The sequence below is a fragment of the Egretta garzetta genome, unplaced genomic scaffold (assembly GCF_000687185.1).
Source record: "Egretta garzetta isolate BGI_Z169 unplaced genomic scaffold, ASM68718v1 scaffold46, whole genome shotgun sequence".
NCBI lineage: Eukaryota > Metazoa > Chordata > Aves > Pelecaniformes > Ardeidae > Egretta > Egretta garzetta.
Genome location: NW_009260268.1, coordinates 621,045 through 681,971, shown reverse-complemented (window position 1 = coordinate 681,971; position 60,927 = coordinate 621,045). Strand labels below are relative to the sequence as shown.

Genomic DNA, 60,927 nt, shown 5'->3' with positions numbered 1-60,927 from the left:
AGCAGGACCTCAGCAGGCTGGAGAAGTGAAGTTTCAGCTCCTTGGTATCGGTGGTAGTTGCAGGAGTAAATGAAGGATATGCAAACAGAATTTAGACATTAAACTTCAGGTCAGTCGGTCTTTCAGCTGCATCTTTAAAACTTCTGAAGAGAAAAAAATATACTGATTGACAGGCATCAAATGAAAAATGTGTTCTAGAGCACATGGAAGATGTATATAATCACAGTTTGTCAGGGCTTAGGTTGGGTTTTTTTCTTTTCTTCAATATTAGACTTACTCTGCCAAGTAAAATGTTTAACTAGAATGACTTAACAATTTTACTCTTCAAATAGTTGAAGTTGTCCAAATTCAGCATGTGAGGTTTCAAAACATCCGATTTAAAAAGATGATACAGGGCACTTTCACCATACAATCTGTCTAATGGTTGCCCTTCCCTTTAGAGGGTTTGCTCCATCTTTTTTTTTTTTTTTTGATGTAGTATTCATTTTATACAGCTGCCAAGATCATTTGGGTGTCTCAGTCTAGTGGGGAGGACGGGTGATAACTGAAAAAAACCAGAAAGCTGCTTAACACTCTGCCAAAATGGACAACTTGTGATTTTTTGCTTTAAAGGGTGGTTTAACATTAAACCAAGTTTGGGACAATGTGCAGTTCGCCATCTGTGTTGCTCCACATCCTCTGAGAACATAGCTCATACCCCAAAGGAAAAACCACTTGCCGCATCACACAGGTTTGTTTCTCGCATCACCTATGTCTTCACTTTAATCTCTTCAGAGTGTAAGGGTAGGTGGTTTTGGTTTACTTTTGCTATAAAGGCAACAAAGAAATTTTGTGTTTAAAATTCAAAGACTTCAGTTACAATTTCTTAGAACATAGGAAGTTTGGAGGGGGTTGCCAGGTGGGTTTTTTTGTTGTTGTTTTAACATAAAATTGCTTTGAGCTTTTCCCTGGCATGGCAGCTGTAGAAATTATTCTAATATTCAGAAGCACTTCTGCTACCTTCCTCAGAGCTTCAATTTGCTCTGGATACTTTTACCATACCAAAATCACTTTTCCTCCCTCCAGTTATGTAACGGAGATCTTCACTTTGTTGATGGACGTGCGCTGGGGCTGGTGCTCCAGCCCTTGCCTAAGCAATCATGCCTGCAGTGCTGACCGACATCGCGGCTGCGTAGGGAGCTGGAGGGTATGGTGCAGGAAAAGTGGGACATGGGCAGTCAGCTCTGCCCCAGGTCAGAGCCCTGTTCGCAGCCACATTGAGCCCCAGCAGGGGCCCTACCTGCCCGGATGCCAACGTGCAGCAATAGTCCCAAACTGATCAGTCAGGTCACGTTTCAGGATCTTTGTATTTCGCCCCCCTCCTTTTCCCACCACCAGCAGTCTGCATTGGTTCAAATCATCACCCTCTCCAAAGATGGTAGCGCTTCAGCTTTATGTACACACAGGGCTGAAATGCTGCTTTCGTAAGGAAAGACGAGGCCTTCTTTCACAGTTTAACTGTAAACCTGTACACTAAATTTAAATTAAAAGGACATTAAAACAGCACTGTCACATTTAAGTTCTGGAGTTTTAATACTTTGAATGCTCAAAGCCACCGTTTCTTTTAATATAGTTTTTCAATTCCCCCCTCCCCCCGCCCTGTATCTAAGTTCCTCAGAAAAGAGGGAAAATGGGTGTTCTTTTTAAAGAAAATGAGGTGAAACAAAAACAAGCTGACAGGTCCTGTTGCCATGGATGCTTGGTACCTCCCAGGAGACCACCGAAAGGATTACCCAGAGAGCGAACTTTGAAACACAAACCCCATTCTGGTGACAGTGGTGTTGGCTGCATAAACAATAAAAAGAAATTTAAGTTTACTGTCTGTTAGCAAACAACTCTTTTGACCATTTTAAAGATGTTTTCAATTTATTTGCTTATGTTCTAAAATACAGTTTTTGTTAGTATTTCTTAATTTCTGCAATACTGTAATTTACTTGGTTTTATAACATCGCCCTGCTTCCTTTTCAGTCGCATTTTTTCCTAGAGCTGGTTTACTATTTTATCAGTGAATTTTCCTGACACAGATGTTACTGATACAACATCTACAGCCACACAGTATAATTGTGGCATGTGAAATTTTCACTAAATCTGAAAGCGTACTTCATGTTTTCCTACCTTGACCTATTGTGCAAATGCATACTGGTCTTCACAACTGCTTTTCTAAATCTGTTCCCTGCCCCGTGTTTTTAGTAATTTTTTTATCTAGAGCAAAGATGATCCAGGATTTCATTTCCTTCCCCCATAAATGTGTAAGCTTCAAGTTAGAAAAAACCAAACCAGAACACTCATGCCTATTCTGAAAAAAAAAATCTAGGCTCCGTAGTTTAGTTCTGTTTTCTGTCTAAAGAATGGAGTTTCTTGCATTAGTGTCATCTTAAATTGTTGTAATTCTGGATTTAAATGATTTTACCCAATGAAGAAATTCAACAACATGGATTTAAAGTGCCATATCTCATTTTAAAGGCAATCTTTGGGATGGGAAGAGTTTATAGCACGATAGGGGTTTTTTTGTATTGTTTTGGAACCCACCTAGGAAAGTCTCACATGCGACTGCAGCCCATGAAGCTTATAAATGTGTCAGTACTGTTAGTCAGTCTTTCAACAGAACTATGAATCTGGTTTTGTAGGGACACGGTGATGTTAAACTTCATGGAGATTTAATAGTAATTGGAAAGCACTAGCTGTATAGCTCAGTAAATTTCTTCATTGAAATAGAAATGGGACTTTCACAGAAGAGTCAAACAATCATTTGAAGAGAAAGGATTCTTTAATATTAAGTGGAAATATCTGTATTTGACTAGCTGTGCCAGACAATGAAGTCACACATTAGCAAACAATCTGAAATTATTTTTGAAAATTATGAATTTATAGTTTGACAGTTGCAACCACAGTTGTAGCAGTAGACACAATTACAACCTCTTCTGCATGTTCCCCTTGCTCACCACATGGGGTACAGCCACCTTAAAGAAAATGCAACCTTGTTTTATTCACAATGACTGTTACCTGATTGATTCCTGGTATAAAAAGTGCCCTTTGACTTAATTTTTGTATTTCAGCCAATGGAAGAGTTCTTAACCCTCACTCTCTAATTTAAAGCGAGAGTAGATTTGTCCAAGATTCCATGTTAAGGCACAATTTATGTGCAACAAATTTACACAGTTAAACAACATATTGTAAGATATTTTAAACTGTGAAATATTGGTAAAAATCCTTAGGTCATACCGAAAGATTTTACATATAGCAGAGTGGCAGTTGAGTCAGTCCTGCAGATCCCAATCATCAGCCATGGGGCTGCATGTTCAGTTCTTACCTTTTCTCTCCAACTCTCTATTAACAATTTTTACATACAAGGTTGTACAATTTATGTGCTAAAAGACTGCTAGTCTTTCATTTGACAGAAGCAACACATCACATACTGACTGCTGGAAAATTCTTTCAAAAACTATGAATTTTTATTTCTGAAATACAGCTCTCTTTCCCCAAGCTCCATGGGGTTCAACAAAGGAAAACATTTTCCAAACAATACCTGCAAAAAGTAAAACATTCTGTTCCAGCATCCAAGTATGTACAAAAATGTTTTTTGTATAGGTTACAAAACATCTAAGCTCCCCCCACTCCCAAATATATTCTTAGATCAGAAACCCTGTAATAAAATTTCATTCTGTCACGGTTCTAGAGTATTAACTTTTTAAATGGAGGAGGACCCTGGATTTTTTTTATTTCTATAATCTCTATCCCACCACTCTAGCATTGTGGCATTGTTATTTCCAGTTAAATGAGGGCATTGCTTACCTATATATTGAGGATTTTGTTTGATAGGGTCTGCTAGAAGCAACCTTGTGTTATTTCTAAAGAAAATGTTGTAAAACTGGAAATAGTTCTGCCAATTTTTAATTGCAACTTCTTTACATTTTATGTAACTATCAGGATTTTAAGTTATTTTAAAGCAGCAGCAAAAAAAGTAACAACAGATAAAGTAGATTTCTGCTTGTGTGCCACCAGTTAAGCTACTAAAGACTATTATAACCAAGGCATCTTTTCTAAAGGTGAGTAATTCTGATTATAAGAATTATTAATAGGAATAATAATTAAGTATAAGATTTGCATTAAATTTAAATTCCATACTATACACAGCTTTAAAATTTAAATATTCTTAGTATTCTATTGCCATAATTTTATTTCCATTTGAGCACAGCTTCAGTAAATAAATATATATGCACAAGTATTTACTTCTGGTCTGTCATACTATATGTATAACTAATACAAAATGTAAAAAGAAAGCAAGTATTTTAAATGTACATAACATATTTAAATAATTTCAATATATTTGCTCTTTATTCTTTAGAAACCCTTTGTTTTTTTTAAAAAAAAGTTTTATAAATACATTTTAGCTTCCAGTGAACATATAAGGGGACAGTTGCCAAAGATTAACTTATTAGAAAATAGAATTTTGTAATCTAGATATTCAAACCTATTTAAACAAAACATCAGTAAACATCTTTGTACTGCTGTTAAAGCACAACAACTAATGGATGAAAAAAATCATCTAAGCACTTTTAAAATTTTACTTTTGCTATATAATCCTGTGTGTAAAAATTAGTTAAAATTAAAAGGGGGGACACAATGTGTGAAACAGCCTCAGGATTCCAGTCATTCTAAAAACAGGTTGCAGTGGCTATCAATAAAGTCATTCTATTACTGTGTATTTCAAAGTGTTTATGGATTTCACAGTTTGTTATCAATATTTTGATAATGTGCAGATAGTTGCTTACTTCCTTTACACGGCATCTGTTTACACAGAGTTGACTGACGTATGCCTGTATTGTCTGACAACACTATTCTTATTTAAAAAGACGTGGCTGTCTATGAAGTTAGGACTTTTTTTTTTCTTTGGATTCTCAGATAACTTTTTCTTTGGGTTATCAACAAACATTTGTATAGAAATCTGTCTCTTTTTCTCATTTTATAATTTTCAAAGTCCAAGTAATTGCCCTTCAGAAGGAGCCAACTGCCATCTTTCTGTCCTTTGACAATCAAGGTTAACCTCCTAGAGTGTTATTTTAAAGCACTACAAAGTACAGAGGAAAACACCTCATCAAAACGGGTTAAGTCGTATTCCTGTTCCTAGTGGTGAAAAAGGATTCACTTTGGCCCACATCAAAGCATCATTGAGTGAAACAGCAGATTTTCCATCTTCAAGGAAGAACACTGGACCCTGTGCAGCAAAAATATTTGGGGAAAGAAAGAAAAAGAAAGTACACATGTACTTATTGCGTAAACTTACCACAACAGAAAACACAATTTGTTTTATCTGAGAAGAACATGAACACCTGATTTACAGCTATCATCTATGTTCACCAACTTAAAGCTTTGATAATAGTTACACGTTATAAATTGAGCAAACTTGCTAATTCCAAAATCTGAAGACCCAACATTTCATAATCCTTAAATTTTCTGTTTGATTTTTAATAATTGTGGTATTTTATATATGTTTCTCAGTGATTTCAGAGTTAAATTTAGCCTGAATTAGAAACTGAGGTAACAAAGTCTCTTGCCTTCAGAATACCATACGTATTTCATTGTGCCTGTCATTATCTGTGCTGATCTGTGCATTTCCCAATCTACAAAAAAACCCAATATAATGGCTCCATGAGTGGTTTGAAAACATGGACTCTACATGCAGTCTACATAATAATTTCAAGTGTTTCCCATGAAAAGGACAAAATATTAATTCATCTGATGGAAGAAAAGCTATTTACTCATTTATTCATATGGCAAAATATGGTCTCAAAGCTGCAATTAAGTTTAAGTGACTTCTTAAAGAGTCACGACCTCCAAACTTGCTACTTAAAACTTGTTAACCCTTGCAATTAGGCTATTACACCTTAGTATTAACTAAGTGATTTGTGAGATGATCTGCATCCCTAAAGCAATGACTCCTGATGTTCACTCATCCAGGAATAAGGAACCTGTAGACGACAAGCTGGTGACACCGTATTCTCTATTCCTGTTGGATGGATTATAACAATGGCAGCTTTACGTGGCTGTTAGCAAATGTCGAGAGTACAGCCATAGCCAGTGACCATGGTCTCATGTGGAAGTGTTGGCAGCAAGTTTTTTTAGACTTGATGGTGTGCGACTGTGAATTTTGTTTACCTCAAAAATCCAACTAGCATTTTGCAATCTCCAATTTCTGAGGCAAAACTATCCCTCTCAAGCCCCAGACAGCCCTATTGCTCTTTGGTCTGGCATCCCACACCGGACAGAGGAAACAGGCTCCGCCTGAAATACGGGTAAATTCGCACTGAGGCACCACCCGGAGACAGGAGCCTGGGAGCGGCGTTTTCAGGCTCTGTCAATTTTCCCTTTATGGAAATAAAAACATATACCAAAGAGGCATTGTAAGGACTAGTATGTTTTGATGATAAAGCTCTATGTGAGTGATGAATAAATATATTTGGATATTTAGTCTTCTAATATCTGGCTTTAATTAATCATGAATTACATAGTACGTATTTCCATAATGATAAATACTAACAACAAAATAATGTTAGTATGTGGTCGAAGATAAATATTTTCCTGTTTCTTATGCAAGCTGTGGCAAGGCAGCAGGCAGTAAGTTACACGCACTTTACACAGAACATCTGGCAAAGGAAATCTGTCTTTCCCATGGAAATTAAAGTTCTGGATTGGGAAACTGGGCAGTTATTTGATTGGACAATTCTTCTTTATATAGGCTTCCTCATATAGCAGATGTCAGCACTTGTCCTCTTTAACTTCTGCTACTGTGACAAAAGGGAAGACATTTTTCCTCCCAAATGATGGGAGCAACTTTAGATTTATGGCAAACTCACAGCCAGTCAATGCTGCCACTGAGAAAGAACACCTCGGCACTCTGAAACTGTACCTGTATCCTTAGTCCTGTCAAACAAGAGATGTGAACGTCGGAATGACTAGGAAGATTTGATCCAGTGACGTAGTCGGGCCCAACCATTCCTTTCAGAGGCTCCTCCTGTATTCGCGATACGAGTACCGAATACACCCTTCTCTGCGATTCGGACGGCGGGGTGCATGGCGATTCATCAGTAGGCCTATGAACAAAAAGACACTTGTTTTCCAACTATACATCTTAACTGTGTCTGAAATTAAGAGCCACAGAGTACTCGTTTTTTACATTCCTATACAGATTTTACAAAGGAAATAAATACTGTCTTTACAACCAAACACTGAAATGCTAGTAGTCTCATTCACAGTAATTTTATATTTTTCCACCTACTTGTTTAACTGAGTACAAGCTCTCCATGCATCCAGTTCCTCAGAAAGCTGTTCTATTTTCAAAGGCACAGATACTTCCCGTCTTTTTAAAAGCTGACTGAAAAGGAATGCAAATAATTATAGTCCAAATTAATCCTAAAATGAATGTTTTCTTAAAGGAAAACAAAGACAGGCAGTAGTAATATAAAAATGTTTTTGACTGAATATGGAAATAACTTTATGGAAATAAATTGATCCTTCATGATAATCACTATATTAAACCTTAGAAATAGTAAATTACTAGATATAAAAGTATAGCTTTTCATTTAAGTTTGGTTTTAATTATCCCTATTTACACCTTCTTATTTAATCTTTCTTGCCTTTAATAAGCTCTATTTTTTTTTTCTTTGAAGCCGTTCCATATTTTAAGGCTATATGCATTCTTATTTCTTAATAACGACAACTTTACTAAAATTAAGAGCCCATTTTGCCTATATGTAGGAGATATGATAAAAATACAGTTACAGTAACATGGTTCAATACCTGCTCTGGGACAGCCTTGTTTCACCTGACTACTCGTGGAACATGCTTTCAAAACCCTTGCAGTGGATACGTTTTTTATTTATCAAAATACAACACAAGGGACAGTTATTACCTGACCTAATCCAGCAAACTTCCATTTGCATTGGGATGCCTTAAAAATGTCCAGCTTAAGCATTTAAGTGTTCAGTTTAAGGTGGGCTGGAATCTAAAAATCTATGAGGCCTGAAAATATTGGGCAATCTGAGAAAAAAAAATTGAACAGTATTGTTCTGCGGTTCTTTTAATCCCAGGAAAACTTAAAGCTTGACAGATGAAGCTTCACAAACTGAGTGGGCTTGTCGCTCGTCTATTAATTTCTGTATTAGAATAGCCCTTCTGTAAAAAGCTTATATTTCACCTTGCTGATTTCCATACATAAGTCTGGTGGCTCAGAAAAGAAAAAAAAAAAAATTCAAAATCAAAACCCAAAACCCCAAACAAACAAAAAACCAAAAAAACCCCAAACCCACCAGTCCTTTTCCCTTTTCCTTATCCTCTCACCCAGTTTCAGAAATGAGGATGGCCAAGAGAAAAGGAGTGCTGTCGAGACTTCTAATGGAGAGGAGCTGAAGAAAAGGGGCAAACACACAGATCTAAGACATGTTAAATTCGTGTTGCCTGATTATCCTTGGTATGCAATTCTGATAAATATCAGGTGGTGTAGGAAAGCTCACAATTCTAGCAAGGTGTGAAAGGAGCAGATAACATAAAAAGCAACATTCATAAAGAGATAAATGAGCTGAACTAGCAAAGCTACAGTGGTCAGTTGGAGCAGCTAGTGGAGCAATAACAGCGGTAACAACATCAACCATCTTGCACTATGAAATCAGTGATGTCTTGGAGCTGGCCTTGCCACCCAGCAAGTCAGGTAGCAAACCCAAAAGGTTCTATTGGCATACATCATAATAGGGAATGAGAATTCTCAGTGTGACTGAAAACAGTATTACCTTGTATACTCATAAAGCGCAGGTACAATGCTATTGTACTGTCTTCTGATAGCAAGTAAAGCACCAATGTAACCACACAAAATCAGCAACTCGTTCCGAAATCTAGAAATGGACAGGTATTAATCATTAACAATAACAAGCACTTGCAAGAACATTAAACTCATATTCAAATTACAATTTAAAACCCAATTTATCCATCCATCTTTTGTGGAGAATATATGTTTGATGATTACGCTTACTTTCTGTGTGATGTAATTGTTGAAACAGACTCCATCTGCTTTATATTGATCTCAATTATTAAATTTTAAATAGCATGAACAGCACATAGTTATTACCCACAATCATGTAAAGTTACAAAACCGATTTCACTCAGACCTTTTAATGTGATAAAACTCTAAATAAAATTTGCCCCACATATTAGTGTGGACTTGAGTTTCACCAAGTTCTCCCACAGGCCACAGATAAGAGTTAAGCTTTTTGCTCCTGTTCTGCACACATACATCTGTGCAGGTGCTCAGGCCTAGCTTCAACCACCTGTCATGAGGGTGAACCACAGCTATCCAACTATTTTAGAGTTAATTCTGAGAGCGACAGCTCAAATTCCCTAACGCTTTGACATAAACCCCCATATTATGTGTGGCACTACTGCTCTTTTTCCTCAGGGAACTGAAATCAGAGCTGATTAAAATGAGGTTCTTCAAATATGACCAACACTGATTCACCCACTGTAAATGCCCCACAGAGAAAGGAGCAATAGAATATCTTTTTTTCTTCTTGCTAAACCTTGAAAATTTAGGCAAATTCCATATTTTGTTCTCCAGATTGGGAACCCCTCTTCTGGCAAACATAAAATGATACTAACAGTGTACAACTGTATTTTTTAATTCCAAAAGTTTCCTTTAATGAAGCTTCCACTTTTGTAAGTAAGGAAAATATACTCACTCACTACATTTATGCAACACCAATCGTTCAGTGCGTATGTAACTTAGAAGATCAAGATACGGACAGACCGAGTCTAAAGTCCAATCTGAGCCACAAAGCTGTTCTGTTGAAAAATAGAAACAAAAACATCTCAAGAGGCAAGCTGTACAAATGACTTGCTCTTTAAAAGGTTTCTTCACCCAAGTACCTACCTTTCACATACTGAATGCCAATGGGGAGAGCCTTCTCAGGTTCTGTGCTTAGCAGGTAGTACTTTATAGTTTCGAATATATCCCCATCTGCCTGAATTGTCTCTGCCAATCGCATACATTCTTCTACATCAGGAAGATTGCACTGGAAAACAAAGATTTTGCCTAAGAATTCTTGTCATGTTCAAACAGTTCTCTCAGATGCAGAGAAATACTGAAGTCTGCACATAAGAAGATCAAACTCTCTTCTGAAAGAAGAGTCATTGTCTGAAGGACACACCTGCATACAATGCACATTAAGAAAGCCACCTAGACCAGAGAACACCACAGGAGGAGAATGTTCTGTAACTTGAATTTAAGCAGTATTAGTTTCCTTTGCTAATGTTTTTGTGTACTTTTTACTACTGATTAATAGATGTGCAGTCTGAGTTGAACGTTAAGGGAGTTAGCGGAACAGACCCTTCTGCTGCCAAAGAGGAAATGGGGGATTTCACGAGATTACAGATGCGATATGCAGACCAGCTCAGGATAGTACGGAAAGCTGATCTACCACGACATGATTAGGCTGCACTTCAGCTATAAGGAGGTTATAAATCATACTGACAGGTAATCATGAAGATCATAAGCTACTTCAGGGAATAACCCTTGTCATGGGAAGACTACGCACAGAGTAGAGCTAAAGTTCTTGTGCAATACTGAAAATAAAGTCAAATGAAGACTAAAAGAGCAAAAAACAATATGTAACATACAAGACTGTTGGTGACAAATTCATCCCACAGATTTATTTGCCTTAAATTTTCTTAAATTAGTAAACAAGTCAATATATAACCTTCTTGTTAGCATTGTCTTTCATTGTACCTTTTCATGCAGGTCATTTATTTCTGCTACACATCCAGGATAAAAAGCACATAGTTTTACTAACTGTAGTTGATTATCAGGAATCATCATAAGAAGATCAGCCGCTAAATCCCTGCACAAACAAAAGATGACACATAGTTACTCTTGATGGTCTGTAATAGGAGGAAACGGTTTTATCTTTTACGTTCCTTTCATAAAGGATAGTTTACTGAAAAAAAAAAAAAAAAAACCAACTCCAAACTATTTCCAGAGAAGAGCAGGAGCAACCTCAGTCTCTAAGACTATTTTGGTGCAATAAATGAGGCTTAATTTATTCATATTTTTGGGGAAGTCGTTGTTAATTTTCTGTTGCTTTAATTGGTTGAATTAAACATCTGTGCAACCCTCAAGCATCAGAACCACCTCAAAGTGAGATGGAAGAATACGTGAGCAGGGACAGGAAGGGAGAGTAGGACCTATCCAGTTTGAAAGAATGAAATATGTTAATGCAGCTCTGTGTCATGAAACCATCCTCAAATTTCCAGGCTTCTAGAGCTCCATGACACCCCCATAAAGCATCTCTCAGTCATCCAGAATGGCTAGTGCTTCTGTGACATTATGAAAGAGAGATTATACAAGGAAAGAACATGATACTCGTTTTCATCCTTCTGAAAGGAAAACTGTTTCAGCAAACTGACATTTCTGAAATATTCCTAACTTCTTACCCTTTGTTACCCCCTCATTAACACAACAAGCAGCTGGAGGCAACACATGTAAATACTAACAAATTATTTTGAAACAATTATTCTATTGAGCTTTTAATAACTGATTATTCTGGTCATTCTGTGACTATTCATGCAGACAACATTTCTCCTGTGACCCACAAAACTGACTTGCCCTGGTGTGAGGCAAAAACTCCTACTGAGTTCTCCTGGATTTTCAGAAGGCAGTCCTTAGCTTAAAAATGCTTGAGTAAGCTACTGTCTGGTATTTGCAACTGCTTTCTATCCCACTTCCAAGTACTGAGCACAATTTAAGAATTAGAACACTTAGTTTAAGCTTGTTTTTAGCATTAGTAAAGGCACACGGTTTTCAAATTTCTCTATAAACAAGCAAAATACCTGTATCCAAGTGATGGAAAGCTAAAAGGAAGACATTGAAACAGTAATGAACAAAACTTTGGTTTGTTTTCTTATTTTACAGAGGAAAAAACTAAGAGAAAAGAATTAAACTACAATAGCAAATCTAAGGGTCAGGTTAACCTACTTTGTTTAACAACAACAACAAAAAAGTCTTTTCTATGCCTTTTGACAACCTAAAGCAGCTGATCCCAAAATGTCTTTGGAAAAATCCGCATACTATTACCATGCAATAGCCACTTTTCCAAGACACAGAAAGGCTCTTTCAGAATATAGTATATTAATATTAAACTATTTTCAAGGTCAGCTACTCTCACATACTCATCTTCATAGGCAATTTAAAAATTTCTTTTAAAACTGACTAGAAATTGCTCAGCCAAAAAACTGAAACCAGCTGTTTGTTTAAAAAGATCCAAAGAAATTCTCACGTAATGGCCTACAAATCATGTTACCTGGAATGTTTTTTTAAGAATCAAGCTGAAAACACTGCCAGTATAAAGAACAAAATCAGGTGGCTGAGTCTGCACATACAGAATTCAGTATCTTAAGTAAAATACCACTATAGCCTTCTGAATAGCAGAAGGTTGCTTTTAACAGTATTTAGGTGCTAAACACAAATAAAATGGAAGAGGTGTTCATGCATTTTCCCAAGGCTGTAGATTTGGAAGGATGGGGAAGGACATGAATGTTTAGTCTTGACTTTTTTGTTTGGATTTTATATTTCAGAGCACTTCTAAAAAAACCAACCCAAACAAAACCCAAAACCCATTCCACCAATAACTGATTTAATTACTATCCCATCAAGGTCCTTTTGGTATTCCTTGAGGTATCTACAATTAAGTGTCTCTACAATGAAACGCTTCCAATTGATGGATATCCCTAAGCATAGTAATGAGTAAAAAGAAGGCGGCAGCCTTTCATATATCATAGGCCCTTGAACTCCAGCTTCCCCATAAATTATCTTATATACACAGTGGCCCAAGGGGTGATATACTGTGCCAGTATCTCTATTACAAAATATGAAGAGATTCAGGAATCTCTGGTCTTTTCCTACAGAATAAAAAAATATGCTGTAATGGCTGCAAATCAGAATCCAGGATTGCAGGGTGTAGCTGTAATAGGTGTTCAGTGTAGCCTATGAAACCCACTGATGAGTCCAGATGTATACTTGGGCAATATGCAGTACAACAATTTTAAATTTTATCACATTCACCCACGTAGACTTCAGTGTATACATGCCATAAGTTTGAAGAAGTTTTAGGTACGTACATGTAAATGCCATATTATTGTAAATGCTTGTTACGGCACTGAGATCAGAACAAGCTTTTGTTATGGGACTGAAAAATATACACTGTTTTTCTTAACTCCACATCCAGTGCTTTCTATCAGAGGCTACATAAAATTGACTCTTCACAGTGAAGGCAGGCAGATCAGAGAAAGGGCTTCAGAGACTTTAAAAGTTGCAGATGGAGTTTCCAAAACAACCCTGTTAGAACTGGTGCAAAGCAGACATGCCTAAATCTCTGCACAACCAAACCAGCAAGTAATCCATTTCTTATTTTATCTTTTTCTATGATGCTTTGTTGTCTAAGGCACGCTAAATGCTCTGTAGAGAGGAGTTCCATTATGTTTCTCTCAGGCTACCTCTAGATGCTTAAGCAAATACCAACTGTAGCAGAAAAACTGATGCTTAATTGCGATATCTGTTTAAGCACACATTTTCTATGAAATGTTAATTCCAAAACACCTGTACAGTGCCAAATATACCTTAGGAAGATTTTCTGCTTTTCATTGTAGGCAAAAATCAAGACCAAAACTGTATCCTTCAAAGTAAAACCACTACAGGGAGGAAAAGTAAATGTAGCAGAGATAGTTTCCCCTACATGCAACAGAGAAATGACCTACTCCTGCAGAATTAAATAGTAATCCTGTTTCATCTTTAAATCTTGTCAGCTGTCATGTATTCCCAATACCAATATAAAATAATTCCTCAGCCTCTTAGGTTTTTATATTTTTCAAGACAGTACTTAAAAAAATCATTTCACAGATCCTACTTAAGCTTCTGTTCCTTTTGACTTTGTAGTTCAAATCTAGCCTTACTTTGTCTGAAGCAGTCATTTTTCCTCAGTACAGCCTAGAACTTAACTATGCTACCTATTGCCCAAGTATCTAGGGTTTTTTCAGCGGGTTTCATATTCCATTTGACAATGACTCTTCTCCCAATTACAATGCATACATAATGTATTTTGAGATTAAAGCAGAACATTTGCATGCCCTGTGCTTCAAAGGTCTAATACAGCAATTCTTATTCAAGCAGCAATTCTTATTCTACCTACCCTGATTCAGTGTCTATAAAAGTTTCAAAATGAAACACTTATATCATTTTGTCAGGGGGAAAAAAAAATAAAAATCTTCTGTGGATTATGAAATTCTTACCATGTTGTTACTGTCATACATTTTCTTGCTAGTAATTCTAGGGCATAATGTGTTGCTTGTGCTGCACTTTCTCCTAAGACAGTACCCACACTGATTGCCAACTCCAGTTCATTTCCACGAATCAGGTTTGCCATCGCAAGCTTGCTCAATGAAAAAATTATATCATTAAGGGACACAAGCATTTTTGGGGATCCACCATGTTGAGCATATGACATTCATTTATGAGACTGCTTTTTACAGAAGGACAAAATACACATTAATTAAAACGACTTTATATATAATTTGGGACTCTCGAATGAGTAAACTGTGCACCATGTGTTCATCAGTTTCAAAATAAGCAAATAGATTTCCTTTAGCATAATCTTCCTTTATTCAACCAAAGAGATTACACATCATACATAAAAAGCATGATAGCAATTCCTTCAGTCTTAAGTAAGGACACTAGCTTTAAGAATACATACTTCCCCCTCTTTTGATAAAAGGAGACTCAAAAAAAAAAAAAAAGGCGCCAAACCAGGAAGGACTCTCCTGTTCTTACCCTCCCTGGGCAACTGGAGATGCTGATAGGCATACCAGAATGTTAAAGAGTAAGGGACTACACAACAACTTGTGACATCTCTATTTTGAAATATAGGCATTAAGTGATTATTGCTTTCTCTCTGAACAGCTCATTAAGATCAACTTTTACTCATTTTGGGGGTGAGAGGAGGAACAACATGTTTGGTCAACAGCAACAAAATCCAGAGAGAACGAGGAAAAGAAACAAAATTTTGTTTGTAAAACTACAAATAAAATGAAAATTTAATAAAGTGTATCCTATGTGTAAGCCCTATTTTTGTACTGAGGGGTAGAGGTTTTTTTCCTATTTGCTTTACCATTTAGACTGCAAATTATTCAAGGCAGAGATCACATCTTTTGTAGCACAAAGAACTTCCCATTCTAAACAGGTCTTTTGAGTTACCATAAACAGTAAAGAGTAATACTTATGCATGTGTATATATATGTAAGGTACTTAGGTACCCTATATTTTCTAATATAACAAGACACTGTATATATGGAAATACAATTAAGTAATAACATACTACTTTCTGTGCACAAGAGAAATCTTGAATTTAATAGAATCAAGGGAGTTTTGCTACTAAGTTCAATATTGTAAGGATGAGACTCTATAAATATATAAAAAGCAAATACCAAGTGTAAGTAATACGTTTTAGACTGTGGTACATACATTTTAAAAAACAGTTAACATGTGGATATGTAGAAAGGCAGTCAATGTTGGCCTTTCTGGGGGGCAGGGGTGCGGAAGTTACCTCTATATTTTCAACAGCCAAATGGCAACATGCTGCAAGCACTGCGTGGCCATCCTGGAAATACCATTCTGCCAGTTCTTTACTGACCTGGTGCAGGAGCCTGCAAGAATAAAACATGAATTCTGCAAGGTCACTTAAAGGCTGGAGTTCTTTGGCTCTTAATTTAGGTACAACTCACTACACTTGCTTCCGTACCCTAAAATTTCTCTATTTCACTTGCAGATAATGACACCACTAGCTTTCAAAATGCAATCAGTTTGAGCTTCACCCACTGCTTATGTTGGTGCATATTCAGTTTCCCAAAATCCACATCAGCATGGAAATGTCTCTTCAGATTGGCATAAGAAAAATCAAATATTTCAATATTCGTCCTGTACCTGTGAACTCTGCATAAATCTCTCTCAATTGCTCAAAACCTGCACATGTAAACGAAGTAACTACACAGCCTCCAAGCTGTGTTTGTTACTACACGTGTAACTTGATAATGTAATTTAGGTTTTTGAGCACTGTTCTACACAAAGAGAGATGCATGGTTTCTTTAACGGGCACACACAGTGAAAATATGGCCGTTAGTGTACATTGTCAGAAACTTCACTGATGATAAACAGCGAAGCTTCAGGAGAGGATGCATAAAACATAGGGTCTCACAGATAATCATTAATGCTAAATCTTACTCTACCAAAAGTTCTAAGTTAACATGTTACATATTTAAACATATGTAAGCACATAGGAATGTGCCTTAAGTTTCAAACAAATGAAAAGCATATTTCCAATACATACATGTGAAAAATCCATTTTGTTCCAGAAGGCATAATGGGGGAATTATTCAGTGTAGCATCAGTTAGTTGGTAACTCTGTCAGCTAAGTACTAGAAGATTTAATGTTCTGTTGGTGAATTCTGCATTGCTGATGCCAAATTAAATCACTATGGCCTTGATGACTTTCCATTCTGCACTAAAATGAGGCTTTAGATATATACAACAACAACTTACTCATTATAATCATCTGTATTGTTTCCACCAGAATTTGAAGATCCACTTGTGAAGAGTGGTGACATCTGTATATTTCCCTCACAAGCTGCCTAGAAGTGAATAAAAAAAATGGATTAATTAATGCACCAATCAAACTGAAATGGGATTTTTCAACAACAACAAAATAATCTAAGATCTATAAAAATCCTTCTAAAGCCCAGTTATAACAAAGGAAAAGTTTAAACAAATTAACTTATTCATAGCTAAATCTTGTAAAGGATTTTTCCAGCATTTGAATATGCTTAAAATGGACAGTGAAGGCTACAACCTTGATTTTTACACCCCAAGGAGCAAGTGGCTATGTGTGAAGGATCCTTCTCAGTAGGCATACCAGCAAATCTGGAAAGGTTTAAATAGTGGCATAAGCTGAAACTTTTTTGTGTTTGGCAAGAAATTATTTCTAACATTAAATGAGAACAGTGTGGGTTAAAAGGAAATTCTTTCATGTGCTTTAAGGTGTAGCTGGGATAACAGCATTAATACTCAGAGCTCAGTTAAAAGGGGAAGAAAGTCCTGGTATTTTATTGCTTAATATTATCTGATTAACTGTTGAGGTAAAGACTATTCTATGAATTGTAATAAAAGCAACCCTGCAACGTGTCTCTTACAATAAAAATGAAGATATTTCTAAAGCTTTAAGGTGCTTTAAGGTTCAAACATTATAACTTGTTAAATTTAAGCATACCTCAAAGTTCCCTTCCATGCACTATTCAACTACTATGAGAACAATAACATACAGATAGACAATTTTTACAGGACAAATTCACATGCATTATTAAAATTCTTCTCTCTGTGGCAACTGAACGTTCAAGGACAGGTAGGCATGAGAGAATATAACAGAGATAAATCATGACCGTTTATTTAACAAACCATATTAAGTAAATAGGAATTACTGAAAAAGAATAAAGGAATGGTGAGGAAGAGTGAAACAAAGTATCAGTCTCACATGTTGTGTGTGCCCTTTAACTTGTGTTTACATTAGGAAGCAGAACGGACACATGTACTTTTGGTAATCTCTTGTACTGTTTTTTGCATTAATATAAAAGTTTGATTTCTTATTTGATTACTACTGCAACTGAGCAGTTTCACTCGAAGATTCTATAGGAAGTAGTATAACCAAGACCTCAGTAGAAATGCAAGAGAAATCCTACAAGTCTTAGATGTTAAGGGCAATACTGACCGCTAAAGATCAAGTTAATTTCCTACTTCAACCAAAAATGAACACGTCAGTTTTCATTATGGGCATTTGATTGCAAATTCAGAAGAATCGGGCTTAAAATCTGTAAGCATGAGAGATCTTTTTATGATTTCTGCATAAGGGCTGGTCAATACAATACAAAAGTAAAGGGGTGTCAATATTTAGACATTTTGCAAAACTGAACAGAGCAAGCCTTTTAAAATATGCTTGTCATCTTTGGAGTTAGAAACAAATGGCTAAATGCATCTCCCACACTGTTGTGGATAACATAAATAATACACAAAACACATAATAATACCTGTGCAACAAGCAGAGCCTCTTTAAGCTGGCCTCTTGAAGTAAAGAAAGAAACAAGTTTCTTCACATCTCCAACAGCTATACAGTATGGGATGACATCATCATTTTCTTCCTGAATTAACTGATCAGCTCTCCTAATTAAACAAATGAATAAACAAACAAGAAAGATCTCCATATATAATTGATAACTAAACTTATCTCTATGGTACAGGTGTTAGATGAAGCCATATAAAGTTCACTGAAACCCATCTGCCTTTGCAGACCTCAGAAGATTTGCAAACTGTGAATAGTTAAACTTGCAATTCATGCTCAACCCTTTACCTTGATTCCTGCACACAAAATCATTATTGAAATCCTCCACAGTTCCATCCCAAAGCTTACAGAACAAAAAGTAACATCACTAGAATGCTGTATCAAAAGCCAAGTACAACTGATATTGGTATCCACCTTTTCTACTTGTCTGTGTCCTTTTTTGGACAGAAGCTACAATTCAGCATCATATTTTTACTACCTTACCTTTGCATTAACTTCCTCCAATATTTCATCGATACACCAGGTGCAACTGAGAGAGCTTTGTCCCACTAGAAGAAAGCAGCAATACATTTAACCTGATCATTTTATTTTGAGAAACAGCTGTATTTAACTATGTTTTCTTCCTTTAAAAATCTGTCAAGAGGTTAAATAAGGGATGGGCTATGCATTAGGCTATGTATGCGAAAAATAATATAATTGGAGCAAGATTACTCTTTACTGGACTTGTGACCCATTTTGTTGCTACCCCATCTTTTCTGGGTAGCTGGTTTTCAGAACCTATTTTATTGTTTTTCAATAATGTTTTGATACTTTACCTCTCCAAGTTCTACCATTAGTTCACAGTATCGTTGAATTTGTCCTAATCTTAAATGTATTTCTGCAGCTTCTTTAAGCCTCTCCTCTTTGCTTGGTGCACCAATACCACCTCCAAACTTGGACATTTTTACCGTTGTCAGTTCTTGTGCCTTGGACTGAGGGGGAAAAAGAAGGTTTAAAAAGGTTAGAAAAAAACCCCAGTCTTCTGTGATGAAAACAAGCTTTCTTAAGAATGAACCAATGTCAAACATTACAATGGAATATAAAGCCTATCATTTAGTAACAATATCCTTTTGAGAAAAGGCTAATTGGAAGAGATTATAATGAGATTACAGTGAACTAATTAGAAGAGCTTGCAGTGAACTATTTATATTGTTAAAGTAACTGTGTTAGTGTTTTGTTGCACACATACATTTTCCTTGATTAACTTCCTTTAATATTTTATATTTTTTTATTCTCAACCATTTTCTCATATGTAATATTAATTCAACCCAGCTGTCCATCATAAAAATCTTGATTTTTTTTTAAATTTCAAAAAATACTTGTGAACACAAACCATATAGAGCCAGAAATTGTATTTATTACCATTATAATGATGTCCAAAGACAGAACAAAGACAGAAGGCTCAACCTGTGTCCTTATTTGTCATACCCCTTTAACCTTATGGCCAATATATGATTTATATTCCCAACCACTGCAATTTTTATATTAGTTGAAGAGATAGGACTATATTTCTTCATCTGGCAGAGTTTGAGGAAACAAGCTGCAACAGGATCATATCAATGCATGTGAGATGGTGTCCTGCTATTCATGGATTTACAATACCATATATGGAGGATGAAGAACGAACTTCGAACATTCTTTACCATAGTAAACTGCAATGTAGACCAACAGCAGCAGCTGAGTCAAAAACTGATTTATTCTTCTCAGGCTAACTGGCTGAGAAAACTGTGTTTTGGACACACATCAGAGACATCCCCCCGGCCAGCTTCGTAGTATTAGTTGCTATTATTACAGTTAACACCAATAAAAAACTTCCATCGCTTAAGAGTCATAAGGTATATAGGACCCTCTTTAAAGAGACTGTGATTTTGAGGGGGGGGAAAAAAAAAAAAAAAAAAAAAAAGAGAGCGCCTGCAACAGCAAAACAGCAGGTGATACCTGGCAGGTATTTAGCCCTGGGGGTGGCAAGTGGGGAGTTATGCATTTCCTGACCCATACCAGTAGATCTCTTTCCTCTATTTCCAATCCAGTCATTAAAGTATGGGATTCTTTAGCATCCCTAAGAAGTCCCTGACAGAACCACGTATCCCCATATTCTTCACAAATTGTGTAACTGGTTGCATATTCATATATGCAGATACTAATAAATTTGTGGCCCAGTACTTTTCACATTCACATCTGAGTCACTTGTCAGCTGCATAGCTGTATTAATGACAGGTTCTTGTTTTTCCACTCCTCCTTCCAAAGAGCTACAGAGTATGTTTCTGCTGACTCTCCCCCATTTTCAGACATTACTTCCCCTGTCCCTGCATCTGAACCTAACTACAAACTTCACGTTTATACAACCAAATAATTTGACTTTATTCAATATTGAAGCACAGTATATGTAATAGGGAAGACAAACTCGCTTCATAGCTCAAGCTGCAGTGACACTTGCTTTGCAATTTCTTTTCATTATTCTCAGAACTGCTTTTCTAGTTGATAACTGTAACCTAGCATTTTAACACTGAGTATGCATGAAGTCACACAGGCTTAGCTAGACGCTGTTGTTCTAACAGACTAGTATTGTACAGAGGACTGAAACTGCACAAATATCTTTGGGCATTAAATAAATTGTGACCCTTTTGTAAAGCACTAAATGTAACTTTTAAAGAGCGAAATACTATAATAGTTTAACAACCATTTTCACATAGCATTTATGCTTCACTTACCATTCTAAATCTAGTGAGATGTTTCATATGCATAATTCCTTTGCAGTAGTTCTGTGGAAGCAAACTGTCATCCTGTCCTTTTATAACAGCAACTAAATCCCATAAATTTTTGCTGCCTCCTGGAGGCTAAAATTGTTATGGAAGAGAACAGTTGTATTACAGTAATGCTTAAGACAGAAGTTAAACTTACAAAGACATTGTTTTCTGACAAATGTTTTCCAATTTCAGACCATTTCAAGATTAGAAGCTTTACTATGAAGAAACGACTTAGTTCAAGATACTACAACTCCTTCCGTCTTCTTGAAGGCTGTGAAGATACAGCAAGATCCATGAACATAAGTATTTGGTTATGTGTGAGCACAGCTGAGGGCTCGCCATTAGTCTTCCCTTTTGCTCCCATAGCCACCAGATAGCTTGTGTTCCTACTACTAGCATAAAACAGTGTTCAGCTGCTGGGATGCAGGAGCTGCCCCAGTACTTGTTTACTGTTTTCTGTAAAGCAAAAGCATGGGCCAGGTGAAAAACAACTTCAAGGCTCGACTGCCACAATGCAGTTTACTACATTAATATTAAATCTTAAAATAGACACATATGGTATAACTGTATATGTCCAAAATCTTGCAGGCCATCAAGGCAACTGTTTTTTTAAAAAAATAAATTTTAAGCATTTTTACTGGTCTAACGTTTGAATCAATCCTTCTGTAGAACTAAGACAATGTTGTGACAGTCAATGAGGCCTAAAAGAAAGTGAGTAATTAAAAGCTTAAAAAAAAATAAAAATCATTAAACCTTTGAACTGAAGGAGCTTTTCTAAGAAAGACAAGATTACAAGTTTAGAAGTCCAATTATTTCTGAGCTGGTAAAAACCAGAAGATCCTACTAGAAAAAAAAAAAAAAAAAAAAAAAAAAAAAAAAAAAAAGAGAGAGAGACTTTTTTCAGTCCCTTAAAGCTCTTACTTGACTCCTCATAGTTTAAGCACACCACTTTTTGTTCTGGACTCAAAAAGCACTGAACACAGCTGATAAAAGAAGTTTTTGTCTTTGGAAAATTCTAATGTTCTTATAACAGTTTTACTCTCAAAGCAACACAGACAGAACAGCAACATGTGTAACCTCCGTAGAACAAGGAATTCCATACAAATTTTTTTTAATAAACCAGGAAATTTCAATATTTGTAATTGAGGAAGATTGTTGTAGGATTTCTAAATCATACACTTCAATTTAGCTAGAAATCAAAACAAATATTTTGGATAAACTAGGTCTTTGTAGATCCGTGTATTGACTTAAATTACAACAGTACTTGACACAAGCTGTAGTTCCAGGCCATTTTTGTCCTGGTTCTACCCCAAGTTCAGCTCCTATGCAGGTAAGCACTCAACTGGCACAGAGAGGCTGCAGTGATTTATAGGAAATATTACTGTGCAATGGAGCAAAGGTAAGAGATGGACACTGGTGCATGAGTCATCTAGATCTACAGCTCCTAGAAGGTAATACAGCAGTTTTCGCACAGACAGTTGGGCAGTTCAAACCTCATCTGTAATGAGGATGTCCCTTTGATGGACTAAAATTAAAAACTCCAACGTAGTTTGATAAAACACATCTTTTTATTTTCTTCAGCAGAAAATTCTTGTCAAATCAAACTTTTCCTACAGAAAATTAAATTACCCCACCTATTTCACTTTGTGAAAAATTGGCGCTCAAAACTGATGAGCAATTCGGTCATGGACATTTTTACATGCAGAACCTATTAAGAGACAGAACTGATTTATGTGTATTTTCTGAGCTCCCTTTAAGAAAGAGAGAGAAAAAAAAGCGTAGAAGAAAAAAGACATTTCAGTTTTGGAGACTGGCTTCAGAAGAGAAAGTCATGCACACTGACAACATCCTTAAGTTTGCAGAATACTTACTGAAAAACATTCTGAAAACCACCTTAGTTTTTTCCCTCGAAGATTTCCTGTCAGTTTTTCCACTTCTTGTTTAATATCCTTGGAAACTTTACCACACAGCAAAGGAGGAGCACCAGATTCCACAGCACGATCTAACACACACATAAAGATTTATACATGAAAATTAAAAAAAACAGGAGAAAAGAAAAAAAAAGAAATATAGTAACATAAAGAAAATTCAAACAACAATATATACACAGTTTACTTACCTGTATTACCAATAATCTCATCCCAACATCTATCTACTAAGATACTTATTTGTAGAGGATTTGTAAGAGGCGTCAGTGACCAGAGTCTCACAGTGGAGTCACGAGAGCAAGATGCCATAGTAAATGGACGACTAGGATGACATGTTAATCCTAGAAGAGAGGACATTTAAAAATGTAGTCAAATAATTAAGTTTATCTAATACCCAGTTTGATTAATCTATTTCATAATTTTTAAAATATTTAAAAATGCATTTCAATACAGAAATAAAAAAAAACATTTAAAATATTACCATATACATCTGCACCATGATCATAAACTGTATCCAAACATGTTCCATCTCTTGTGTCCCAGACTCGAATTGTATAGTCCCAACTGCCAGATATTAGAAGGTAAGGAATTTCAGGATTCCACATCAGTCCTCGTACTGGAGCTGTATGTCCACTAAGAACATTTATACAAGCATCCTGTGTATAATCCCATATTCGAACAGTACTGAAACAGGATAAAAGATACCTATGTCCATCAAGTCACCTACTGAAATATGATTATCTCTCTACTTCAACATTCTAAGCTTCAAATTTATCAGAATATTTATTAGCAATATGTTTACAAATGTAATAGCAGAGGTTGGAGCCAATATCCTTCATGTTTAAGATGGGGTACAAAACACAAAGACACCAGAGTAAGAAACTATTCCATCCACCGCATAGTCTTTCAAAATCTCACATGCACCATTATCTTACATTTCAATGACAGGAAAGAAGTTTGCCCATATTCCTGAACGGGTAATAAATTTGTGTATTAGGACTCTCAAGGGGAAAAAAAGAAAGAAAAACAAAGCAAAACTGTAAGATCTCTCCTTCCTATGGCTTTAACAGGCCTCTAACCCAGGAGACTACAGAGGTGTTAGTCTGACCTCAGTTCCTGGAAAAATTACGGGGGTGCTGGTTGGCAGCAGGCTCAATATTAGCCAGCAGTGAGCCCTGGCAGCAGAGCGAGCAAACCCCATCCTGGGGTGTATCAAACACAGCACAGCCAGCCGGTCACCAGATCATCCTACTGTAGTCAGCGTTGGTGTGGCCTCACCTCGAGTACTGTGTACAGTTCTGGGCCCCACAATTTAAGAAGGATGTGAAGGTCCTTGAATGTGTCCAGAGGAGGACAACAAAGCTGGTGAAAAGGCTGGAAGGCATGTCCTATGAGGAGAGGCTAAGGACTTTGGACTTAGCTAGTTTGGAGAAAAAGAGACCGAGGAGCAACCTCATTGCTTCCCGAGGAGGGGAAGCGGAAAGGGAGGCGCTGAGCTCTTTTCCCTGCTATCCAGCAACAGGATGTGTGGGAATGGTTCAGAGCTGCCCCAGGGGAGGTTTAGACTGGACACTGGGCAGCATTTCTTTACTAAGAGGGTGGTTAAACACTGGAACAGGCTTCCTAGAGAGGTGGTTGATGCCCCAGGCCTGTCAGTGTTTAAGAGGCATTTGGACAATGCCCTTAATAATTTACTTTAACTTTTGGTCAGCCCTGAAGCGGTCAGGCAGTTGGACTAGATGATCGCTGTAGGTCCCTTCCAGGTGAAATACTCTATTCTATTACCTTCTCTCCCTTGAACACGGCATTTGTCATATGGCAAAAGTGGACACCACACTATCTTAAATTGTGAAACTCCCACCATAATTAACACCAAGTAATGAGGAAGAATTCACAAGTTAGAAGGCCATTTTATATATTTACATATATATTGTCATACAGCAATATGGGCTCATGTGTGACCCTTGCATACTGTTCCTACATACCATATAAATCTAGGTGCTTAACAGGTCATCTGAAATTGCTGAGTTTGACTACGAACAGGAGAGTCACCACTTATAATAAACTCAAAAGACTGCTTATTTTCTGTGCTACCTGGGACTAAGTTATTCAACAATCCCCTTCCCTCAAAGTGAAAGTGAGACTGTATTCTGGAAATCCCTCTGTAATCAAGACTGATTACATAGCCATGATTGATAATAAAATCAGAATATTTCATAATAACACTATGACAGAATTTTGGACTCACTACTTCTTGCTCACATGAAATAGAGAGGATTTACATGTAAAAAGTTTCTTGTCAAGTTGGTTTCTTTCATGAATCATTACACTATGAACTAACAGATTTTGCTGCATGCATAGACATCTAACGAATGATACTGGGGAAAGCAATAGAAGCCAATACTTCAAACCTGTGATCCTTAACCAAAGTGTTTTGTGTACTCTGCAGGGAAGTGGCTTAGAATCATAGAAAAATCCTTCTTCCTGCTTACCATAGACTGATGCACTCTCCCTCAAAAAACGTCAGCAAAATTAACAAACCAGAAGTACCTAGTACCCATTAAAAATCTCCAGAGATTCTACTTAATTATACTTTTGAAAGACACCAAATAAGAGCAGGTCTTGCACCCAGATCTTTAGATGGTTGCAAGCATGTGGTATCCTCCTTGTATCATTCCTGGGAGTAACAGGTATCAGTCACTGACTCTACTCTTGGGAAAACATTTGGAAAGTTGCATTGGTACAGCAGTTAAGACAATTTTAGATAATTACCCTGCTGTCAAAATACTATATTAAGCTAACAGCAAAGCTACAGCCTGAATCTGAACAAGCCAGAGATTTAGATTATTATATTATTCACAGAGTTTTGAATGTTGCCAGCACCAGTACAACTAAAAGATCATAAGTTTTTCTGATAGTCCTGCTTAAGGTTTTAAGTTTTCTAATAGTTCAAAAATACACACCCATCATCAGAGCCACTGCAGAGGATTCCTTCTCTCAGAGGAGACCACCGTACATGAAACACCTTTGCAGTGTGTCCTGTAAAAACTTTCAGTGGCTGATCAGAGCTGGTTGCCAAGTAGTAAACACGAACATTTTTATCCTCACAACCAGTAGCTATCATATCTCTGCAAAATAAAAATAGTAAAATCCTCAGTCACTGGGATCATAAAAAGTACTTTTTCGCTTAAAAATAAATATTATTCTTATTTTGCAATGTACTTTTAGCTTTGTCTCTATATGATGTAATTATTGATAACCCAATTAAATATACCAAATCAGAAAAAATTGATAAAAGATCCATTAGTTGCAACACAGAATAGTATTAGCAGTACAGTCTGACCAAGCACCCAACACAACTATTAATAGATTGAATTACTGTATAAATGTTTTTTGACAAAAATTTTTCATGTTGTTATTAGTAATTATCCACAAAACTAACATATGTCACGGTGTATTTAGTTGCCTGCTAGATCTTCAGATTGGCAGTCATTAAAAGGAAGCCAATCTAAATGCCCTTCTCCTGGTATTGCGTGTCTGATTTTTTTTTTTCTTCACTATATATTCAGCCAGAGAATTTTTTTTTCTCCCATGAATATGAGAAGATCCTCTTTTGAAAGTTAAACAGTCCTTGTCCTACTCAACACATTAACATGCCGGGCAGTGAAATACACTACTGGGAATATAAAGCTGCTACAGACATATCCCACTGTGGAAGAGAAACAATTTCAGTGCTCTAATATCACAGTAAATATCACATTCTAAATAACTTTTTGTTACTTTATTGGCAATCAATTTAAATAGTAAATATTATCAATTCTTCAGGATAATTTTCACTTACTTGTTGTTTTGACTCCAATCACAGCCAAACACTGCAGCTGGATGTTTGTACTTGTGAAGAACCTTGCCATCAATGGTTCGAATAATACTGAAACCAATTACAGTGTAATATGAGGAAAAAAGCATTCTGAATAGGCTAAGAGTCAAGTTTGATTCTGTGCAAATAAGACAGATAGCAAAAAAGTATACAGAAAGAATATGAGAAATCTTTATTTTTACAGCCCCTCAATTTCAAGGCTAACTATATTTCCCAACAAAACATCAGAGTCCATGTTCCTTCAGAGGGGCTGTAAAGATGTCCACTGTAGTGCCCTCCCTGAAAGGATCCTCACTGCCCAAAATCTAAGTTGTAGCTATGGCTTTAAGGTACAAATAGATATCCAGGGATTAAAAAAAAAAAAAAAAAAAAAAAAGAAAAAGTTGATTGTTTTCTGAAATTCATGTTCTTATGTTTGAGCTGAAATAACATGGGTGGCAAAGGAAAGAATGAACAAGGATTTTAAAATGTACTGAAATACAATACATGCAAAATTGTTTTCAGTAGGCATTTGCAAGTTTTTACAAATAAACTATTATACTCTTGTAATAGTATAACTGCAATTACTTTGTTCTAAAACAGTGATTCCTAGTCCTTGAAATAAAAAACTTAAAAAAAAAATTAGAAATGAAGACAAGAAAGGTGGGATAGCTTTTGAAAAGTGTCCTCCATATCTACAGATAAGAAGCCTAGAAGAATATTCTTGGCTAAATAAAAATCAATATTCAGTTTCACTATCAGAGTGTCTTAGACACTACTCCTTTTGCAAAATTGCCTTTATTTTTTTTCTTAAAGTCATGAAAAATATATCCTAACAAGTACAGGAGATTATATTAATCTGTATAAGAATAGTTTTAAAATTAGTCACTGATAGTACTGTCAAAGTTTACTGACTTGAGAAGTGCATTTAGCAATTTTTTTTTTTTTCTTCCAATAACACTCACCAAAATCCATCACCGCTGCAGGTTGCTATTCTTTTGGAATCTTTATGACTCCAGGCAATGCAGAAGATTCCATTCTTTCCATGCTTCAAAAAATGCAAAATACCTATCAATAAGAAATAATTCACCCCTTTTTCTCTCATCTATTGACTCATCTTTTTATTTTATTCTCCTATGGGCTTCAGCCCTTTTCTCCCAGTAAAGTATACTGTACAAAAACACATTGTAATGAGTCCCCAGTATAGCTGGAACATTTGAGAATCCAAGTCCAAAAAATTGGGACTGAAGAGAGAGACAGCAAAACTGCCATACTCTCGGAGATAAACTGGCACATACATAATTCTTTCTAAAGATTTTTATATTATAGCACCTTTTAAAAAAATATGAATTTTGACCCATCTTAATGTATTGACACAAGAGGGAATGACTAACTTAAATTTCATGTAGACAAAAAAAAGATGTAATCTCATCTTACCTCACTGAATCTGGTTATCATTTTGCCTTTTGGGACATCCCAGATGAAGCCACCGTTTCTGGATGTTGCACCTGCTATGCAGTTCAGATCTCCTTCGGAGAAAGATATTTGTAAGATCTCACAATAAAAAAGATTGCAATCATGTTTGACTAATGTTTCTACTTTAAATTCAAGAAATGTAATAAATAGAAGATATCAATGGCACATAAACAAGAGTTTTTCATAGTTTAAGGCCAGCATTTGATACCAAGTTACAAATATCAATTTCAACAAAAACTTGACCTGCTTTTCTACATTCCTATTTTGAGGAAAGGGCAAAATAAAAGTTGTATTGTTGCAAAAAGTATTCTAAGTGCCTGCTGAAAGTCTTGCAGTTAAGGTGACAAGAAAATAATGTTTGTGATGCATGACTCAAACTGAGAGAGAGATACAATCCCAACATTTCAAGCTTAAAGTTGCAGCAACTGGAGCATTTTCTTTTAAAGTTCCCTAAGTACTAAGACAAATCAGAAAGAATGAGACCGAACATATACCAGTACTTTGGTTTTTTAATCTTGTGCCACTGCAGCACCTAAGACAATCAAGAATGTACTTGAATCTGTAACCACACTCTACAGGGTGGAAAATCTGAATATATGACTCCATTATGAGAACCTGAAAACTGAATTCAGGCCTAATCCAAAAGTTGCCAAATTCTCCTCAACATAGTGACTCTCTATCCTGATATAGTCATATTTTTCCTAAATAGCTATACGGCACATTTATGTATAAGTTTTGCTTGTTATTTTATACCACGCTTCAGAGGTGGAAAAGGCAATCAATGTAGGAGGAGTCTAGAAAGGTACATAAAGAAGATGGAAAGAGATTCAGGTAGGAGAATGATGGTGGGGGGAAGAGTAATCAACTATGTTCAAAGGTCTTTTGACACCAAATAAAAATAGTGGCATGCATTGGATTGTGTATTAGAAATGAAGATAAATGATAGCACAAGGTGGAGATGAACTCTCTAGGAGTAAGGGATGTGAAAGAAGGAGAAAAAGTTCTGTCTGGGTTGGACAAGAAATTTTGGAAAGGATGGTGAGGAATTGCAGTTGAAGTACATGCTTCCAATTGGCTTATATTTACTGTTTTAAAAAAAGAAAAATGAGAATACAAGACTTGAAAAGCACCACCCCCAGTGAACAAACTATTCTCTCAAGGTGAGATACTACTACAAACTGAATTTAAATTTCAAAATAAAACACCACAGATGAAAACACCGTATTTCATTGCCACAATTTCAATATAGCAAGACAAATTATCTGTGAGGAGCAACAAGGTGCAAGAGACTCTCTGAAATGAAAAAAGTGCAAATTCATTTCACATATGCAAACTACATTAAGCCTCCCATCACAATATCTTTTTCCTGTCAGTTATTATTTCTTAGAGGTTAAAAGCCTAGAAGAAAAAGGCAGTGAGCTGAGTTTTTTTAAAAATGCATCTGCTCTCCAAAGACTTAAACGCAACAAGAAAGCCCACCAATCATCTGTTGACATTAGTAACAGAAATGTACTCCCAGCTTCACCTAAATGGGCTGCAGAACAGTTTTGAGAAGAAAATTACCCACTGACTTCAGTGAATTCTCTAAGAAAAAGCAGTTGCTTTGCAGAAAAGGTACTCCCTATTCTAATAAAGTAAAAGCAGCGATTAGAATCCTAGACAAAGCAGGAAGAGAAAGAACTAAAACACATATGTTCCACTCTTTCAGCACAAAAAGAATCTGAATTCCTTTAATCAGCTGCTTCCCATGCAAAGAAAGCCTTTTCATCCTCCGTATAACATAATACTAGAAAGGCTCTGGAGATTTTACCCCCTCCATTCTGATTCAGTATGAAATACTGAGATTATTCCTCATAAGGGTAAGCCTCAACAAGGTCTGAAGCATTGAATTCTACAGGTTTCACAGATAATAGTTGTTATGTTTAAACCTTTTAAGATAACCTTCTATCTAAAACTAATACTTTTAAAATACAACTTGCTACTAGTCAATGCTAATTCAAAGAACGTTTAGACCTAAAGCAACATATTCTTACCTGGAGCCCAAGAAAGGGAATAAATAACCCCCTCATTACCAGGAGATGTGTAAACTGCTGTTAAAGTATTTATGTCCCAAACTTTTATTGTGCCATCAAATGAAGCTGTAGCAAGAAGATCAGGGTTATCAGGTTTGAATTTGCAATCAAAGATGGTCTCAACATGTCCCTTAAATGAAACAAATATTTAATCCATTTTTATTAATTTGATTTTTTTCAGAAATCCAACTCTAGATCAAATTCTAAAATACACTGTATTATAACCTGGCAGCTCAATTATGAGTTCCAAAAAAACTGGTTCATCAATCAAAAGGTGTAAAATAGCTTGGACTGTAACACTCCTCCCCTTCATAGATCATTATTAAAGACAGAAAAATTCTGCCCTGAAACAACAGGGTGATGCAATGCCAGGGACTTGTTAGCATTTGCCATTGGAACCAAGTTGCTAAAAAACAGAATTTTAAAAAGTTAAGCTAAAAAAAACCCAAGAAAAAAAAAATTATTTAGAACAGAAATAATTTTGCTCTTTAGGTAAAAAGTATCTGACTGAAAAACTGAAGCTTTATATGTTGATCGTGTTCTACAAGTTTTCTAGTATTCCACTGAGTTTTCTATATTCTAAATACAGTCTATGCTCTATTGCAGCTTAAACATCAAACCATTAGAATTTCGTTTCATTCAATTGCTTTTTTCCAAGACATGCATTTATAGAATTCAACTTGACACATACATGAAACAGATTATATGTAAGAATTTTTTTAAGCCTCAGTTCCTTCACAGGACCCAACCCATTAAAAATGGACAGAGAACAGCAACCAGCAGACTCTATTCAAACACGTGTGGGAGTAGAGCTGAAAATTATTCAAGTTTTTCCAATTAAAAGGGAACAGGGAAAGTGGAAAAGAGAAAATCCTCAAGAATAACCAAAGGCTGAGTGAAGAACAGGCTCACCTAATATGTGATAAACCCAGTTCTGAATTTCTGCTTCAAAAAAGATTTAATAGTTCAGTCTTTGTCATTTTAAACTGAAGGACCTCACTATCTGAGTTGCACAAGTTTTTCTCTCTGATTTGACTAGAACTTTTATTCTCGATTATAGAAAACCCTCCAGATAATATTTCTGAGAAGGCCATCAAATTAAAATTTCAGTTAAAAAAAAAAACCCTCAAGCCCTTAAATCTTTATTTCTGGATGAAAACTGCCAGAATACTTCCAACAGGATTCAGCCTTTTGCAATAAAAAATTACTTTCAACTTCAGAATTGTAATTTTGTTTCTTAGAAATTTAGACTTTTTCAAATGATGGAATCTGTTTTACATTGCTGTGAAGACTTCATTCTCAGTTTTTTGCTGTTAGAAGAAAGTGTATAAGCCAAGTAAACTCGCATTCCAAAGACAGAAATGAAACATACCAAATCTCTAAGGAAATCCCACTTTTTGGCTCCCATGTCATAAAGTCCCACTCCACCATCCATAAAGCAACAGACAGCATGACCAGGAGGAAGAGAAAATGCTTGGTTTTGGCTTAAAGTTGGAGGAGGAACAGCCTCACTTGTTGAGGATGTATGGTGATTTTTAGTAGGATACTGTGATGAACATGCTTAATAAAATAAAGCAAAAGATATAAACAGGTAAGATTATTTTTTATTTTTTCATTTAATAATTAGCAATTATAAAGAGTAAAATTCTTTGTATTCCAATGAGATTAAAAACAAAAGAAATGAAGAATTCCTGCATGAAGCCTGGTGTACTAAAGGACTTTATAAAGTGCTTGATCCTTCACACATTTGTCTGGTTCCTTGGCACCAGAGGGTACTTTGCTTAATTAAAAATTACAGAGTTCTGACATAGTACTCTTGATATAGCAAGATTCACAAATAAGATTTTCCTAACTTGCAGACATTTCAATGCACAGCAATAAAATTTACACTTACACTTTTTCTTTGGAGGAGAACTTAGCACATGCAAACCATGGAAACCAGTTTTCTTCAACTTAAAATTATCTATAGGTGTTGTACGTGAAACATTCCAAATACGTAACACGCCAACCTGAGAATCTGAGGTTAAAAAAAAAACAAAAAACCATACAAAACCATTTTTTTTAATTTATTATCCTCTTTTTTGCTGTACACAGAGGTATGCAGTGTAAGGACTGATTTAAGCAAAAATACAACACTGAATTAAACTTAGAATCCTAAGAAAAATTTTATGAGCAGGCACTGTCATCTTCATAGTAATATCACTGTTAACAATAATAATTAGCATTAGTTATTTAAAATTCAGTAAATAAACTCTATGGAATCTCTCTCATCATAAAATATTCTCACAGTCTCACTTCCCTTATTCCTTAGGACATCACCATAAGCACTAACATCTATGGTGTAGAAAAGAAGAAAGAAGTGGATTCTTTTTTTTTTTAAATCCTTCTAAAAATAAAGAAAAGCAGGGGAGCAAGAAGTGACATCCACCAGTACACAGCATTTTTATTCCTATTTCCAAATTAACTCTCATATTTGTCGCTCAAGTGTGAGGAAAATACTATTTAGTCTAAAAAACAGTTTAAAGTCAATTGTTTACGTACCCAACAAACACAAAGGAAAAACTGCTCAGTGTAGTTTTCTGTTCTTTTCCACAGTTTTATGGGTTGTTCTTTTTTTTTTTACAATGCATATATGCTTTTATTTGTAGAAGTGTTAAACAGAAAGATCAGACTTGAAGTATCAGTTTTGAAGACTCAGTCCTATGTTTATTACCTTTGTATAAATCAGAAAATAAAAGGCTTACCTCCAGTTATAAACATTCCAGGTGCACTAGAAACCCAGGCTAAACACTGAACAGATGCCGCCGCACTGGGAAAATTAAAAGTTGTGATGCAGGACAGAGATTCAGAATCAACTAGTCGAATACCATTATGTAAATTAGCAACAAGAAGGTAGTCTGTTGATAAAGGGTCCCACTCCAGTGCTGTGATTGGATCCTCTTCATCTGTTCCTTCAAGAGACTCTGGTCTTAAGACATGTTTCTGATTTTTAGAACCTTTTAGAGCACAAGAAAGCAGTTTATTTAAAAATGAAATCAAGTATATCCCTTCACTAGTTACAAGGTTTTCAAACCTAATTTTTGTCTCTCCCTGAAATTTTTAGTAGCCTGCTCTACTGTCTGCACCAGTGAAATCAATGAAGCTGTTTTTGCAGTATTTGACTTAAAAATCTAAATTTCTTTTTAATACAGCAGAAAATAGAAACAGCTGTCAGGTTTACTAACATAATTTTATACTAAAGAAAGTATATTAAATCATATACACCGTCCTAACAATTTCCATGAGTAAAGGCCTGCAGCACAGGCTAAAGTACAAGTTACTTAAGTAAATCTGCATACCACAGGAAATGCAAGCAAAATAAAAGCAGTATGAACTAGAAAAAAAATTGTAGCAATCAAAAAAGTGTTCATGCACAACAGCAGACATGTTTCACTTGATAATCCATACTATGGAGAACCACAATTTTTAACATCATGTTCATTTCCCACTTTTTGTTTTTATGGAGAACTGATTCTTAGTTTTATAAGGTATGAATAATAATAATAAATGAATAATTAACAACATAGATCTGTATTTTTTAAGTTGTGATCTTGTATGAAAAAAAAATATTAATTTTGCACCTCTTTTCTAGAAATAATGAATTGACAGCTTCCATTACTCCGTTTTTAATCTAATTTTCAATTTTGATAATGAAGAATGCAATTAATTTGTCATATTATGATAAAAGCCAAGATCTACCTATATTCCTTAATGAACAATGTAGAACAAAGCTCATTCTGATACTTAAGAAGAAAAATGCTGAAAAGTTTTTGTTCCCTGGGGAACATTCTGAATATTAAAATAACTCTCATTATGATTTTTAGGGAAAATGCTGTTAGTGCACATTTTGTCTCAGGTAACTTTATAAATCAATTACCAGAAATAGGGGAAATAATTTAAGACTACACAACAATTAATAGCATAAGCTGATTTGTCCATTCCATTTATGTTTGTATACAAGACAACTGGAAAGGTACAGTTGTCTCTTTTGAAGCACCAGAAATAACATCAGAAATATCATCAGATAACTGTTTTAAATTTGCCAAAAAGTTTGGGATTCCTGCCTTCTTTAACAATGTCCCCTGGTTACACTGCAGTTCAGATTTTTTGTTGAATGAAAATCAACATTCAAATGAAACCCAAGAACTGACAACAAAGCAGAATTGTCATTTTTCAGCTAGCTTTAAAAGAACTAAAGGCAAAAAGTCCTCGAGTGAACAAAGCCAGCCATATTCAAACACTTCAGTCCCAAGAAAGCCCAATCAGCTGGTGGGGGAGTACGGATGTCTAGGAGCTATTTAGTTTTACCTGTGGTTCACAAAAGAATCCCGAAGCAAAGCTTATGGAAACCCTAACTGTTAAATTTTATTCTGTTAAAAGACTACATCAGCACTGTGAATCATGCAACTGAGTCACAGGTTATTTAAGTAAGCTGTGCTTATTTTGAGAACAAATGAAAGGTAAACTAGTACAGAATGTTTGGCTCTACATGACTGCACTGTATTTCTTTAAAGAGAGGGTACTAATCTTAAATCCTTGCATATTTTTTCTTCACACTAATTACTCTGCTATATTAATGGATAGTCTGGAGTTAATTAAAAGAACATACAGCCAGGACAGAAAAACCTAAGTAGATAACAATAATGGAAAAAAAAAAAAAAAAAAAGCTGTGTAGTCTGCTAATTATGTGGCAGTGACTCACACTTAAACAGAAAGGCTAGAGCCTTCAACCAGTCAATCACACTGAACTTTCAAGCAATTAACAGGAACTTGTGGATGTTCAGGTTCTCTCAAGGAAGTGTTTTGTCGGATATCCTACAAAAGGACTGAAACCTTTCAAAGTAAGGAACAGGATTTTTTTTTTTTTTTTTTTTATTGATTTCACTTGGTGATAAACTAAGTTCTGGTTCAATAACAAGTAATTCTACACATTCTGGCACGAGGTAGGTGAGGGCTGAAATTCAATCTCAAGGCAAAAAATTTTGAAAGTAAATTTTGCATGGCTTTTGGAACACAATACTATCTAAAATTAACACAGTATTTAAAGAACAATTTTTCTCAAAAAGTTGAAAAATCAGTTTTTACTGGAGGAAAAAGAAGTAGCCAGAAAAAAAAAAGAAATTGAAATGGTCCACCTAATACAGATATCTGGTTTTGTAGAAAACTATTTATGGAAGAGAGCTAAATTTTAGCTTCAAATGAGCTTATCAACAAGACACTTTCATTAGCAGAGTACTGGACTATTTATAAAGTATGCACAAATGCGCTTGCTGGTTTTCAGACATAAAGAGATAAATATTTTCCCATATACTCTTTCCTATAACAGAATCACAAAGATAATATGAAGTGTGACATGAGTTTCTACCTATAAAAAATGTAGGAGACTCTAGAATATGAAACAGAGACTCTAGAACAAATGACAAGCAAAGTAAGGGAGTCAGTGAAAGATTCAAGTCAGTCCATTCAGAAGAACAAACTTGCTGGAAAGATCAGTAGAAGATCATGGCTGTTCTCATTCTCTAAAAACAAGAAGTTTACTGTAAGTTGAAAATTGCAATATTATCTTGGTCACAAAAGGGAGAAGACACAAAGAAAATCCTCTGTGCTCTTTACCTAAGAAAACATATTTTTGTGATATGAAAGGAGTAGAAATACTATGAAGTAAGAACAAGTTTTATATATGTACATACATTATAAAACCTAAATGAAAATATTACAATTGCACACATATACAGAAGAAAAATAAGGGATACATTATATATAAATATTTTACCATATCAGTTTTTACCTGGTTGAAAAATAGACAGGCTTCCATCAGTATGTCCAAAGACTACTTTTCCTTTTTTCTTTGGATGCCATCTGAACAGACTGATATCGGATAAGAAACTATGTGCTTCTCTATGTGCAGTTACCCCGCTGTCAGGTCCTGAGATAGTCCAAATGTACAATGGACCTCTGTGGGACACAAATGCAACTGCATCACCTGCATTCCAGCACCAGCCAAGTGACGCAGGAATTCCTGAAACATACAGGGAAACCTTATAAGAACCAGGATATGAAACTCAGTGTATTACTGCTTTACTGCTTGACCCAGTATCAGCAATTGTCCTGAAAAGCTGTAGAAATAATTCTACATAAAAATTATTAGACTGAAATTTAGGCAACTGTGTGAACATCTTATGATGTAAAAGTAAACTATACATATCCATAGGCAGGAAGTAGAATTATTCCCCAAATTATTTTAATACTACTTCGATGGGCTGTATTTTATGATACCTGTGCTTCATTAGTACCAAAGAAAATCACACATATAAAAGAGGATAACCCTGATCCTCTCAACAATACTTTCATTCATTCACAATTCCATTCACCATTATGTTTTACTGTAAACTATTTGCTACTAAGGTGGTAAAATACTGAAAAATTTAAAATGTCTATTTTTGCAAAACACAATGAAATTTAAAGACAAATTTAACAGAGGCAGATATTTGTGAAAAACTTGGAAAGCTAGCTCTGTAATCAAAGGGAACGCTTGGTAACTTCCTTCTGGTTATATGACAGTTTTAATTCAGTTGCCCAACACCTGACTGTAGACATTCCAATTTAAGGATTTTCATAGAATCAGAGTGTCGTTTAGGTTGGAAGAGACCTTTAAGATCATCAAGTCAAATTGTTTTGAGGTTAACATCGCCAACCCTCATTATCCTCATAATTTAATAATGTTTATCTGAAGGAATAAATGTCAGTAAGACAAACTCCTCAAGCTGAAAATTAAAAACTGTATTTAGACACTTTAACATGGTAGCGTCAGAGAGAGTAAAAGCAGCATTAATAGGAGGTTTAAACATATTATCCTAAAAGTAAATTAGTTTTTAAAAAGTTTAAAATAACAACACTTCTTTCACATGTAGTCATTGGCTGAAGTAGATTTTTAAACAAACAATGTATTGAAAAACAAGTATCAGTTTTTATATTAATGCATAATCTGATACAATATTCCTTTCAGAATAGATCAAATCAGTTTTTTCCTACTTATTCCTTTTGCAGGAAATGCAAGATGTTCAAGACTTTCAGAGGTATCCTAAGTGCTCTGGAAAGAACAGAGTAGGGGGTCCCGAAATGTCTTAGAAGATCTCAAGATGCTGACTATTCTTGGATTGCACTTATTTTCTAAGAATGCAAACGTAGGAGTCAAGGACACCTGATAGAGATTGACTGTAAGAACAGAAATATAGGTACTGGTTTTGACTGAAGGGAATCAGAACTGGTGAGGGAAAGGCGATAGACACAGATTTTTAGCCCCGTAGATTTCTATTACAATCTCCAAATTAGCAATTTCAAGTCCTGAGAGAAGATGCAGGTAGACAAGTGTTAGGGTAATTAAACAAAAACTGGTTTTCAAATTCACTGACAAAGTAAACTCCTGAACTGGTCAAGTACTTTAGAAAAAGAATAACCTCTTTGTTTAGCAATTAATAGATGGTTCAGAGCAATTTACTCGAACACACTATAATTATTTTCTAAAATGAACTACAACAAATCTGACAAGAATATTGCATTATGCTATCATTAAACCTCTGGCCTACCAACTGCTTCGAATTTACTCTATATCAAGTATTTCTGATATCTGCAGATGAGAAAGCTATATGGATCAAATAGATCTCCATGTCTGAAATACCTTTTGTATTGTCCAGCTTGGCCACCACTTTCTGTTCAGTCACATTCCAAATGATCACTAAGCTATCTGCACTGGCACTTGCAAACATGTCAGGATTGTGGGGACACCAAGATATGGCTGTGATTGTCTTCTTATGCTCAGACATAATTGCCCGGAGCTTGAATTCATTGTATCGGTGATCCAGCTAAATAAAAAGTAAAATTCATTTTAGAAATATGTATTTTGCAAACTCACTTTAAGTACTGTTGGGTTGGAGAACAGTTCATATAACAGTATTAGACTATACAGATTAATTTATAGTGGATTTAACAACTGTCAGTACCTGACATCTCAATAAATTAAATTCTCATACATTTGACTTGGACAGAAAAGTTGCCAAATATTCAATTAGCCCAACCACTATTAACATAGTTTATCCTCTTTTCACTTATAAACTATCATACAATTCCAAAATGCTTTATTTACAGGCATGGTAACAATAATTTAGTAATCTGCAAGGGGTTACACAGGACAGAATATGAAAATGAGTTTGAAATCGTTCTCATTTCTTACACTTAGGACAACTAAAAAAAAAAAAAAAAAAAAAAAAAAAATCAAATGCCCAAACCTGACACAGTACATTTTATTTTAATCCTACTAGCGGTATAACTCATCAAGTTAAAATAAGCATATCCTTTATTTCCTGACCTATTTCTCAGTCTGAAAATTCCACATCACAGCATTTCTACTTTTTTGTTACATGTTGATGTATGTTAACTGTGAACTTCAGAAGACCACGGTGCTGAGCAGTTCAGAAATGAAGAAAGTAATAACTTGTTCCAAACCAAAGAAAAGTGGACCACTGAATCCACAACTTTGCAGAGTGGATTAAACTACTTCAAAAGACTACTATTACACTACAGCTTCAAATGAAAACATGGAATTGCTTCATTTCTCTCTCAGAATCCACTCTTTTATCATTGCACTTCATTCATCTCAAGTGTTTGCTGGATTGAGAGCCTGTCTTTTAAGAATAATTCTTTACACATACAACTTCAAATAGAAAGTTTATATCAGTCTTCCGCATTAGCTGTAACAAGGAGAAAAAAAACAATTTGGAAGGGGTATCTGGAATGGAACAATGAGCTTTACACAGACATCTCACAATCATACTTCCAAAAGCATTGTAGAAACATTTATTGAAAGGATTCAAAGCGAGATAGACAACAATGCAAAAATGTATATAGTCTGTTAAATAAAAATAATCTTACCTGATAGATATAAATAGCAAGGGTAGCACAGTAGGCAAATCTGTCCCCGCTAGCAGCACATACATCCTTGTTCCATGGCTGACATCCAGCAGCCAAAAGTCCCACTTGTTTAACCTGTGACATTTTTGCCTTTAAAACAGGAATTCATTAGACTACAACAAGATGACAGAATAATACATTTTTGTTCCCATAAATAACATATACATATATACCTTAAAAATATAGCTAGCTTTTATGTTTTAAGAGCAACATCTTGTGTTTATGAGGTACAAATGAATGTATCTGAAATAAAGCTAAGCAGATGTTCATATGCATCAGTGCTACACAAGAAAGGGATTTTAATACCATTCACAGGAATCCATTTGGGAGAAAAAAAAAAGGAGGGGGACAGCACATGAAAACTTGAATAGTTCTTGATTTGTACTAGCTGAAGCTGTTCTTCATGACTTTCATTTTCTTCTGCAGTCTGGTTCAACACTTTATTACAGTGTAATGCCCTCCTTCCCTTCATCCTCCACAAAGACAGATGGACAAAATAAACCATATGCTAATATTTTTGTTTTAAGTAAGTTAAGCAACATGTCTAAAAAGGACTTCAAACCACTTGCATAGAACAACTATGCATTACTTATTACCATAATGCTTTTTGGAGAAACTTTCTAAATTTTCTTAATAATTACTGGTTAAAGAAAAAAGTTGAAGTAAACTGTGGAAAATAAAAAGCAAAGCTTAGTGTAATATTACTGCATTAGTGTATAGCAAACTATGCCTTCACTGTCCAAAGTAAGCCTCAGACTACTAACTCTGCTCAGAAAGAAGCAACTGACTTCAACATAAAAACACAAGAAATGCTTTGCTGCACCAGACCAATTATCCACCTAACCCATATCTGATTCATGATAATGTCACAATGTTACTCAGAGCACGAGCCTGGCGATTTTTCTATGATCCATTTACATACTCTGCTACAACCAAGAATGCACACATTTGCAAAAGTACTGTTAAAACTTAATTTCTGGGCGGGTTGTACAAGATGACCTCCAGAGATCCCTTCCAATCTCAACCATTCTGCAATTCTACGATTTAAGAAAACATTCAAAAGGAGCCTTGTTTCATTTAATTACAGCAGACAAGTAGGAAACACCATCAGTTTTTACAGAATCTCTGAATTCACTTATATACCAGTCTTCATGTGATACAAATCTCCCAGGTTCAAGCCAATTGTTAACTATTGAAATGCCTGCTCCATGAACCTGCAGAAATAACTGTGGCTTTACCACCACTATAGAAGGCTCCAGCAGCCAAATATCTGCAACTGAGGTTGACAAGGATGACTAGGTGAATCACAGCCTGCAACAGTGTGGTGATGCAAATGGCAGAACATGGTCCAAACAGTTGTAAAAAGGATTCGCGACTTCTGCACCGAAGTTAAATTAACCCAAGGGAGGCTCCATCAGCACAACTGAAAGTACTACCCACACACAGGATATTTAGATAACCCACAGCTGAAACTTCTTCATACATATGACTTCAGCCAGGCTAGCAGCAGAATCCTAATACAGGAAACAGTACTTGAGTCAGTGAGAGCTCCTGCAGAAAAGAATCTTGTGCAGATTGGTGAAGGACAATTCTGCCGAGTTTCACCACACCAGAGTGCTTCAGCATGGGCTAAGGTAAGGTCCAGATGTAAAGATTTACTCCTCCAACTACATTATAGAATGTCTCATTTAAAGACACGTTTATACTGTGGCTAGATTAATGGACTGAGGGGCATTATGTGGAAAAACATTACATGGGAGCACGGAGGGCTGTATCTTTAGGTCAAAGAGCTAAGACTAATGTTAAAGACACAGAGACTTATGTTCAATTTACTAAGTGCCAGGTACATTTGCAATCCCCACAAAAGAAAGGGAATTAAAAAGAAAAAAAGGAGACTTCAAACGTGATTAAGTATTTTGAGGGAACAACTGTTGATTAAGTGCAAGGGTTGTTATGCAATGCATTGCTGTGCAACAGCTGTAGGGGAGATACATTGTCTGCAGATCACTTCCCACCTACTTCATGTCAACTGTATGGAGGGGGAAATGTTTTTCTGAATGACATTGGTATTAAGGCACATTTAGAAAAAACTTTGCACAAGTATGGTAATAGCAACCTATAGTACTCAAGGGAACCTATCCGTCAATATCGACAAAAAGCTTATTATATAAATATTAACAAAATTTCATTTTACTGAATATATACAAGGGATGAAAATGAAGCTAAATGATCAACTTTATCTTTTATTTTTCTTATGTGCTTGGGGTATCTACTTGGCAGATAAATATTAATGAATAAATATAAGAAGCAACCTCCATGAGATTATAAGTCTCCTTCACTTTGGAAAGTGTGAAAGAAAAAAAAAAATATGAAAGACTTATTTTGGGTGCTTCTTTAGCAGAGAATCAGGAACAGACTGAACATTTGGCACTAACCATCTCAAAGATATCACTGACAGTAGTTATAGCGATTAAAGGTTCTGACTGAGTTCCCAATGCCCAAAGAAAATGAGACAGCCACATTTAACCTTTGAAAATTTTGGTGAAGGAGACTGTACAGCAACAGAAGAGAAATATACAGAAAAATGTTACATGCTACACCCCTGCTGCAGACTAGTGCTTTGGCTATTGAATTTCCTTTCTATCTCTGCCAACAATTCTTCTGACTTCTGCAGTAAATAAATTATAGATTCTAGAGAGAACAGTTCTGTAAACTCCGTCACCTTGCAGTTCATTTGCAATCCACCTCATGATACAAGTGACACGAGTCCCACAGAAAGAACTTCATCTTACTGTCTAAAGAATCATCACCACCACCACCACAAAGTGATAAAAAATAGCTGCAAATTTCTGATCTTGCCATTTAGTGTTCTTTTACTGCTTAGTGAAATTACAAATTCCAGATCCCTTCTGTGCAATTAAAGTATCAATCACATATATTCAGAAATACTGGTATTGGGGGCATTCAGAACTGCAATACACACTTTTTCAAGTCACAATTTAAAAATAACTGGCACCATTAACAACCACTTTTTCTGAAATTAAAGTAATCCAGTCAATTACATAACAAGTTACTAAAATGCAGAATAATACCTGGAAACAGAACTCTTGGTTTCTACTCTTGATTCCAGGGAAAATGATGGTTAAAACACTAGGTGTGTCAGGAAACAAATAAAGAACATTAAAAAAAGGCATGGTGAAGTAGAAGAGAATTAGATGTACAATATTGGATTATTGTAGGTTTAGTTTGTAGGTTTAACGCACGTAAGATTGATTAAAAGTTAACAACTCTTTAGGCATTAAGAGGGCACAAATATTTATTTCATAGTAATAACAGATTTGTCACATTTTGTACAGATCCTCTTTTTTTACCTCCTCATATGGGAACTAAGAGGTTCCTGATTTGATGAAATTTAATCTGTAAGAAAAGACTATTTTCAATGTTGTTTAATTTGCAGTTTGATTACAGTTAAAATTGAATGTAAAGTTAAGATCTCTTGCAGATGGTTAAGCGGAATTCCACAAATGTGTCTTTCAGAGTAACAACAGATTTGTCTTGTAGGATTCTGCAGTGAATTGTTTAAAAAAATTCCGGTTAATTTATACAGCAGATCTTCCTTTTTGCCTTGATATGAGAGAGGAAAGTTATTCCTCACTACATGAAATCTAGTCTGTAGGAAAATACTACTCTAAGTGGCTGAGAATAAGGAGGATTCCAAGCCTATGTGCTGATATCTAGAACAAAAAGGAAAAGGTCCTCTACATTGGATTTACAATTACCATGATCAGAGTAGTACTTCCGGTTTGGAGATAGTTCCACTACTAGTGCCACTATTTCCATGTTGTCCATGCAGCTGATTAACAATGAAGAGCCTTTCATGTATTTTTTTCATGTCATCAGGACACCTGCATAGTTTAGGGTATTTTAATGGTTTCCAAATGCATATATCACTTGATTAGAATTCATGAGTAATCATGAACAAAAACTGTTGTCATCAAATGGTTAGAAAATTATTTCAACCTAATTCTAAATGTATGTCTGTAAGCATTACTGGATTTGTCATATTAAGTGCTGTATTTGAAATAGAACACATTTGTCTTCTCTTTGTTCTACATTTACATTAAAGACAAAAGGTAACTTTAATATGGGGTTGGTTTTTTGGTTGGTTTTTCTTTTGGTTTTTTTTTTTTTTTTAAGCAATTCACCAATAGAAGCCTCATTCACAAGTTTATTTAAAACAACCATTTTTTGATAATGTACTATTTTTCTTAAAGTCTGATATTCAAATGAAAATGTCTCCTAAATAAGATCACTTAGATGAAAAATGCTGCTTTGTGACGTATCGTTGTTTCACTGAGTTAATAATTCATGCTTAAGAAGCATTATTGCACTTTGATTCTTCATATAGATTTTTCCTATTTAACTATATGTAAAAAAATTACATATGTAAAATATTCCGAGGTGTATTATAGAAAGATGTTTGCACTGTGTTTACTAATATTTTTGCTGTTTTAAACTTGTTAACACTTCCTGCTCCTTGTAATGAGTTATATAATGTTTTACAAAAAATACGGTAATTAAGAAGCATTTGCTTTGAAATGGAGTACAATGGTATCTAGAAGAAGAAATCACAATTGTGTGCCATACTGACTGTTATTCTCTTGTAAGTATCATGCATCAAAGGAGTTCCCTGCTGATCTTTTCAAACATTATATATTACTGTTGAACATATTCAGAGTACAAGGGAGAAAGCAGCATTCATCAGAACAGCCTGAGTAAAATGACAGAAAACTGGAAAAGCAGTATAACCGAATAAAGATATATGTATGATTTCACACATGTTGCATTTTTATACAATGGAGATTTTTCATACTCTGTTAAAAAAGAGTTTTATTTCAAAATAATGGACGTACAAGTAATTATTTTGGACACTGAAAAAAACTGTGTATGTAAAAAACTTATACCACACTGGGAAAGCTATCAAAGGATACCCACAGTTTCCAAGGAGATGAAGGGAAGAGGGAGGACAGCAAAAACCTTTCTTTTCAATTGGAATGAACAGCAACATTCTAAGTCATTCCTTGTTACTAAATATAGGGAAAAAAACATTAAGCTGAAATTCTGTACACCATAGAGTTAATATTATTTAAAAATAGCAACTGAATGGACCAGATACATAGACATGGCTATATATCAATAACAAAGATAAATGCCTAATAATCCCTACCTTAAAGGTATTATTTTTTGTAAACCACTTAAGAATTTCCATGTTCATTCCAATACCTTGCTGCTCCCAAAAATGCAAAATCTTGCTCTAGTTGTAGAATGAAATCACTCTACTTGACAGATGAAGGAACTAAACCTTGATGTTCACAAAATAATGCAGTTACCAATGCAGGAGAAAAGACTGAGCATTGTGTCACACCACACACACAAAACGGCAGTGTCAGTAGCCTGGCAACTGCAGCTTTTTAACAGGCACCATTTTAATTTTAACCTAACTCCTTTTTCTCTGCTTCAGCTACTCAGTGTATTTCATTGCTCGTTGTATTTCCTGACTGTACTACAATGATATTTACAGAATAATAGCAGCTCTTAAAATCCATCATTTAGCACCCTTTAATTATCAAGAGATGTGCTTGCATGTTGTAAGTGTCCATAAATTGATAACCAATAACATATGCTTATACCGTTAGCAATTGTGGTCCTTACGGTGTATGAGCTGTCCAAATGAGTATATATGCAATATAGCATACACACAGAAGTGAATATACAGTATCCTTATATTAATCAATATGCTTCTGCATATATAAACCCCTAGTTTCTGAACAGCTACACGTAATAGAGTGTTAGAATGAACAGAAGCAGAGGACATCTTTGTCGCTATCCTCCGATTAAGTTTGTATGTTTTCTTATGTGGAAAGCTTGCTGTCACTCCTGTTTGACATATAAAACTGTTATAACTCATCCAGACTATTGTCCCCAGGTACCAGTATTATTGTCAATATGTCAGTGATAATGCAATAATTAAAGATCTTTAGTGATATAAAAGTGATGTCTCCTTAAAGATACTGGGCCTGTTTACCCATCTTTGGGGGAAAATCCATTGGAGATGAAAATGTGACCTGTGAACCAGAGAGCTTCAAATTCATTACCCTATCCAATGGGACCGGTCTGAAACACCAGATAATGGACAAAGAATTTATCTTGTTAAGAATATGAAGGTCTTCAAATCTACCAAGAAGTTTCAGCATGTCTGGAAGACATGTCGGAAACCAACTTTTTCCTGAGCGTGCCTGCCTCAGTAGCACAGCGTCTCATGTAAGACCATAAGCTTAATTAGTATTAGCCCTCTTCCAATGGGGCTGGAAAGCACCAAGCATAATATAGCCATGTTAAGAAATTAAATTCTGATTATTATGTCCAGACCCATGAAATAAAGATAATTGGAAATATTCTGGTACACATGCAACTTAACAGCCAACAGACAAGTTAAATTTACTAAGACTAAATAGAGCAATGAAATTTCCAAAAATTTTAATGTTTCTGGAAGGAGCATTTAAGAAGTTAGCATAGAATAGAATCTAGAAAATGCACTATCTATCCATTACATTAAAATGTATTTATTACTTTTTGAATCTGGGGAACCTCAAAAGTAAAAGCAAGCACATTAGAAGATAAGAAGAAATCTTATACTATGAAAACTTTGACAATATGTATATGTATATTGTCATAGATCAGCTGTCATGAATTGTAATAGATCCATAGGAAAAAAAGGTTAGCAACAAAGAAATAGATGGCAGTATTGTATTTCAGTTATAATTTCTTAAGAACCGGATATCTCGGTATCATTTGAGTTACTCCCTTTAAGCAAGAATTCTTCCTACTTTGCAGGGAGTACCACAAAATGCTAAAGACTTTTTAGTTCTTGACATGGACAATTAGTAACTGCAGTTACTAGTGTAGGTCTCTAAATAGTCTTACTGAGATTGTACACACACTACTTCAAGCAACTGCTTCTGGGCAAAAGGTAAGCAAAGACTGACTACATTAATCACGACAGTCATTGTGTAGAATAATTATGTAGGTTTATGCATATCAAAACATTTTTTTTTTTTTCAATGAAAGGGTTGTCAAGCATTGGAACGGGCTGCCCAGGGAAGTGGTTGAGTCCCCATCCCTGGAGGTATTTAAAAGATGGGTAGAAGTGGTTCTTGGGGACATGGTTTTGTGGTGGGATGATGGCAGGATTAGGTTAATGGTTGGACTTGATGATCTTAAAGGTCTTTTCCAACCTAAACGATTCTGTGATTCTATGATATACTGCTCTAAACAAAAGCTAAGGCCTTCATACTCCTCAGCAGGATTTAACCTAAGTAGCCCACTGCTTGTTAAAGTGTCAGGCTGGTTGCTAGTTTATCACTGAGCAGTCTAGACAGAGAATTTGCATACTTGTCTGGAAAAATTAGGAAAGTTTTTTCTACTTTTGTATACAATTCATGGTACACAGACTGCCTGTGGCTCCTGGAGAAGCAGAAAATTAACCGGAGGCAAGAAGAGAATGCCTTGGACAGGACTTTGAATTTCAGCAAGATTCTTCAAAAAACACCAGAAGCTTTTGCTGGACTGTTGCAACCAGCATTTGCAGATGACATTTCTTAAGACAACCTAGCAAGTGTTCAAAATGAGTGCATTCAGTTATCCAGATGCTGACTAGGAAAAGAACACTGTTATTTAAAAGATAATTTTAAACAAACAAGTGTTCTACCAGGGTTCACAAACATTTTAAACTTCCACAATAAACCAAGAGCCAAATCACTACTGGAATTCATTTAGCCACAGTATCTCTGGCTTCACAAGGGAAGAAGTCCTAAAAATGTTGTGGGTGTCTGGCTTAAGCTTGGAAAAAGTTAGGATTTGAAATCACACCCTGAGACTATATTTTACAGAAACAAATGCTTATTTGAAATTAAACCCAACTACATTAATCCAAGATAGATATCCTGCTTAGAAAACCTAAGGCCAACAATTTAACAAAAATATCATAACTTGGGGTAACTCATACAAAGGAGTGGTTTTGACTGTCTCAACTACATCACTTGTACAGTTTAACTAGAATATCCTTTATTGTGCAACTTTAACACGATAATCTAAAGAGCAATACTAGGGTTTGAAATAGAACATGGAGAAGTGCTGGTATTTCTAATAACACATCACCATGAATGTTGAACTACATACCTAATCAATCCAATACATCATACATAGCAGTGGTAACAAAACCATAATCCATAGGATATTTGTTAGTCTTATGGTACCAGAAATCTAGTTTCCAGATACTGCATATATCCAACATACATACAACCATATATGATCTCAGTATAAAGCATCTAAGACCCTCTGCACAAATTCTGTTCTCATCTTCCAACCCAGAGCTACCACAATCACCAGAACGTTGCTTTTCTGCTGGCAAACTGCAACGACACTTCTGATTTCAGATAAAGTTACCTCTTGACACATCTCATGCCCGAATCCCTGATGAGCAGCTATTAAAGGACAACTCCACAACTGAAACATTCTTATCATGAGTCACATGTAAAACGAGAACAGTGGAAAATATTAAAATCTGCTAGTTTTTAATACTTATGAGCATATAATTGGCATTACCAATAATACACAGTAATACAATTAAAGCAGCTTCTGGCCCTTATGTTTCAGTAGCATCTCCAGCATTCTGATGCAATAGCCGAAAACATACTATCAAAACAAGAAACAGAAATTACTGAAATATATGGTTATATAAGGGAGCTTGATACAGTGAAAGAAATGTGACTTATTCACTTTCCACCATAAATCTATAAAAGCAGCAGTAGATCAAGCTTGCCCAAGGCATAGAGTTAATAAGCATTAAAAAAAAAAATCCAAGATACCTTGTAAATGTTGCTATAGTAACAACTCCTCCTCCTTGGAAAAGTGCTAATAAAAATATATAGGTATCCAACGTACAAACTGGAAATGACCTTAGGTGAATTTAATATCTTCCAAATATTTCTGTTTTACTCAATTGCTGCTTATAGTTATTTTAGTTTACTCCACGCACAGTACATTAATTCCTCCTAATACAATAAAATTAAATGCTTAATTTCTATCTCATTACATATTAAAGAAATACTACTCATTAAATTATGCAACCTAAAAAACGCAAGTAGGTGGTCACCAAACTTCCAATATCTTTATGCAGCTATTAACATTAGTTTTCAAAGAACTCATTTTAGATGTGCATATCTATGATTCAAGATCTCATTAAAACTACTAAAAATCCCTTCTTGGTACCACTATGGGAGTATTACTTTTGGTACTAGTAATATAATAAACAGCAGCTTAAAGAATAAAAATACAAAGGAAGGAAAAGAGAAAATATTAATTTAAACAATTCTTACTCGTTGTTGTCCTTCATACCAATCATCTTCATCAAACCAGTGGGAAATATAAGTCATCCAAGCCATGACAGAAGGCACAGTTGAAATAAAAGATACAGAACCTGAACACATGTGAGTACAGTGAGCCCTGTGCTAAAATTTACTCAAAACTATAACAAGCTACCCAAAGATCAGATCTGAACTCTGTGATATGATTCTACATTAATAAGCTTTACATTCATAAATATATATAATCTGAAATACTTTTAGCAGCAATTTAAATGCTATATATGTTGGATTCTGAACTGGAAAACAGAAATCACCACTAAAACAATTACTAGATTGTATATCCCAGTATTTTAAATTAAAGCAGGTTAGTACTTCAAGCTCAATTTTACAGTGCTTCTGAGCTCTGAAAATGAGGTGCTGTTTGAGTCACTCAATTGTCTCCTAAAAAATTATTTTCCCTCTTTTCAAGTGTACTGTCTGCAAGAAATGTGTTTCAGTGCACAAAAGCTTGTACTGAAATGTAAAATACCTCCAGAATTATGGGAAGTGATGTGTTTTGGTTATGTAGGGAGTGGTTTCAACTGGCACAGTAGGAGGGGCCACGATTATCACAAATGCCGAACGTCTTATGTTTAACATTTTTTTAAAAGGAAGAAAAAAAAAAAGAAAAAAAAAAAGAAAAGATCGGCATCTCTGTTGTTCGCAGCCAGCAGAGCTTGAAGGGCTCAGCTACAGCCACCAGCACTGACTGGAAATTTTAAAAGCCTGATTTTCAGTAATTCATCAGAATGCATCTGCTTCTTTTCTTGCCCTCAGGAGAGTTTCACATTTCTGACTGTATTTATTCCTTCTGCAGGTAATTTCCCTTTTTTGGTATGCTCCTAAGTTTCACATCAGATTTCACAGTGCGTTATACCAATGAAAACAAGAGGTAAAAAGAGGAATAAAAGCTGTATTGCTCACACAATTCAATACTGCAGCAGCACACTTCATCAGCTGTCTAGGAGACATTACCATACAAATCTTCCTGACTGCATGGTTGCAGCAACTATCAAATCCTCAACAGAGATTATGGAGAGCTAAAAAACCCCCAATTTCTTACGAAATCTAGAACCCAGATAACCTCTGCCTTTCTGTACTGGATTAAAGAGCTGTTTCCCAAAATTCATAATAAATGCAAAAGCTAGACTGTGAAATCAATTGTTCAATCAAGAAATAAATAAAGCAAGTAAAGAAAGAACAGCTGGAAGTACCAGATATTAACCTGGAGTTCGTGGTCAGCATGACTTAGCATTCCAAAGAGCAATTCAGTGCCAGTACCAGTCCTACTCTAGCACATGTCATTTCCATTAAGGCTATTATATAAGCAAGCTACATTCTCGGATACACAGCAGGGAAATAAAGAAAAAGCAGCAATACTTTTGCTTTCCGACCTTTTACTCAGCAATTACAACACCCAAGAGGGAAAAAACACACCCAAAAAACCAAAACCACACACAAAATAAAAAGTTTACATCAAGACACTCACTATATTTACGGGAAGTAGCATTCCCAGATTTTTTTTTCTGGTTCCACAGTCCTCCAAACATATACATACACAAGAACATACAGAGGAACTTCCCACCATATACTGCTGACATTTTTCAGATTACCTGCCCTTTGAGACTTCGGCTCAAACATAAACAATGCAAAGTGCACAGAATTGCATGGTCTCATAAACTATATGGGAAACACGGGATTAATTCAGACACCTCTATTCATACGGCTGAAGAAATGCCTGGCCATGTCCATGGCCTCTGAGTAAATGATAAAAATGTTACCGATATAAAATTTTTGTTCACAGGTGTGGTACAACTTGCTAAACAAATCAGATCCACATTATTACTGTTTGTTACACTCCAAAATCACAGTTTCAAATAAATTAATACTAGGCATTCAGAAAAGCCTTTGCTTTCACACTGTTCTACCTCTTTGTAAGGGCACATTGCATCCCTCAGAATCTTGAGCAAAGTATTACATGTAGCTCAACAGTAACAAATTTGTTTCTGTTTTACACCTATGCTGCAGTACAGGCTGGGGGCTGACCTGCTGGAAAGCAGCTCTGCTGAGAGGGACCTGGGAGTCCTGGTGGATGACAAGCTGACCATGAGCCAGCAGTGTGCCCTTGTTGCCAAGAAGGCCAATGGTATCCTGGGGTGCATTAAGAGGAGTGTGGCCAGCAGGGCGAGGGAGGTTATCCTCCCCCTCTACTCTGCCCTGGTGAGACCCCACCTGGAGTACTGTGTCCAGTTCTGGGCTCCCCAGTTCAAGAAAGATGAGGAACTGCTAGAAAGAGTCCAGAGGAGAGCAACTAGGATGATAAAGGGACTGGAGCACCTCCCCTATGAGGAAAGGCTGAGAGAGTTGGGCTTGTTCAGCCTGAAGAAGAGAAGACTGAGAGGGGACCTTATCAACACATACAAATATCTTAAGGGTGGAAGTCACGAGGATGGAAGCAGTCTGTTTGCAGTGGTGTCCAGCGACAGGACTAGGGGCAATGGGTGCAAACTGAAACATAAGAGGTTTCAGTTGAATATGAGGAAAAACTTCTTTACTCTAAGGGTGACGGAGCACTGGAACAGGCTGCCCAGGGAGGTTGTGGAGTCTCCTTCTCTGGAGATATTCAAGGCCCGCCTGGATGAAGTCCTGTGTAGCATGCTCTAGGAGAGCCTGCTTTAGCAGGGGGGTTGGACTAGATGATCTCCCGAGGTCCCTTCCAACCCTTGCGATTCTGTGATTTCACAGTCCTCCCTTTGGAACTAGGTAGTCTCATTTCAGTGAGTGACAGAATCATTTTACACTTTTCAGAGTCATGACAATGCCTAGAGGGAACAATTCTGGTAAAGTAACTGCATTTTAGAAACTAAACTTGTTATGCATATGAGAGGAGAATGATACAAGAAGAATAACTATCAATGTATATTACAAGTCAAAAAGGTCTGTTACTATTTAGCACTCAAACATTAACTTCTCATCATTTGAGGTGGAAATTCCAATAGCTATCACTGCTGTAATATAAGACTTCTAGAGAAATACATATAACTGTAAGAACATACTTTAGAGAAACTGGAGATATCTTGCCATGCGCATTTTAAAAGGCAAGTGAGACATAAAATAACCCAACTAAAAGCATATAAAAAATAGCATTCTAGATTTAATGCTGTTCTGGGTCATTTCACAATGCTTAGCACCTCCTGCATCCACAGTCATTATTAGCACATATTCAGGTGCATTGCCCAGACTGCCCACAGCCCTCACTAAGTCCCGCTGTCACACTGTGGTTGTGTCTCAGGGCTATGAAGGAGCCAGCGTGCTCAGAAGGCCAACTTCATAGAGGCAGCTGGACAATACAGGACCATGGACTCTGTTCTCTCCCCTTCATATAACTTTGTAGTCTTTATTCCTTCTCTCTCAGTCCAGACTCTGAGGGAGACTTTCCATTAAGAGTAGGGCTCTTATTTGCCTGCAGTAAGACAAGTAAGGAGCAGCACAAGTAGGCTACTTTGTAAAGTATGGAGGCCAGGAGCCAAAGGTGACTGCAAAGCAGACAGGGGGGTGACCTCGCTGATGAGTGGCACAGTCCCTCAGTACTCAAGAGTAGCAGAACAGGTCCAGTGATGGTAACCAGGTTCAGCTGACAGTCCTGGACAAGTTCACAGTGCCAAAGCAAATCCGAGATCAAGACAGGAATTCAGCAAGGGAAGGTCAAGTGCAGCAAGGTATTAAGCTGGGCACAGTGTGGCTATGGCCAGTTATTACAGTTCAGGCAAAGACCAAGGCAAGAGCCTGAGCTCCAATGCAGTTCTAGAGCCAGGGAGCAGAAGGTGCATGGATGGAGGCCCGAGACAAGGTTTCTCACAGCTCTTTCTCCCAACTTCACTGTTTTCACACAATCTGACCCAAGGTTACACAACTGCACCGTAGCAGAGCTTGCCTCAAATGCAGACAGTTAAACTCTGGCATGTGGAAGAAAGAAGGTAAAGATGGAGACCGCAGAGCAAGTTATGGGCTGGTCAGGCCAATTAGAGCCTGTGCACTGGTAGAATGGAAGATGCAGAAGAGCAGCACTTTTGATGCCGTATCATCATCAGGTCAGAAAGTCTTGTAAGCTCACAAGAGGTCACTACCTACACTGGCATTCTGATCTATAAAGAGCCTCAGTTTGAATACCTACGGCCAATCTTATCTTCTCAGAGTATAACACTCAGTAGTGGGAAGCAGCTGCCACTGTCATTATTACCTTTGAGAATCTAACAATGTTCAACTAGCCCTGGGTTCTGAAAACTTCCTCTGCTCACTGAGTCTCTGGTGTCCTCCGTCCCAACAGTGTAATGAAAACCTGTCAGGAGAAGACAGAAAACATTCTTCTAGAAGACTATTCCTCAACTTCACAACACCAAGCAAGTTTGAGCAGGGAGGACAGACAGAAGTGGAACAAAAGATGGTTCATAAGGTGAAAGCTACACTGTGGAGATGGGCAGTGACTGGGACTGGGGAGCTGGAGCGCATACCAACAGCTGCCTGGATGCTCAGTGAGCCAAGCCTGCCAGGAGCGAGGGCTGCATAAACAGCAGAGACACTGGATCCCGCAGCTGTGAGCTCTGAAACCACAAGTTACAGAGATTCAAAGCAGCTTGCTGAGTCAGAAGGAAGAGCACAAACTAGGCAGATGAAGGAGATGGAGTACAGGAGGTATTGTTCATATAAAGCATTTCCACTTATACATACAAGCAACTCCTATGATGGTTGTAACACACGTAGCTAGCACAATTCTAGGATCTGCTATCACAAGCAGCTATGTGCCACTGTAGAATACAGTGGCTGAACAAATAACTTTTGGAATCCTTCACATAAGGTGTTGATACTGGGGAAAAAAGTTCTATACTTTATGCTGAACATTTCAAATTTTTTTTCCAGCTTTACCAGTTGGTAACATGTATAGTCTCAGAGATATTGAGATTGTAGAGGAAATTTCTTCTCAAGTTTATAAGCATCATCTGTCACGGATAACAGAAATTGTACATATTCACAGAAGTACTGTCTGAAGTGACAATGGATCAATCCAGCCACCAGCACAAGGTTCTTTAATCCTTATTTGGATTCCTAAATCAAATTATTCTCAAAAAAGTTGAATTTTGAACAGTTCAACGTGATTTCAGAATCAGAAATGTCTTCTAGCTTCAAGTAGGAAAGGAATTCATTCCAAGTGAAGACTTACTTTATTGATGATGAGAACCTTCAATTACCTTAAGTGTGGATGTTAGGCAGGACAGAATGCCCATACACTATGAAATTTCCTCTAAGATACGATCGGAGGAGTAAGATATTAATTGGGTTTTGCCAACTGCTTTTAATGATTCTGCCTTAAGTGATAATAAGGAAGGGTGTGCAACCTGAGAACAGTGCAGGTTAGTGGAGGTTACCACCTCCAGTACCACAGACAAAACAGCTGAATACTTGGCCCCAAGATTTGATGAGCTAGGCATAAAATACAAAAAACCTAGAACAGTAAGAAGTATAAAATGGAAGTGATGATGTAAATTGTGATGCTTTAGGGTAAGAATTTTACAATGTGTCTTTAAAGATAAGCACTACAAAGGTCAAGGATTACAAAAAAACCCAAACAAAAAAGTAATCAGTGTTTATCTTCTATTTGTATTTAACATCAAAGTTGATCTTCGGGACACTTCAGTGCAGAGTTGGTTTTTTTTTTTTTTTGTTTTGTTATGAGAGTAAGCTACCATCTTGCCCTCTACAAAGACATGACCTTAAGAGAGCCTGAAAAGAGATGCTGAAGAGTATAGTGACCTCAATCTCTACACACTAAAACATATTCCTAAATATAACATATATATATATATAGTTTACCTAGAAAAAGAAGGATGAGAGATCACATCTGAAAATAATGATCTAAATGCCATTGGAATGAACAAGCCGATACTATCCTCTCATGTTATCTGGCAATACCTGAAGTCAGCAATACATTTCAGTTATGAAGAAATATCTTCAATAATGAAGTGAGATAAGAAACCTCTTTATCTTGATCTTCCACTTTTGCCACCAAATTTGCTGTCATTTAATAATCTGTAGTTGATACACTGTGGCAAATCAACCATGCACTTATTTTTTCCAAATACGTTTCTAACCACTGTTTTTCTTCTTAAATCTTATACAGAGAAATACTTAGACATTTGCCTGTATAATTTCTTTAAAAACTCAGATTTGATACATTCTTGCCATAAATCAGTAGCATTAAGTATGTTTCAAAATCAAGAACGATTTGCAATCAATTAACTACATTTACACCTCAGAGACTGATATTTTAGTAAGCTTGTCTCCAGATTTACTGTACCCAATTCTACAACAAAATTAATTCTCTGTCAATCCATGTAGACGTTATTTCATATGTCCCATCATAGCACTAAAAATTAGCTACTGAATAACTATATACTAAAGATTAACATGCTACAGCTTTGCATTTTTTCTTTTAACACATTTTGAAACCACAAAATTCATTACAGGAATTAATGTCTTCATAACAAAAATCACATAACAAAAACACAAGTACAAAATACAAACTACAAGAGTATAAAAATTCATTATTTTGGTAATTTGTATAGCATTATGTACTATAGATGTTGATGTAATGAAATTAAAGATATCAGTTCAAAAGCCTTAGTTTTATTAACTAATTAGTGCTTTAAGAACCTTTACACTGAGAATATGAAGCATGTAAAGATCCCAAATATCCTAAAATACAATGGTTACAATAAGGCTGTACAATAAGCAATCATACAATAATGACACAGCAAACCTATGTCTCAGTGGTCATACGAGGTCAGGTAAGAATCAGATTTCCCCTACTCTTCCCAAGCTACTAATGGTACAAACATAAGCAGGGTTCTAAATGGTTGTCTTCATTTTCCCCCTCATTTGTTCTTTCCCAACAGGCTGTGTGGATTTATCAGGACAAGACAACATACAGGATAGCCAGGCCACCTCACAGTGATTAAAATAAGCTGTTAGTAACAGATGTGCAACATGATCACCATCAACAGATCTACACTGGGATGAGACTTTAGAACAACCTTCCCACAAGAATACAAGGGCAAAGACATAGCTACTTTTAAGATTGAGCTTTATCTGTTTATAGAGGAGATTAGGCTCTAGCTGCCAACAATAGCAGTGGATTGGACTTGATCACATATCTTCCTAAGGATGTTCCATAATGAGATCTTGCAAAATAAATTAAATGAAACTTTTATAGGCTTTTTTTCTTCCTTTGTAAGAAAAAAATTTTAACAACTCACAAGAAGAAAAAAATATAAATGAGTATGTTTATATACACAACACCAATGCTACTATGGCTTAGCAGAAGCTTCCATTCAAAATGTGAAGAATACATATAACAGTTAAGAAAAGGGAAAGTTAAATATCTCTGATTTTCAAAATCCTTGGTCAAAAGAAGACAAAAAGGCACACTACATATGTATGGAGAAAAATTATAACCTTATTCATAAAGCTACGCCTGTACTGAGATGTTTGTCTCAGTTTCATAATCACTACACCTATAAAATTTGGATGTACTCAAAGCTGAAGTGCCCCAGTTTCTATAAAAAAAAAAAAATTGCTTATTCTGTCAGCAAACAGTTAATATGGCAAGAAAGATGTTGCATGTAATTTTTGTATTGTGCTCAGGATTTCTCTATGTCTAGCTAGATTCTAAGTCATTCCATTCTAACATGTTCTTCAGAAATATGTTAGATTATAAGAAATTTAGATTGTAATAGTGCAAATCCCTGTCTGGAATGATAATGAACATATTTTAAAGTAAACATTTTAATAATAGCAACCACCATTTTTAAACTATATTTTGCTGATTTGGGTGTTAAGATAACAGTACTTGCTATTTTATATTTAAGAACATTTCTATGGCAGACACAAAAAATAACAAAAACACTTCCTCAATAAATTCAACTCAACGTACTAAGAACTTTCCTTAGCAGAAAAGTATTTCAGCATCTGACATACAAACAAGCCCACAGATAACATAACTTGAAAGTAGGCAAAAAAAAATTAATGAAAAAAGAAGTAACTCACTCTAGCTGTGAAGCTCAAGTTAACATTTAATATCCCTTGGATCTTGGTCATGTCCCTGTGCTATTCATCATCTGTATGTATTTGTTAATGGATTTGGTGAGCTAAAAGAGTTTAAACAGCCAAAGTGGGGATGACATCCAGCTGTATACTACCTGGTACAAACACTCACATATCTGCTAATACTAATTTTCCAAATTTGGAAAACTAGCTAAAGCCAGACACAGACAAGATAGACTTGATTTTGCTGGCAAGACAGATCAACTCTTGAAAAGTTTGTCTCCAAGATAAATGTTCTAAACCATGGAGATTTTCTGCCCTAAGGATTTTTACAGGGCAGTCAATTTAACAGTTCTGTTAGACACTTCAGGGGGCACTTGTGCTCTAACAATCACAAAAGCAAGAAGAACCCCAAAAAAACATACACCACAACCACCTCAAAAAAACCCCAAAACCTCTTTACAGCAACAAGATTACACTCTGTTCTCTGGAAATCTGAATAGGATACAATTACATGCATGTTCATAGGCACCAGGTTAAGTATAAAAAAACCCCCGTGCTGTAGGTTAGTAACAAATGATTCTCAACACTAACCTCACACTTGAAAGTGGAAGTCTTCATTTTTCTTTCCTGACATTTAAACTTACGTATGATATAACCTCTTTCATTCCATCATTGTCAGTCTCCCACTACAGGTATTTTCAGACAATAGGTAACAACTTGAAAAGAAAGTTATGACAATGAAAATAGTAGCATTTATTAGTACTCTTAGACCATGATTTACCTACATAGGGGGGAATCAACTCTAGCATAAAAACTCCAAATGATTCTTTAACCAGATTGAAAAAGAGAATACAGAGGGTCAAAACCAAAGGGACTAGCGTTCAGACTATCAATAAACTAGGCAATTTATGTCTCATTAAGAAAGAGGCCACTGAGTAAGAGGCAAAAGCAGGTTGTCTAATGGCATGAGTAAATGCAAACAATCTAAGACAAATAAAATAGGAGATCTCAAAACATAAATTGAAGCGATGGGATAAACCCTGTCCCCCTAAAAAAACTGCAAGTAGAGATGATTGGCTTCAAGAGACCATGAAATTGAGTAAAAACTACGAAACTATAGTACAACAAAAGGAGAGAGAGGAAAAAACCCTTACAAAATCAGTCAAACATCAGATGTCATAAACCATGGGAAACGTATGAGCCATCAACGGGATGTGGGCACGAGAAGAAGAGATGTAAAGTGTGTTAGGAAAGCTATTTTCAACACAGAAGGAAGCTTAGCACCATTATACCCGGCAGTCATGCACTACGTTTGGTTAGCATATTCAAGATTTACACATTTACACATTCTGGATACAGCATTCTAAAAAATGATGGAAAGAGGTGATAATTACCAGAGATTCAAATTGGCCAAACAGGCTGGAAAGTAGATGAAAGTTCCTGTACCTGAACCAAATTTCTAGTCAGTAGAAGCATTAAGAAAAAAAAAATAAAAAAAAAATCAAAACATTAAATAGGGAAAAGGCAGTATTAACTTCACCAATACAAGACCTAAAATATACAGCCCAAGAAAAAAAGACGACAGTAATACTCTTCCACTCCAACAACTGCTTCCGGGAGCTGGGGATCGTCCATCATTAAATAGGAGATTAGACACTGGACAGTGAGCCTTAGCAGAGATGACAGTGCAGTTGAGGTCATCACCACAAATGAAAACACCACCAAATCAGATACAGAACTGGAAGAAATTAGTTCCCACACCTCATGACAAGACTGCTTTGAGAGCTAGTATATGATATTGTTAACAACATAAAAAGAAGTCAGCACAAGCCTTTACTGCTAATCTATCGTGAATCCCACACATAGCAGCAAACCCAAATTCTCCAATCTGTGCTAGAACAGGGCAAGGCTCCAACAGATTCAGCTAAGGTGTACTTATTAAAGGACTTAAATGGGGAAAAGAATACCATACAAAGCTTCTGTCCTTCTCCAGTGCCCAAAGTACAGCTCAGCTGCCACCGTAACGAATTGCTAGCCCGAATGACACTATAATTCAAGTGCTATGTTGATATTTGCTTCTCTTCTCGTGCTGCGTATCTTTTCCCTTATATAACAAAACATGCGAGTTACATGGTATCTTCACCAGGATTTGCTGAAGTAACTCCTATTGTCCACATCAACTCTGACTCACAGACTGCAGGAAGAGGAAATATTGCTTTCCTTAAGTTATCATCTCTTATTACTACTGTTAGAAATAAAATACTGGCCCACTGAGTTAAATGGACCATTAGTCAAACTCAGCGAGGACTTTCTTATCTTGTTCTTGCTATGTGGAAATTGTCCTCATAGCAGATGACCTAATTACAAGTTTATCATTGTGTTATGGGTTCTTTAAATTGCCAGAGCTACTCAATGAGTCTAAGATTTGGTGTAAGAGAATGCACAGAATGACACTTCTGTTGAAACAGAGAGATGGAAGAAGGCAGTATATATCTTGCCAGGGAGAAAAATAAGTTACAATAAATAAATAAATAAAAATCAGTAAGTAAAACAATACTCCCAAGATACTTTAAATTTTTTGCATTATCTATATTACTCCATACATTCTCCATATTACCTTTGCAAGTTCTTTAGATCACCATGAATCCATATGGGTTACAACAGTTTATCTAAAGATTACTACAGTCTTAACTGAAGCTTTTGAACTGTTCTGATATGCAAAACATAAATAACACTAAGTTAGCTTGAGTGATTTGTGCAAAGCACTTGTTCTCTAACAGAAACACTAAAATATATCAGTAAAATATACAGTTGTGCCTTTAATCAGGAAACAGTTTATTTGCAAATGGCACAACCTAAGTGAATTTACCCTATTTTAGGACTACGAAAAATGAGGAAGTGCAAAGGTGAGCAACTTGAACTTAATTTAGAACAATGGGAAATATACTGTACCATGAAAGAACTTAAGCAAAATAATACTTTGCTAAAGTTTTAAGAACATCTGATTGTTTACTATAGGTGTTTATTACCTGAATTCTTCCCCCTAAATGGTCTTACAAATAGCAGGAAACTGCATAATGTCATGACAAAATTTTTAAATGAGGCATAAAACCAGAAAGCTCTACACACCTAACATAGAAAAGACTCTAGAATTAAGTTAGAAAGAGACACAATCGTATCCCTAGCCCATGACACTTTTGAAAGACTGAGCGTGTGGCCATCAGAAAGATATTCTTGAAACAACCAGTTTGGGGCCTTGAAATGGAAATTTCCAAGTATTTATGTTCTATATCATGCGGTGGTGAAGCCAATTATTAAGAACACTATGGTCTTCATCGATTTTAAAATCCAGGATTATGACATTTACTACAGCATTACAAGTAATTAAAGATCTCACTCAGACTTTGATTTCATGCCTGCCATCTTCAAGCCTTCCAAAATAGTTTCTTAAATTGTTGCATGACCACTTCCATGTAAAGCAACATCTCTTAAGAAATCACAGGACTTTATTTAACAGAAAAAAAACTTTAAACACCTATCTCTTCATTTGCAGCATCTGCTGTCTTAAATTTGTGTTCATAAGCTTTGTTTTCTTAGCCTACAGTTTGCTTTTGTACTTGGATAATTTCTTTTTTCTCATTCTCTAAGCTTGTTTTTGCTCCCCCCCCTCCCGCACTTGTCCCAGCTGGGAAAAGCATTTGAAATATAAACAAGCCCAAAGCTCTCCCTCCCTACGGAGGGCAAGCGTTTTCCGCGCAGCTTGCTGCTTCAGGATTGCTGCCTCCGCGTTTACTCGACTTTAAGTTTACGCTTCTGCACGAGCACGCTTGTACGGAGATGCGCGTACAGTAGAAAAGTCCCCAGACCGATGCAAAAACCCAGCAAAAGCCTTCAGCCCGCTCCTGGGTACTTCAGACAACGGCGCAAAGCCCCGAAAGCTCCCCAGGGCCGCTCCGTCCCCAGGCCGCGGGCGGGCGAAGGGCGGCGCGGCGCGGCCCAGCCCGAC

The 60,927-nt window shown here is 36.0% G+C and overlaps 1 protein-coding gene across 5 annotated transcripts; it reads right to left on the bottom strand.

Annotated features, from left to right (window-relative positions):
- Positions 1 to 5,134: 5,134 nt before the first annotated feature.
- WDR17 (WD repeat domain 17) lies at positions 5,135 to 48,905 on the bottom strand. 5 transcript variants are annotated; one of them, XM_035897805.1, is made up of 30 exons: positions 48,795 to 48,905; positions 39,319 to 39,447; positions 38,069 to 38,252; positions 36,179 to 36,409; positions 33,096 to 33,347; positions 32,246 to 32,368; positions 31,724 to 31,911; positions 30,313 to 30,481; positions 28,241 to 28,332; positions 27,769 to 27,851; positions 26,789 to 26,875; positions 25,911 to 26,075; positions 23,429 to 23,631; positions 23,139 to 23,288; positions 22,891 to 23,021; positions 20,984 to 21,109; positions 19,049 to 19,204; positions 18,717 to 18,781; positions 18,202 to 18,334; positions 16,667 to 16,755; positions 15,675 to 15,774; positions 14,365 to 14,504; positions 11,911 to 11,931; positions 10,811 to 10,922; positions 9,956 to 10,097; positions 9,765 to 9,867; positions 8,823 to 8,924; positions 7,316 to 7,411; positions 6,947 to 7,130; positions 5,135 to 5,254 (listed from the first exon to the last, which is right to left on the bottom strand). In XM_035897805.1, exons 1-30 carry the CDS (start codon positions 48,903 to 48,905, stop codon positions 5,135 to 5,137), a joined length of 3,987 nt encoding a protein of 1,328 aa, XP_035753698.1. The 5 variants fall into 5 exon arrangements, with proteins under 5 accessions (XP_035753698.1, XP_009640687.1, XP_009640688.1 ...); XM_009642392.1 differs by having other exon boundaries at positions 10,811 to 10,944; positions 11,912 to 11,931; positions 48,795 to 48,860; XM_009642393.1 differs by lacking the exons at positions 11,911 to 11,931; positions 48,795 to 48,905 and having other exon boundaries at positions 39,319 to 39,441.
- Positions 48,906 to 60,927: the final 12,022 nt, after the last annotated feature.

Bases quoted from the DNA above. Each gene is read 5' to 3' on its own strand.
- WDR17 (XM_035897805.1), bottom strand. From the start codon at position 48,905: ATGTGTTCAGGTTCTGTATCTTTTATTTCAACTGTGCCTTCTGTCATG. The intron at 39,448-48,794 runs GTAAGAATTGTT...CCTGTTTTAAAG, and splicing joins GGTATGAAGGACAACAACGA to GCAAAAATGTCACAGGTTAA. The intron at 28,333-30,312 runs GTAAGAATATGT...CTTTCTCCGAAG, and splicing joins TTCCCTTTCTTGGGCTCCAG to GAGATCTGAACTGCATAGCA.